The following is a 72,089-nucleotide window of genomic DNA, read 5'->3' as shown; positions in this document are numbered from 1 at the left end:
GAAGTGTAATCAAAGTCCTGGGCCATGGGATTACTTAGCAAGGTACAATTCTTCTTCCCTTCCCTTCAGAGTTTGCATGATCCCTGTAATTGATAGGTATTGCAGTCACAAAATGAACTGAAGTGGAGAAGATAAAAGGCCATTACCTTGAAATGAAGGGAGACTTTCCTGCATTTGGTATTGCCTTCATCTCACACTTGATAATTCTGTAGGGTTCTGACTGTCACCCTGCAGCAGTTTCCATATTACTCAGAAAAAGCCCCCAGGCTTTTGCTACCCAACTTGAGGTCATTAAAATGCTTGAGTGAACTTCTGAGTTCCTGTCTGTTGAATAGAGAAGACACCAAATAGAGATGGCAAATGGTGAGAGAAACTTGTGTAGGAGGGGGTCAGACATCAAAATGCCATAGGAATTATCTGAGAAGAGGAATGTTACCATTTTGCGATGCCTTCATATGGGCATATTCAAGACTAGAGATTCATATACAACCCTCTTATATTTTGGCATGCTTTTCTTGACTTGACTTAAATATTTCCCCATAGGAACTACTTAAATATATGTTTGCATTTTGATGTCTTATAATGCCTCTCAGAAAGATGGACAAATCTCCAAATGTGGAGAACTAACCAAAATTTCTAAGCTAGAATACTCATTTTGCAGATTATTTTTTAATTTGTGTCTCTCTTCAACTGTAAACAGGAAAGGATTTGATGGAGAGTCTGAAGTTCTTATTCCCAAAGGCCTCTATGACAGGGTTTCTTTTGCCCAATTATCCCATTTCTATTGAACCCTAAGAGCATTCAGAGCTTCCGTTCACACAGCCAGGTCACTAATATCATGACAATCACTCTAACAGCCTCAATGCTTAACTATGTGGTTCTTACTCCTTTTCTGACTCTCCCAAATCACATTTTGCTTATCTCTTTTTGATGATAATGGTATAGAACTAAATTGCTTTTTAAATTACTAAATTAATTTTAATTGAAATATGTACTCCATTAATTTTTCCAATAATGTATAGTGGTACCATTTATTATTGAATATCATGGAACATATATTGCTTTGGGGATAAACTAGGTACACTGAGTATTTATTATCTTTTCTAAGGAGTTATTCTTCAACCTCTTCAATAAATCATTGCTAACCTTCTTGATTATGCTAGCAAGTAAAGATTTATGGGTTTGGCATTAGGAATCAGAATTTAGGAGACTAGAGATTCTCAAATCTACTTTCTACAGTAGACTCAAAGTTAAATTGATGGAACGAGGTAGCTCACTAATACACATTAGGACTGTCCACATTCTAACTTCTGGCTAAAATTCAAAGGACTAAAACATTTCAAAAAGGCAATGGAGTCTATTCAATAGTAATAAAAATAAATCCATTCTTTAAAGAATAGAACATTAAGCATCTGTGATGCCTGCTGGAACTCTGGATTTGAGTCTATAAGACTATCCCAGGGATCATAAACTTACATGTCTGCTGGGCCAGGTTAGTAATATTAATTTTGGTTTATAAGACTGGAGATGAACTAGAGAGTTATCATATCATCCAGAAGGAGCAGCTGCTCCTCAGCTCTCGCCAGTTGTCATCATTTGGAAATGGGAACTTGGCCTTGTCAGAGCTTTCTTTTCTTCAAGAGAAACCATAAATTCAGATTTGTGTGAGAAGGTTCCTGTACCCTTGGCCTAGACTTTCACAGGCTATTTTATTTTATCTTAAATGCTAACTTTATATCTCAAACAGTTACCACCAGGGAAGCAATCATGTCTGACATTGACCATATGCATCAGTGACCCAGACTTTCCCAATGGTAGCCAGTGGAGAGGGAATGGCATGCTATTTAATGGATTATTTTTGATGCAACAATTTTTTTTAAAAGAAACAATCTAACACAATGAACAAAATTGGGTAATTAAATACAAAAAAATCAACTAACCACAAATTTCTATGCTTTGATAATATGTATAAGATATTATATGATTTGGGCAAAATCCAATGATCTATATATAGTTGCTTGGCTAAATGTCACTGTTATAATCATGACCCTCAGTTTTTTCCATGAATATAGTAGAGGCCTTCAACTCCTCATAACAAAGAGGACACAAAGCCAAATCTCACTCAGTCCTTGATTTTTGATATTTTGGACTCAAGGTCTCTTCATTGCAAAAGATCATTTTTTTTTTGTTGGCCTTTGATTTCTCTGTTGTGGATATACCAGTTCACAAAAACATCTTCATTGATCTAGGGGCTCTTATAAACTCAATTAAATACATTTGCTTCTACTACTCAATTAACCTCATCTACATGCTCCAAACTCCTAACTCATATAGCCTCAATGAGTTAACTTCTTTGTGCGTAATCCTTAACATGAGTGTGCTAGCATTATAATATTCCAAGGCTGTCTTCACTACATTCTGGTAAATGGCTTAGGATTTTCAGTTTTCAGCCCCATTATCTGATTACTCTACTTTGGTGACACTAGACAAATTTGAGTCATTTCCTAATAAACTGTGGTTTACTTATTCCTTCCTTTCCTGTACATCTCCATGGAACAGTTCATTTGCACCTGCATGCTAGCATCTATAAACCTATACAGAATGTGTTTTTTGCATTAGGAGTCTACAAAGATAATAACAGCACATTTTATCATATATTCCCATCACATGGTATGTTTGGTACATAAAAGGTGTGCAATGAATGAACAAACTCTCAAACTATTCTTAATTTTATAAAATATTTTTTTCCGCTCAGCATACATCTTAGTCTGACTCCTGTTGCCATACCAGAATACATGAGGTCCTGGAGCCTGGATCCCAAGGTTGGGTGGCCACTTTTGGAGAGCCAGGTGCTATGTCATAACATGGAAGGAAGTTGGAAGGGTGGGTGCATGCAGAAGGGGCACACATGAGGAGTGGCACTGTTGTATGTTAACATACTTTTGCAGTAACTAATCCAGTTCCATGAAAGTGAGAACTTATTTCAATGAGAATTAACCCAGTCAAGAAAAGCAAGGAAAGCATCGACACCTTCTTGCAAGTCCCACTGGCTCTCAAGACTGTTACACTGGGGACCAAATTTCAATACGAATTTTGGAAGGGGAAACCACATCCAAACTATAGCAGCACAGTTTTAAAACACATTTTAAACAAAACACTGCTTAATTTTGAAAAGTTGAGTTTCTTTAAAGTATCCAAATCAATGTGAAAAATAATTAATTGTACTGACATAGAGTTTGGTATCCTATGTGCGTTTCACACAACCCATGTACCAAACACACACACACACACACACACACACACACACACACAATAGGGTACTTTATAAAGTTTATGGTAAATGGAATTAAAGGAAGTTGACTTTGGTGCAAATATTTTTGAAATCTGGGGCATTCATTTGGTACAGAGTTAAGATGCTAGTTCTGGAGTTGGCATTGTGACACAGCAAGTTAAGCCGCTGCCTGCGATACTGGATCCTATATAGGAGCACTGGTTTGAGCCCCAATTGTTCTGCTTTCAATCCAGTTCCCTGTTAATATGCCTGGGAAAGCAGCAAAAGATGGCCCAAGTACTTGGACCCCTGTACCCACATGCGAAACTCTGATGGAGTTTCTAGCTCCAGGCTTCGGCCTGGCATAGCCCCTACTATTTCAGCCATTTAAAGAGCGAACCAGTGGATAGAAGACCCCTTTATCTCTTTCATTGTCTCTCTGTCACTCTTTCAAATAAATAAAATAAATATTTAAAATAAAATGATGCTGGTTCAGAAATCGATTCCCATGTCAGAGTGCCTGGATTTGATACCAAACTCTGGCTCCTGACTTCAGATTCCTAATGTAGACGCTGAGAGGCATCAGGTGCTGGCCCAAGTAATTGTGTTCTGCCATGGGAGACCTCATAGTTCCTGACTCTGGCCTGGCCCTGCTCTGGCCATTGTGGACATTTTGGGAGTGAATCAATAACAGTTTGGAGGACTTTATCTCTTTCTCTTTCTCTCTCTCTCTTTCAAATAAATAAAAATGTAAAGATTGTGAAATCCATGCTTATGATAAATCTTCAAAAATCCTGGAAAATACATATTCTGAATAAACTATGCATGGGTTTCAAATTTGTTTTCACCAAAATGAATTTGTGTTTTAATCCCATTCTTCTTTGTACATATATTTGTATGCATATACAAATATACATATTCCCACATATTTTCAACTGTTGAGAACAGTGAGAAGACAGCACTGGAACCCAAATTCATAATCTTAAGGTATGTGTTAGTCTTTGTGTCTGAGTCTTGGGGACTAACTGCACATACAAACCAATATGTCCTACACACATTTCACGTCTAGGATGCCCGAGTCCCAGTTATGGAGATGCTGTGTAATTACAAAAGAGGTTCAGGATGAGGTAGATTGTGATATTTATAAAATTGAAGATGACCCAATTTTAGCACAGTTAGGTTTTGAAACATATTAAGAATGCTCATGTTCGCCTCAGGAATATTAACCTAGAGAAGAAACTTCATCTCAGTCCAAAGATCATTGAAACTAGATTAGAGATTCCTTGCTCAATTCATCATATGCAGAAAAATCACTTAAAGGGAACATTTGTGCTACAGCTTTTATATTATTTAACTTTATGCACTTAGATTAATTAAATATGTGTAATGTAGTATGTTCAAGCTTCCAAGATGGAAATTCAATATATATGACAGAATGTAAGTTCACATTGCTAAGAAAAATGGTTTTCTTTTAACCGACAGTAGGTTGTCATGATTGTAAAGTGGAAGGGATCAGGAAACCTGATCTTCCTGAGGAAACCTACAGCCTGGGACACTCTTGCCTGGTTCTGATGACCTGAAGTTTGGGAGTCAACATGTTAAATGAAATGAAAATGCACTGGACCTGCAGCTAAAATCTTCAGGTCTTGCGTCTTTATCAGGGAGTAGATTGTTCCAATTGACTGGTCAGAAGAGATAACCAAGAAACAGAGGCAGAAATACTGTTACTGTTTGACTATCAAGCCCTTAACCAGGAATGGGCAAAGGAAGTTTCATTTTAATCAGTACTATCTGAGTCATTTGTTTCTCAATAAGGGATGATCTTTTTAAAAATTATTTTAAATTGACATAATGATTACATTGATGTATGGGTATATTTCTGCACATAACTTACACTGTAGTACTTAAATGTGTGTACACATGTAACATGTATTGATCAAATTTGGGTAATTACATATCTATAATCTCAAACATTTATCATTTCTTTGTGTTGAGGACATTTAAAATCCTTTCTTCCAGCTATGTTGAGATATTATTTTGAATATTAATATTCTGAAATATTGTTCTACTGTGCTACAGGACACTAGGACACATTCATCTTAACTGCATTTGGGTGTCCAATTGTCAACTTTTCTCTATACTTCCTTTCCCCTTCTCTTTCCAGACTCTGGTAACCACTCTTCTGTTCTCTATCTATATGAAATCAACTTACATAGCTTCCACATTTGCCTGAGAACATGTAGTATTTGTCTCTTGGAGCCTAGCTTAGTTCACTTAGCATGTCTTTGTGTTCCAGCAGGGAAAGCCTGGGTGTCTCACGATAACTGACCTTGCATTACTGAGAAGTAATTTATTGGCTTGAATGTCCTTGAGATAGAAACTCATAACCATCCAATCATTATTTCTCAACAAGAGGGAGGTTCTGCCCAAGCAGGTTTTTGCCATCAAGGGACCAAGCTTTTGAAAATGAAAAACTTTTTTTTTTTCTGCTGTTAACACTGCAAGGAAATGGGCCTAAGATTGGGAAAAAAGTAAAAGTAGAGCCAGGTGCTTACCACTCTCTGTTGAATTCTCATGAAGGACATGGACTGCTTCTGAGCTGGACGTCCCATAGCCCCAGCATGGAGCCTCTTCCTTCTGCCCAGGTTCATGAATGAGAAGACAGAACGATGGGCTGGCATTGTGGTTCAAGGCTAAAGCCACTGCCCGAGACACAGGCATCTCATATGAGTGTGGTGTAGAATCCTGGCTGCTCTACCTATGATCTAGCACCCTGACAAAGCACCTGGGAAAGCAGAAGATGGCCCAAAGAACTTGGGTCCTTGTCTCACACGTGGGAGACCTGGATGGAATTCCAGGCTCATTGTGGCCATTTGGGAAGTAAACCAGTGGATGGAAGGTATCTCTCTTTCTATCTCTCTCTTTCAAATAAACAAATAAATCTTTTTTTCCTTTCTTTTTATTTTTTTTTTTTTTTAAACTTTTATTTAATGCATATAAATTTCCAAAGTACGACTTATGGATTACAATGGCTTTCCCCCCATACCGTCCCTCCCACCCACAACCCTCCCCTTTCCCACCCCCTCTCCCCTTCCATTCACATCAAGATTCATTTTCGATTATCTTAATATACAGAAGATCAGCTCAGCATACATTAAGTATGGATTTGAACAGTTTGCTCCCACACAGAAACATAAAGTGAAAAATAATAGATGATTTTTTTAAATGATGATGAAATCAGAGCAGACCTATTGTCATGTTTAATCCCAGTGAGAGTCAAGTTGGGAATTGATAATTTCTTTTTTTTTTTTTTTTTTTTTTTTTTACAGAGGATCAGTTTAGTATGCATTAAGTAAGGATTTCAACAGTTTGCACCCCCATAGAAACACAAAGTGAAATATATTGTTTGAGTACTCGTTATAGCATTAAATCTCAATGTACAGCACATTAAGGACAGAGATCCTACATGAGGAGTAAGTGCACAGTGACTCCTGTTGTTGACTTTACCAATTGACACTCCTGTCTATGGCATCAGCAATCTCCCTATGCTCCAGTCATGAGTTTCCAAGGCTATGGAAGCCCTCTGAGTTCTCCAACTCTTATCTTGTTTAGACAAGGTCATAGTCAAAGTGGAGGTTCTCTCCTCCCTTCAGAGAAAGGTACCTCCTTCTTTGAAGACCTGTTCTTTCCACTGGGATCTCACTCGCAGAGATCTTTTGCCAGAGTGTCTTGGCTTTCCATGCCTGAAATACTCTCATGAGCTTCTCAGCCAGATCCGAATGCCTTTAGGGCTGATTCTGAGGCCAGAGTGCTATTTAGGACATCTGCCATTCTATGAGTCTGCTGAGTATCTCACTTCCCATGTTGGATCACTCTCCCCTTTATTTACTCCATCAGTTAGCGTTAGCAGGTACTAGACTTGTCCATGTGCTCCCTTTGACTCCCAGTCCCTTCACCATGACCAACTGTGAACTGAAACTGATCACCTGGAACAGTGAGATGGCATTGGTACATGCCACCTCGATGGGATTGAATTGGAATCCCCTGGTATGCTTCCAACTCCACCACTTGGGGCAAGTCAGCCTGAGCATGTCCCAAATTATACATCTCTTCCCTCTCCCATTCCCACCACCATGTTCAACAGGGATCACATTTCAGTTAATTTTCAACACTTAAGAATAACTGTGCATCAATTACAGATCTAAACCAGTCATATTAAGTAGAACAGATAAAAAAACTACTAAGAGGGATAATGTATTTAGTTGTTCATTAACAGTCAGGGCTATGCTGATCAAGCCACCATTTCCCATAGTGTCCACCTCACTCCAACAGGTTTCCCTCTTGGTGTTCAGTCAGTCGTCACCGATCAGGGAGAACATATGGTATTTGTCCCTTTGGGACTGGCTTATTTCACTCAGCATGATGTGTTCCAGATTCCTCCATTTTGTTGCAAATGACTGGATTTCGTTGTTTCTTACTGCGGTACAGTATTCTAAAGAGTACATATCCCATAATTTCTTTATCCAGTCTATCGTTGATGGGCATTTAGGTTGGTTCCAGGTCTTAGCTATTGTGAATTGAGCTGCAATAAACATTAGGGTGCAGACCTCTTTTTTGTTTGCCAATTTAAATTCCTTTGGGTAAATTCCAAGGAGTGGGATGGCTGGGTCGAACGGTAGGGTTATCTTCAGGTTTCTGAGGAATCTCCAGACTGACTTCCATAGTGGCTTGACCAGTTTGCATTCCCACCAACAGTGGGTTAGTGTCCCTTTTTCCCCACATCCTCGCCAGCATCTGTTGTTGGTAGATTTCTGCATGTGAGCCATTCTAACCGGGGTGAGGTGAAACCTCATTGTGGTTTTGATTTGCATTTCCCTGATTGCCAATGACCTTGAACATTTTTTCATGTGCCTGTTGGCCATTTGGATTTCCTCTTTTGAAAAATGTCTATTGAGGTCCTTGGCCCATCTCTTAAGTGGGTTGGTTTTGTTTTTGTGGAGTTTCTTGATCTCTTTGTAGATTCTGGTTATTAACCCTTTGTCTGTTGCATAGTTTGCAAATATTTTTTCCCATTCTGTCGGTTGTCTTTTCACTCTCCTGACTGTTTCTTTTGCAGTACAGAAACTTCTCAATTTGATGCAATCCCAATAGTTGATTTTGGCTTTGACTGCCTGTGCCTCCCGGGTCTTTTCCAGAAATTCTTTGCCTGTGCCAATATCTTGAAGGGTTTCTCCAATGTTCTCTAGTAACTTGATGGTGTCAGGTCGTATATTTAGGTCTTTAATCCATGTGGAGTGGATTTTTGTGTAAGGTGTAAGGTAGGGGTCTTGCTTCATGATTCTGCACGTGGAAATCCAATTTTCCCAGCACCATTTATTGAATAGACTGTCCTTGCTCCAGGAATTAGTTTTAGATCCTTGATCAAATATAAGTTGGCTGTAGATGTTTGGGTTGATTTCTGGTGTTTCAATTCTGTGCCATTGGTCTATCCATCTGTTTCTGTACCAGTACCATGTTGTTTTAATTACAACTGCCCTGTAGTATGTCCTGAAATCTGGTATTGTGATGCCTCCGGCTTTGTTTTTGTTGTACAAGATTGCTTTAGCTATTCGAGGTCTCTTGTGCCTCCATATAAATTTCAGCACCATTTTTTCCAGATCTGAGAAGAAGCTCTTCGGTATCTTGATTGGTATTGCATTGAATCTGTAAATTGCTTTTGGGAGAATGGACATTTTGATGATATTGATTCTTCCAATCCATGAGCATGGAAGATTTTTCCATTTCTTGGTATCCTCTTCTATTTCTTTCTTTAAGGTTTTGTAATTTTCATCATAGAGATCTTTAACGTCTTTGGTTAAGTTTATTCCAAGGTATTTGATTGTTTTTGTAGCTATTGTGAATGGGATTGATCTTAGAAGTTCTTCCTCAGCCATGGCATTGTCTGTGTATACAAAGGCTGTTGATTTTTGTGCATTGATTTTATACCCTGCTACTTTGCCAAACTCTTCTATGAGTTCCAATAGTCTCTTAGTAGAGTTCTTTGGGTCCCCTAAATACAGAATCATGTCATCTGCAAAGAGGGATAGTTTGAGTTCTTCCTTCCCAATTTGTATCCCTTTAATTTCTTTTTCTTGCCTAATAGCTCTGGCTAGAACCTCCAGAACTATATTGAATAGCAGTGGTGAGAGTGGGCATCCCTGTCTGGTCCCAGATCTCAGTGGAAATGCTTCCAACTTTTCCCCATTCAATAGGATGTTGGCTGTGGGTTTTTCATAGATTGCTTTGATTGTATTGAGGAATGTTCCTTCCAAACCCAGTTTGCTTAGAGTTTTCATCATGAACGGGTGTTGTATTTTATCAAATGCTTTCTCGGCATCTATTGAGATAATCATATGGTTTTTCTTCTGCAGTCTGTTAATGTGGTGTATCACATTGATTGTTTTGCGCACATTAAACCATCCCTGCATACCAGGGATAAATCCCACTTGGTCTGGGTGGATGATCTTTCTGATGTGTTGTTGCATTCTATTGGCGAGAATTTTATTGAGGATTTTTGCATCTATGTTCATCAGGGATATTGGTCTGTAATTCTCTTTCAGTGCTGCATCTTTTTCCAGCTTAGGAATTAAGGTGATGCTGGCTTCATAGAAAGAATTTGGGAGGACTCCCTCTTCTTCGATTGTTCTGAATAGTTTGAGAAGAATTGGAGTTAGTTCTTCTTTAAACGTCTGGTAGAATTCAGCAGTGAATCCATCTGGTCCTGGGCTTTTCTTTGTTGGGAGGGCCTTTATTACTGTTTCAATTTCTGTCTCAGTTATGGGTCTGTTTAGGTTTTCGATGTCTTCCTGGTTCAATTTAGGTAGGTTGCATGTGTCCAGGAATCTATCCATTTCTGATAGGTTTCCCTGTTTGCTGGCATACAAGTCCTTGTAGTAATTTCTGATGATTCTTTTTATTTCTGTGGTGTCTTTTGTTACATTTCCTTTTTCATCTCTGATTTTATTGATTTGGGTCTTTTCTCTTCTTTTTTTAGTTAGTTGGGCCAATGGGGTGTCAATTTTGTTTATTTTTTCAAAAAACCAGCTCTTCGTTTGGCTGATTTTTTGTAATGTTTTTCTTGATTCAATCCTGTTGATTTCTTCTCTGATTTTAATTATTTCTCTTCTCCTACTAGATTTGGGTCTGATTTGCTGTAGGTTTTCTAGATCCTTGAGGTGAATTGAAAGCTCATCTATTTGGTGCCTTTCCAATTTCTTGATGTAGGCACCTATTGATATAAACTTTCCTCTTAACACTGCTTTTGCTGTGTCCCATAAGTTTTGGTATGTTGTGCTGTTATCCTCATTTACTTCCAGAAAGTTTTTGATTTCTCTTTTGATTTCTTCTATGACCCATTGTTCATTCAGGAGCATGTTGTTCAATCTCCATGTGTTTGCGTATGCTCTAGGGATTCCTGAGTTGGTAATTTCCAACTTCATTCCTTTATGGTCTGAGAAGCTGCATGGTATGATTCTAATTCTTTTGAATTTGCTGAGGCTTGCTTTATGGCCTAGTATGTGGTCAATCCTAGAGAAGCTTCCATGTACTGCTGAGAAGAATGTAAAATCTTTAGCTGTAGGATTGAAAGTTCTGTATATATCTGTTAGATCCATTTGGGCTATAGTGTCGTTTAAATCTACTGTATCCTTGTTGATCTTCTGACCGGATGATCTGTCTATTTCTGAGAGTGGAGTATTGAAGTCCCCCAGTACTACTGTATTGGGGTCTAAGTCTCCCTTTAAGTCCGTTAATAAATCTTTTAGATAAACTGGTGCCCTGTAGTTAGGTGCATATACATTGATAATTGTTATATCTTCCTGTTGAATTGATCCCTTAATCATGATATAGTGTCCCTCTTTGTCTCTCTTAACAGTTTTTGTGGTAAAGTTTATGTTGTCCGATATTAAGATGGCTACGCCCGCTCTTTTTTCATTCCTGTTGGCATGGTATATCTTTTTCCAGCCTTTCACTTTCAGTCTGTATGGATCTTTGTTGGAAAGATGTGTTTCTTGTAAGCAGCAAATAGATGGGTTTTGTTCCTTAACCCAATCAGCCAATTGGTGTCTTTTAACTGGACAGTTCAGGCCATTCACGTTCAAAGTGACTAATGATAAGTGGTAACTTTGCCCTGCCATTTGCCAAAGATAAGTTCTAATATATGCTTTGAATTCCCTGTGATCTTTTGCTGTGAGGTTTCCTTCCTTGGTTTCCTTCCTTTACCTTCTTTCATATTGATGACCGTGTTTCTGTGTTTCTGTGTGTAACACATCTTTAAGCATCTTTTGCAGGGCTGGACGAGTGGCAACAAATTCTTTCAATTTCTGTTTGCAATGAAAAGTCTTTATTTCACCTTCATTCACAAATGATAGCTTTGCAGGATATAATATTCTGGGCTGGCAGTTGTTCTCTCTTAGTACCTGGGCTATATCTCGCCATTCCCTCCTAGCTTTTAGAGTTTCTGATGAGAAGTCAGCTGTGAGTCTGATTGGAGATCCTCTGAGAGTAATCTGACGTTTCTCTCTTGCACATTTTAGAATCTTTTCTTTATGTTTCACTGTGGAGAGTTTAATTACAACGTGTCGTGGTGAGGATCTCTTTTGGTCGTGTTTATTAGGGGTTCTGTGGGCTTCCTGTACTAGGATTTCTCTGTCCTTCTCCAAACCTGGGAAATTTTCTGCTAATATCTCACTAAAAAGGCCTTCTAATCCTTTCTCCCTCTCCATGCCTTCAGGAACTCCTAGAACCCGAATGTTGGGTTTTTTAATAGTATCCTGAAGATTCCCGACAATATGTTTCAGATTTCTAATTTCCTCTTCTTTTCTTTGGTCTGACTGTATCCTTTCCTGTTCTCTGTCTTCTAAGTCCGATATTCTCTCTTCTGCTTCACCCATTCTGTTTGTAAGGCTCTCTATTGTGTTTTTCATTTGATCTATTGAATTCTTCACTTCAGTCACTATCACAGTTTCCTGTTGTACTAGTTGTTTCGTTTCATTTTGATTCCTCCTTAATATTTCATTTTCACGAGAGAGATTTTCTATCTTGTCCAGTAAGGATTTGTGTAGTTCCAGAATTTGTTTTTGAGAACTTCTTAATGTTCTTATCAATTTTTTGAGATCTGCTTCTTGCATTTCTTCTATGTCATCATCTTCATAATCTTGAATTGGGGTGTCTTTTTCATTTGAGGCCGTCATGGTGACTTCCTTGTTTGTATTACCTCGGTTTTTGCGTTTGTTATTTGGCATATTGGAGATATTTGGTTTCTTCACTGTGGTGCTTTTTCTTGTTATACTATGACTCTAGATTAAGTGGACTATCTGTTTTTGATGGAGCCTTAGGGCTTGAGATGGGTGTGGCCTGAGAGCTCTGTTTGGTGTGCCAAAGGTGACACTCCCAGGTTAGGCGTGGTAAATCTCTCTCTCTCTCTCTCTTTTTTTTTTTTTGATTCAAAAGTGAAGTAATTCCGCACAGCTGAACGAAGTTGGAGGTAGTTAGCAGGCAAATGATATACCCACAGGAGCCAGAGATCGGAAGCTCTTTCCCAAGATCCCCACAGGGAATCTGTTCGGCCCTCAGAGTGGGCTCAAATTCTCCTTCAGCCTTCAACTGGGTTGCCAAAGTTACGGAATTGTAGCGTCTCTGGAGAGTGCTCACGTGAATTCCGTGAGTTCTCTCCCCCACCGTCTCTTTTTTCACAGTCTCAGTTCAGTAGCACCACAAATTTACTAGCTCCTAATCTCCTGTTAATTCGCCCCGCCCAGAGTCAGGTTTTTCTGCTAGGCTCAGGGCCGGTGCAGACCTGAGGTCGCTCTGCTTATGACGTATGTCCAAGATGGCGCCTGCTCTTTGTCTTGCTCGCCCTTGAGAGGTGAGCGGAGAGAGAGAAACCCGTGTCCGTACTAGTCACCCTTTTTTCTCTCTCTCTCTCTCTTCCAGTTAGCCTTGTGAACTTCCCCCCCCGGGGGTCGTTCCCTCTAGTCTCCTCTCTCCGCTTGCCTGCCGGTGTCTCGGGCTATTGAGGTTCGGCTCACCTCGCGTTCCAGCGCTGGTGTGTTGAGTCTGCCGCTGATGTCCCGAACTGTGGGCTCCCACGCTCTCCACGCAGGTCCGCTGTGAGTCACGAGTTCCGGAAGAGTTTCTTCTGCTGTTTCCTCCCCTACTCTTCCTTGAACCTGCAGTATCTCCACTTTTATTAAACTATCTCTCCCCAGACTATCAGTGTGCTCCCTTCCTATTCCGCCATCTTGCCGGACCCAGAATCTCTTTTTATTTTGTAAAGTGAGGTTTTGTCCCTACTGTGTTCGAAACAGTGTGATCAGAAGAAAGATGGCTCTTCAAAAGACTCATAGACAGGTGGTTAATAACTTGCCCCTATGAAACACAGAAGTCTTTAATTATTTCCATTTAAATAAACCTTTTTTCCTGTATTCCACAATAAATTGTACTGAGGTCATTCAATTTAATTAAAATTCGAGATATTCAAAGGCCAATTCTTTCTCTCTAAGGCCTTCTGCTTATAAAGATGAGCTCATAGACTCATAGAACCTTTTATTTAGCAAATTCTCAGAGAGGCTCTCAGGAACCTCTCTGGACCTTTATCTTAGGGCATTGTTAATGGGGAGTGTCGGATATTTGCCATTGCCGTCAGGGAGACTGCCATGGCCTGGGTCACCACTGTTACTGATTCCATCCTGAGTCAGGCTCCATCCTGATTTGGGATGAATCCATTCACTTACATGAGGTGAATGGACTCCGCCTGGAACTTCCTGGACATTCGTTATCTGGCAGATATTATTAGCCACATAAATTAATGGAAGTTTAAGGGAAAATAGGGTCTAAAAGAAGCCTTATTTCTCAATCTCATGGGGGGGGGTAAAGATAATGGATAATGGAAATATGTTTTAACAAAACTAACCTCCCATTTCAGTGCCATTGTACCTGTTCCCCACCTACCTGATGTTTTACTCTCCATTTCTCCCCTTTTCATTTGGTTGCCTCCCAACCTGAACTCCATCTCTCTGAATTTCTCTGATTATTTCAGTCCCAATCTTTTCTATTTACCCAAAAAATATGTAAGGAAGTCAAGTCCTCTTCACCTAGATGACTGCTCTCATTCGTGTAAGGGCCATAAACTTGCAGTTAATGCTATAACTAGTACTAGTATTTTTCACTTTATGTTTCTGTGTGGGAGCAAACTGTTGAAATCTGTACTTAATGTATGCTAAACTGATCTTCTGTATATAAAGAGAATCGAAAATGAATCTTGATGTGAATGGAAGGGGAGAGGGAGTGGGAAAGGGGAGGGTTGTGGGTGGGAGGGACGTTATGGGGGGGAAGCCATTGTAATCCATAAGCTGTACTTTGGAAATTTATATTCATTAAATAAAAGTTAAAAAAAAAGAACTGGACTAAAATTCCAACTTCACTTCTCATTAACCTTGAGACATTTTACAAGCTTTTCAAAATCATTACAAGCTTTTCATCTGTAAAGTAGGTTTCATGTGAAGGTCTTAAAGGCTTGCTATAAAGATTACATGAGAAAGTATGTTATGCAGCAGGTAAGTACTTAGTTTGTTTGAATTGTAAGTACTTATGCTTGTTTGAATTGCTATATTTTTTCTACTGTTTCACTTTGTTCATGAAGTTTTTTGTATTATTCTGCTGACATAGCTGCTTAACCATTTGCTCAGCTGCTTAACCATTTGCTCAGTATTTATTTAACTCTAAGAACACAGAGGTGGTTTTGGTATAGAGGAGAGAGCACTGGATTAATAGTCCCATCATCTGGGTTGGATTCCTGGCTTTGTCAGGTACAGGCTAGATTTTGGTGAGTCACTTAACATTTCTGAGCCCTGTTTTTTTCTTTTTTTTTTTACATAAAATAATAAATTATGCTCACAATTTTCAATTTTTTAACATAAAACCACTCCGTGTATTGTCAGATTTAGTCTTTCTAGGGAAGTACATTGGATTTTTTCTTTTAATTTTTTTTTAATAATATAAATAGAACAGAATTCATTTAGTTAATAGATAGAGTTCTAAGATACTTCCCCTATTTCCTCCCTCCCTCATCCTTCTTTTTTTCTTTTTTAACTTTTGTGATAATGTATTATTAACTTACTTTAAAATCATAGGCTTAATGCTCCACTAAATAGAGATCAACAAGTTAAAAGTAGAAAGACCACTGTTCAACAGGAATATAGACAAGAGCTATAAGCAATAATCAAATCCCAAGTTGCCAACTTCACTCTTATTTAGTAGTTTTTTTTTTTTTTTTTTTTGTACTTTCTACAAAAGCTACCACAAATCAGGGAAAACATATTATCTTTTGGGACCTGTCTTATTTAACTAAGCATAATGGTCTCCAGTTACATCTGTTTTGTTGCCAAAGACAGGATTTCATTTTGTTTTATGGCTGAGTGGTGTTCTATTGTAGATATATACCACATTTTATTTAACAAGTCATCAGTTGATGGACATGTGGATTGATTGCATATCTTAGTTATTGTGAATTGAGCTGTTGTAAGAATAAGTTGTGCTCATAATTTTGGATTATTGTACAAATGAAGCCACTGAAAGTATTGCCAGATTTAGTTCTTTCTAGGGATATACATTTAAAATATTTTTAAATTTTACTTCAGAGTAGTTTTAAATTTACAAAATAGAAATTGTGAGATAGTAATACAATGAGTTCCTATACACCCCTCACCCCATTTCCCCTATGAAACATCTCATATTAGTATCTTTGTTACAATTAAAGAACCACACCTGGCTTCCCTAATTTTTAATCCAAACTCAGTTTACGACTACCCTCTCACCCCCCCAGTCTCTAGTAATCAACATTCTGTGTTTAGATGTAGTTTTTTTTTAATATTTAGCTCTCATATGTAAGGGAGATCTTGTGGTATTTGTCTTTGGGTGTCTGGCTTATTTCACTCAATATTGTGTGTTTCGGTTCCACCCATTTTGTTGCAATCCACAGGATTTCATTGTTTTTAATAGCTGAAGAATATTGCATTATGTATACATATTACATTTCCTTTTCCTTGTCCATTCATCTGAAGATGTACACCTTGGTTGATTCCAAATTTTGGCTCTTGTGAGAAGTGCTGCTATAAAATAGTGGAGCAGGGATCTCTTTCACACAACTAATTCCTCCCTTTTGTATACATACTCAGTAGTGGGTTACTGGATCACACAGCAGTTCCATTTCTAGCATTTAAAGCAATCTCCACGTTTTTCCACAGTGGCTGCACTAGTTTTCATTCCCACCAACAGTGTATAGGAGTTTCCAGCTGTCTAGGAGGAAGCAGGCAGCCACACCACCTCCAGAAGTCCTAAGAGACAGCAAGGTCAATGTCCAGGGCAGAGAGCAAGTCCCTGTGAATACTGCAGCTGTGAGAGTTCTGAGCACAGTCCCAAGAGCCACACTTGCTTGCTCTGTGCCATTCAGAGAAGTTCTTCGTGGCTTTTTTGGGGAAGTTGCCGGCAGCAGCCCATGCACAGCCCAGGAGGACCAGACCTGAGGAAGCCCCTTCTGCAGCTGTCACCTCAGGGTTCCGGGGTGGGGGCAGGGGCAGAGCACAACAAGCTCCGGCATCAGTCTTGCATGCTCTGTGGGACCTGGGGACAGTCCCCTCTGTACCCTGCAACTCTGGGGCCACTGCTGGTGGTGCTCTATCTGCTGGAGTGACTCACTGAGCTGTGCGATCCAGAGAGCCCTACCTGCGTTCCTCTGCTGCAGGCTGGGGACTGCCAGTCCATGACCCCTGGAACAGCTGGTACTCACTCTGTGAGGCCTGGGTAAGGACCCCACTGTATCCTACAGCTCCGGGAGTGTGACATTAGCGCTATATTCCTCGTAGTCATCAGAACATGCCATTCTGGACATGCATTTTATTCCTCTGTGTGAGGAGACTTTTACGGAAGGCAAAATTGTCCCAGGTCCTGCCCTACATTATCTCCAGGCATTAACCTGTTTAAGCCTCAGAACAACTGCCTAGGGTTCTTATCATTATTATCTGTAGTGTTGATGAGGAAACGGAGCCTCAGAGAGAGTAAGCTGCTGACAGAGGTGGAGTTGGGATTTGCACCCAAGTATGGCAGACACCAAACTCGTGCCCATGACCACTGCAGGTGTGGCACCAGCCAGAGGCCCGAGCACTATGTGTGCTGGGCGCTGCTGGACCGCCTCACGTGCCTGCTTCTCCTGCAGCGGGCTGCAAGCTTCTTCAGAGCACGGGGCATGTTTCTGTCTTCGGTTTGTTCTTTTTCCCAGTACCTCACAGAGCGCTGAGTTGTAACAGCCATTGAGTACATTTCCTGTTGATTTAAATGTGTACTGTTAGCTGTTAGCTTCCCCCACCCCCCAGGGCTTTTTTGAAGCCCTTGATGTTACTGCCAGGCAGTAATGCCTGAATTTATTTTTCCACGACAGCAATGAAATAATAATGATAATGACCTTATAGTTAAGGATTGCTCAGTACTTAGTTTGTATCAGGCAATCTGCCTTGGTTATCTCATTTACTTCTCTCAAAAATTCCTAGAAATTGCATACCGTGATGAATCCATTCTGTAGATAAGTAAACTGAGCCTTGGAACAGTTTACTTGACAAATGTCACAGAATTATTAAGAGGGAAAGCTTAAAAGCCATGATTTCAAACCAGTAATTCAATTCCAGAGTCTGGACTCAATTTTATTTTTTAAATAGGCATTAGATGGGTATAATATTGATCTTCTAGATCTTCTATTACCCCCATAATTCTTTTTTGCAAAACTTTAAATATTGTGGTAAAATATACATAACATAAAGTTTGACACTTTAACAATTTATTTGCTTATTTATTTGAGAGACAGAACATGAGCTCCTATCCGCTGGTTCACTTCCCAAATGTCAGCAATGCCTAGGACTGGGATGAGGCTGGGATACAGGAACTCAGTCTGGGTCTCCCATGTGGATGGTACTTGAGCCTTCACCACTGCCTCCCAGGTTGCGTATTAGTGGGAGGTGGGGGGGAACATCAGAAGCAGAAGCAGGACTTGAATCAAAGCACTCTGGTATGGTATGTGGGCTCTTAACTGTTATGCCAAATATCTGTCCCAATGTCAACCAACTTTTAGAAGTGTGTCATTTAAGTTTCATAGTATCATAAGCATTCACATTCTCAACCATCACCACCATCCATCCGAGAGCTTTTTCATCATCCAGCACTGAACCTCTGTACACAGTCAATAATAACTTCTCATGGTCCTCCTCTCATCCCAGGTTGCAGGTATATAGTCTTCCAAAAGGGTGTACTGGACCAGGTCCAATCTAGATTTTTGAGTACTAGTTTGAGAACTTCTGTTAGAGATCTGTGTAGGTTCTGTGCTCAGTGCAGTGTGGCCCTGGGCTTGCAACATTCTCAGTGCTTTACTTCCTGTCCAATATCAGCAGATCTAGAGTTGGAAAAGCCTTTGGTGACAGATGGCTTTTGTCCTATCTAAATAAGCTCTTTGCAGATTTTTCCTGTCTTCAGGGCTTGTTCATTTTTCTTCTGTTGCAGCCACATCCCCATGACGTGGGCCCAGAATTCTGAGTCACCAGCTTTACTTGCGTCAAGGAAAGTCATGATGGCAGAGGCACACTGCTGTATTTATCATTTGGCCATAATCTGTGCTGACTGACTGGGTGAGGGAGAACACCTGTATTTCTGGCAGAAAATTCCAGTCTCATTCATAATCTGATAATGGTTAGAGATGAAATGAAACAATCTGGCTGGAAGTATAGAAATGATCCACCTGCACATATACACAATGAGCTGAGCATATCCAGGAGAACTCATACCTATAGTGGGGCCTCCGCTCCTACTGCCCTGCCCTAGATATTTCTCTAGCTGTGGATAGTAGGACACTGTTCATCTCACCTAGTTCAGTTATGAAGAAGATACAGATATATAGCCAGAAGCCCACCCACCATCCTTGTGAAACCTATTGAAGTCACTGTATCTTTAAAACAGAGGTGAAGTCCATAACAACCACGGTGCCCATGTAAAGTAAGCCAGTTCAGCATAATATATGTATGGACACAGAAGCAGGTAAAGATCACCTTATTTTAGTTTTTGTCTCCAGTTTCCAGACTGATACAAAGCAATTATTCTTACTCCTTTCTCCATTTATATAATCCTTCAAAAGTTACTTTTCTCCACTTTTCCAACACTGTTGCACTTGTTTGCCTTCACACATGCCATAAATCAAAAGGCTTTTGAGTCTAGTTTTACTGAACAACTTCTTCCATTTTTTAGTATTTTTTTAAACAATTCCATCAACCAGCAAAGCATTCCTTGACAAAACCAAAAAGAATTGATACTTTAAAAAATGTAATTCTCTTATGATCTACTGTTACTGACGTAGCATTCAGACTGATCTAATTTAAGACTCTTTTTATTGGATGACAATAAGTGGTAAAATGCAAGTGTATATAACTCAATAGCTTGCTCAGTCTTCCCATTGGAATACCCCATGGACCCAGAGCAGAGATAAATAAATAAAACAATATGGTGAATTTGTAGAGTACAGGTTAGTTTTGCCCATTTTTGAACTGCTTACAAATGGAGCCATTCGTTTCTATTATTCTCTTTAAGAGAGTTTTTTCTGACAGCTTGGAATCAGGATCCAAATATGATAACAATGGATGATTTTGTCATTTCAGTATTTTAGGGGGCTCTTTTTCACCTCCTTTGTTTTTCTTTGATTTTTCATTTAAAGGAATTCAAGTTATCCATGTTTTCAGGTGACATGATGTTGTACATGGAAGAATCTAAACACTTCTCCAAACATCTGTTAGAGTTGATACAGCAATTCAGTACAGTTGCAGGTTACAAATTAAACATACAAAAGTAGCTCTTTTATATACTAATGATGAATTCACTGAAAGAGAAATCAAGAAAGAAATCCCATTCACAATAGCCACAAAAATTTAATAATAACTTTAACCAAAGAAGTGAAAGATCTCTAGAATGAAAATGATCAAACATGGATGAAAGAAATCATCAAGGACACAAAAGAATAGAAAAATATTGCTTGCTTATGGATCAGAAGAATCAATATCATTAAAATGTCTGTACTACCTAAGGCAATCTGCAGATTCAATGCAATCCCTATCAAAACACCAATGATGTTCTTTAAAGTATCCAAAAAAAAAATTCTAAAATTCATATGGAATCACAAAAGACCCAGAATAGCCAAAGTGATCCTGGCAAGAAAAATGAAGCTGGAGGCATCACAACACCTGACTTAAAGCATACTACAAAGCTATAGTAATGAAAACAGCATGGTACTGACATAAAAACCAATATATAGATGAATGGAACAGAATAGAGGACCCAGAAATTAATCCACATACATATAGCCAACTGATTTTTATGAAAGTGCCCATTCCATATGGTGAAGTAAGGAAAGTCTGTTCAACAAATGAGGCTGGCAAAACTGGATATATATATATATATATGTAGAAGAATGTGGAAGATAGAGGAAGAGAAGATAGAGGGAGAAAAGCAGGGAGAAGTTGAAGAAAGGAATATCATTATATTCTTTGAATTGTATCTATGAACTATATTAGATCTGTTTAAAACTAATCAAGGACTAAAATAAAAACATGAAAACAACCTGGGTGTTGGGTACAGTTGCTAAGGTAATGCTTGGGATATCCACATCTCACACTGAAATGCCTAGGTTTGAGTCCTGGCTCCACTTCTGATTCTTTTTTTTTTTTTTTTTTTTTTTTGACAGGCAGAGTGGACAGTGAGAGAGAGAGACAGAGAGAAAGGTCATCCTTTGCCATTGGTTCACCCTCCAATGGCCACCACAGCCGGTGCGCTGTGGCCGGCGCACCATGCTGATCCAATGGCAGGAGCCAGGTGCTTCTCCTGGTCTCCCATGGGGTGCAGGGCCCAAGCACTTGGGCCATCCTCCACTGCACTCCCTGGCCACAGCAGAGAGCTGGCCTGGAAGCAGGGCAACCAGGACAGAATCCGGCGCCCCGACCGGGACTAGAACCTGGTGTGCCGGCGCCGCAAGGCGGAGGATTAGCCTATTGAGCCACGGCGCCGGCCTCCACTTCTGATTCTAACAAGTAAGTTAATATAGGCCTTGGGCACTGTGTCTAATAGATAAATTGACCCCAAACAATTGTGTACATATTAAGAGAATTACTTTATTGGCTGTTTTAAAAGAAGAGGTCAAACTATTTAGTTGACACAGTTTTATCATCGCTTGTTTATATAATTCGTATTCATTAAATTCCTCACCTATCAAAACTTATGTAGCAAAAATTATTTTTATTTGAAACAAATTTTAAAAAAACTGAAATATGAATCCCATTCAGTTTCCTGCAGTCTGATTTTTATCTCTACATTCTGTAATGCTGTTCTCAGACATGCCTTGAGGAACTGCCTGCAAACTGGTGGTCCAGCTCAAAGGCTTGGTCTGCTTCAGGAGGCAGCTAGAGTCTGACTATCTTCTTGGTAGTGTCAATTACACTGCACTTGGTGGTGTCAACTGCCCGGCTTCTGGGTGAGGATCTCTAATTATACAGAAGCAATGTGATTTGACCAAGTTCTCAAACTGAAGACCAGGTCTCCTGAAATCTGACCTAGTGCACTGTATGCTACAGAGTATCCTTTAAAACTCAGCTGTCATTTCTGAGTGTAATACAGCAACAGCTTTACTTTGCACTGACTCAGGTACCTGACTCTCGCTTAACCTAAATACATCCTCTGTTTGGGAGCTATGGGCCATGTTCTCTGTGTTAGGGTACTTCAAAAAAAGTTGATGGAAAATGGAATCGGTACAAGTTTACTTTGGTGTACGTTTTTTTGAAGTCCAGGCATAATATTTTGATAACATTAACTTCCATGAAATTTTTGAAGTCCCCTTGCATTGCTTCTGTAGCATACATACAATGTTGTAAATCAGTCATGACACTGATTTCATGTGGAGATTAAGGAGAGAATAAAGGCCAACAATTTGTGGCATTTTGTTTTTTGAAAGGTGGTGTTGTTTGTGTTCAGTTAAATGTGTATTTAATAGCACATCCTACATGCTCAGTGATGTGATGCTATAAACAAAAAGGATAAGGTAGCATCTAACCATTGAGGAGCACCCAAACTTTCTCATAGAATATTATGGCTGGGTGGGACTATTCATATGAATGGCTAGTATGAAAAAGAACCAGCCTCCAAGTCTGAAATAGGGGACTAAAGCTACACCTTGCTGATTTCCAGCTCTGTGGCAATGGGCAGGCAGTTTAAGGACTATGGGTCTTGTTTCTGCATCTACAGAAGAGCAGACTCTCCCACAACCTGGTGATGAGTTGGGGTACTGGATTTGTGCCTCCTGCAGTTCTGCTACCTTTAAACCATGACCTCCCGGTCATTGTGCTCAACTGCATCAAGCTGGGTAAACACAGAGCATGGAGCATATGGGCACTTTTTTCATTAGCCTAGCCTGAAATATCGTGCATAGCTTCAGCTCATAGAACCACATGGCCACACTGACTGTACAGAAACCTAGGGAATGTCCACACAGAAGAGAAACCTGGGTAGGAGGCAGCCAGGCCATCTCCACTGCTCCAGTGTATGAGATGATATGATTAAGTCTTCTCAAGTTTTAAGTAGTATCTGTTAATGAGATCATAAGGATTTATACAGCATGACAGAAAACACATCATCAAATCAAGTAGAGACTGGAAGACAATGTAATATCTCTTAATGTTTTGGGTAGATATTCCACACTCTTCACTCATATGGAAGTAACAGTCAACTAAATATTTTTAGTGTTCTCAAATAGTCAGATTTCCCCTGTTTATAATCATTCTATTGCCTTTTAAAACTCAATAACAGTTTATGTTTGTACCATGTTAACTCAGGATTATCATTCGATATCTTTAAATTATACTAAAATATAATTTATTAGATACTTCCCTACATTTAGTAATACATTCTCATTTTCTCTTTAGCAGAGACATCATACACAGAAAAAAGTACAATGCACATATAATAAAATTGATATTATGTAATATTAGTGATATCTATACATTATTTATATTTAAATTGAGTTTTAAAATCTTTGCAATGATTTCATTAAGTAGATCTCATTTTCTTCACTTTCAAGACAAGGAATTTGAGGCTCACAGAGGGTAAATAATCTGTCAAAAGTCATATGACTTGTAACTGTCAGAACCAAGGTTCAGCTCTGGGCATGTCTCACTTCAAAGGTGAATGTTTAATCAATCTTCTGTGTCACTTCCTACATGAACAATTTCCTTTTTAAGACACGAAAATGGGGAAGAGAGCAAATGTTGCCAGTGGAATCAGGGAAGATTTTACAGAAGCAAGATGTGAACCTAAGTAAGAGGAGGATTTAGAGAGACAGAAAACAGGATGGAGGGCAAGAGTTTATTTGCACCCTGTAGTTTTTCTGAGGAGACATGGCTGTTTTATAAGTAACACTTTGAATCTTGAAAGGCCAGAAAGATAAACATCAAGTCACTGAGGGACAGAAAGCTTAAGTCTTGCTGAAGTCACTCAGGAGGCCCAGCACACTCAATGCATTGCTATGTTTTTCTCTTTATGTGGCTGTTCATTTTAATTTTTCTACTTGAGAAGACTTACATATCCATAACTGAGCAGAGGAATTATTCACGTGGAAAGCCACTAAAAAATTGCCTTAGAATGTCTTTTCTGGACAACTTGCTGATTTTTAGAGTTATGTCTCCGCCTGGTGAGAGATACTGGAATGGCACTAAATTCACAAAGGCCTCTTGGGTAGAAAAATGATTACATTAGCTATAAAATCATTCAGCTAATTATAGGAGACAAGGGAAAAAATAATAAGAACAATAATAAAAATGCATAATTTCCTTAAGTTATCTTTCCCCACTGAAGTGCATTACTTTAGATATATCGATATCTCCCCCATAGAGAGCTATAGTCTTTTCCTGCATGCGCTATTAGGAATATTGATTGAATGGTATTGATAGTACTCCATTGAAGGGAACTGTGTTTCTCAAAAGTGCTTTATCTGCTGGTGTGTACTTAATGAAAAGCTAAACCTCATCTGCAACATTACTGACATCATTTCAAGTATTTAGGGCTGTGTGGGGAGGAATGAAAGTGAAATTTCAAAACTTTTCCATGCATACAGATCATTCACATGCAATTAATAGAAAAATGCAACAATATTTATTACACTGTAATTTTCATTATACTTCATATCTATCAGTCTTTTTAGCTTTTATACATTATTTCCTGGGTTAACAATTTGCTGGTCTCTTGATTTAGAAACAGACATGAAAATTTGTCTGTCTCAGAATCACCTATGGCATCTTTGGGTGTGAAGCCAGAGTTGAAATACCATGCAGTGTTTTTACCACACAAGTTACTTATAACACCAAAACCAAATTTAGGTCTGTCTTCAAGGGGCACCTGACCCCTTGTCTGCCAAAATGAGAACTCAGAATCAAGTCATGGTACATTTAAAACAACCATTTTACTCATTGGACAGTTGTGGTAAGAAAACTAAAAGCTGGTAAATATCCAAAGAGCCTTAAATTTGTTTAGATGCTTCAAGTACATAACATGCTTCTGAAAAAGCATTATTTTCCCAATTTTCAGAGGTAGAAGAAAGGTATTTAAGTAACTTGCCTAGGATGCATTGCTATTAAGATGAGGGCTTGGCAAGACTGGCCCCCAGTTCTCATCCTTTCCTATGCTCCATTGAGCTCCACATTGGGTAAGTTGGGTAATCTTGAGAAATAAAACCAATAGGACATGTGTTATATAAGAAGAGACTTTTTTTTTTTTAAATAGCAGTTTACTCATGCCAAGAAGTTCCATGGCCTGTCATCTGCAAAGTGTACAACCAGGAAAGCCTTTGTGAATTCGGAGTCTGAATGCCTGAGAACCAGAGCCAGCAAGCCACTGGGGTCAGTGGGAGACACACTAGGGAGTGTGAAGGCCAGGAACCAGGAGCTCTGATGTTAGGGGGCAGGAGGAGACGGATATCTCAGCTCAAGAAGAGGCAGAGCAAATTCTCCTTTCCTTCACCTTTTTAGTTTTATCAGAATCCTCAGTAGATTGGAAGAAGTCAACCAGTATTGGTGAAGACAACTTTCTTTACTCAGTTATCAATTCAAATGCTGTTCTCCTGTAGAAAGAGTAACAGACCCTCCCAAAAATAATGTTGCCACAGTAATCTGGGCTAGTCAAGTAGATGCATAAAATTAAACAAGTTAACCACCACATACACTCTTTTACTTTAGTTAAAAAGGCCTGAGGGACTAGCCCCCAAAATAACAAGTGCAGGTAAAGATGCGATTCAGTTAAGTCAGTGAAAATGCTTAACAAAGATAAAAAAATGCATACCATATATTGCTATGTAAATTCTTCAATTGGTAATATCTGTCTGTTGACATGTGCTTTTATAGATATTATTTCCTCTGCTCCTTCCTCAAAGCAAACCCAAGTTAAGAGTTGATAGCGACTTTCTTTTCACAGCTAAGGAGACTGAACTCAGAGAGACGGTTTCTTTCCCAAGTCTATCAGATCTCTTTGGATATGTGATTTTTATACAGGCCCCAAATGCCACACCACTGTCCTCTCTAATTCTCCTCTAAACCTCACTGCAGTGTTGCTAGGCTGGGCACGAAGCAGAACAATGCAAACTGAATCACAGTAGATTTTACCCCTGGCCTCTTGCTCATTCTCTCTCTCCAGAACCTTGGAGAACTTCCATAGAAAGACATAGTATGTGTTAACTCAATATTTGCTGCGGCTTGAATATAACAATAACAAAATCAGTGACATTGAGCAAGACACAAATTCCAAGCTAAGTTTGACAAATACCAGTTTAAAGTTGTTGTAAGTTATTGTTTCAACATGATTATCAGCTCCATTTCTGAGTCCCCATTCTACTTCTGAAATGCTTTCTTCAATAAATACTGATCAGATTAGTTAATTAACGAACCTGTAGTGCTAAACAGAAGACCATACATGCTATGTCGGGGAGCCATGGGAAAGTTTTCCACTTGTTAGCTATGAGATCTTTGGTGGGTTAGTCTCTCCTAATCATTTCTTCATTTAAAAAATGGACCTAGTAATGCCTATTTCATGGGGATTCAGTGAGGAGTAATAAACAGTGCATGTAAAGGACTTTGTGAAGTGCATTGCACACTGTTGGGACTCAGTAAACAGATATTTATAAAATGTTTTCTGAGTTATCTCAGAGAATTATGTTTTAAAAGGGGAGCAAAAAGCTTCCTTAAAAACATGAATGGCAGAGCTATTTAAACCTCTCTCTGTTGTAGCAATAGATAGGCTTAATCCAATAGCATATTTAAGTTCTCAAAGAAAATATGATATTTCATTATTCCTGCCATAATGGAAAGGAAATTAATTTAGGAGTCAAAAGGAGTCCTGGATCTATTATTTAGCATCTCTGTGACATTGTAGAAGTCACTTAAATTCTTTGAAATTCAGTGCCATCAATGAAATGGGATCATCTATCCGTGATACCTTGTATCTATGTGGTTATGAATACAAATCAGTTTATGAATGTCAAAGGAGGTTTTTCTTCTTCTTTCTGCACTGTTTTATTATGTAAACCTTTCCATACCTAGCCCTGCTTCCTCGGTGGCTGTAGGAGGCATCAGGTTTCCTTTGCCACTTTTTGAATTTCAAGTCCAATAGAACAGTGCATGCTTGATCCTTCATCTCGAAATAAAAGTAAGTGGCAGGTTTTTTTGAATACATCATTTCCATTTTTCTTCTTTTGAAAGCTCCTGCAAGTGACAGCCATTCCCATCAAATATGGTGTATTTAAAACTGCTTTTGGGGGAGAACTGGACCAGCTTTCACGGTTTGACATCAGTGCCCTTCGTGGGCTGGTGCTGATGCTGGAATCCTCTGAGAGGCCTTGCTCTCCCAAGACATTCAGGGCAATCTCACAGTCCCAGGAGCGACAGTCTAGATTGAATTAGCTTTGGTTCTTCCATCACTAATTAGATGGCGCAGCAGGCCTGCCTCAAGGCACAAGGCATCGATTCAGTGCCTGTAATGAGCCTAATGAAGTGCCTTCACCATGTTTCAGAATGCCAATTCTCTCAAGATGGCCCTGAAATGTAAAGCTAAGAAATATCAGAGCTACACAATCAATTCACAGACACAATAGCAAACAAGAAAAAGGTGCAGTGATAGCGTAAAGGATGTGCTCATGGTGTCTCCAGCCCTAGGTTTGAAAGTGACCTTGACATATCAACTAATTCATGCTCAGATTCTATAATGGCTAGTAATGGAAATGTCCCAGGAGTCAGAATCTATTCTTAAGTTCTAAATTCTGGAAGTGCCACAATTGTTTTGTCACACATCCAACTACCTAGCAGTTTTCACTATCCTCATTACTATGAAATATGACTTTTAATTAATAATTGAATATCACCCATTTGCTGAATAGTGCTTTGATCCAAGAAACTTCCATAATAAGTTGACAATCAGATACGTGGAGTGAAGGAAAATTGATGGCGTACCATAAAATTCTCAATATAAACTTGTATTTTATCGAGTGCTATATATTTTGCAGAGCATTTTCATATCCAGTTTCTCAGAAAAGGGAATTTGCAGTGAAGTTCATGGGCCTGGAACAAGAGGCTGAGGGAAACCATTAAGGAGGAGATATTAAAGAGAGGCAAGGTACAAGTCACAACATGGTAGAGTGGAAAGGAACTTTAAATGTTATCAAGTCCGCTTCTTTCCCCCATGGGCGTCCTCTTTGCATGCCTAGCCGGTATCAACCAGCCTGTGCTTCACTGAGGCTAACGCAGGGATGTGTCTGAGGTCAGGAGGCAGTGTGTCTGGCACTGGATGCTACCATCTGCTGGAGCACACTGCTCTACGTAACTCAAGTCTGCCTCTTGGAACACCTTCCGCTTCTGTTTTTCTGTTTTCTGTTGGTGACAAGAAGGCACAAGTCCACTCTCTCTTTGGAAAACAGTTATTTAACATTTAAGGAAAAGAAATAAGTCTCCTCCATGCAAATCTTTTCCACGTTAGATAGTCCAGTACTTTCAACAATGCTCGTGCTCCATGTTCAGGCCCTGAGTCCTCCAGATGTGAACTTTCCCCAGGATAGATATGTTTCTTGGTATTTATTTATTTTTTTATTTATTTTATTTTTAAAGATTTATTTATTTATTTGAAAGTCAGAGTTACACAGAGAGAGAAGGGGAGTCAGAGAGAAAGGTCGTCCATCCGCTGGTTCACTCCCCAACTGGCCACAATGGCTGGAGCTGTACCAATCTGAAGCCAGGAGCCAGGAACTTTCTTCCAAGTCTCCCACACGGGTGCAGGAGCCCAAGGACTTGGGCATCTTCTACTGCTTTCCCAGGCCATGGCAGAGAGCGGGATCGGAAGTGGAGCACCCATAAGGGATACTGGCACTGCAGGCGGTGGCTTTACCCACTACTCCACAGTGCTGGCCCTGGTTTCTTGGTATTTAAAGAGTACTCTGTTCTCCAGCATCACTTGGGAGCTTGCTATGAATACAGATTCTCAGGTCCAATGCCAGACTTACTAACAAGATGTTGTATATGAATGGAAAAGTTTGAGAAGCTCTGTTCTAGTTTGTTGGGTGATCCTTCTTTCAAAGATGCATTTATTTATTTGAAAGGCAGAGTTCCAGAGAGGCAGAGGCAGAGGCAGAGGCAGAGGCAGAGGCAGAGGCAGAGAGAGAGAGAGGTCTTCTGTCTGCTGGTTCATTCCCCAGATGGCTGCAATGGCTGGAGCGGTACCAATATGAAGCCAGAAGCCAGGAGCTTCCTCTGGGTCTCCCACGTGCCTGCAGGGGCCTAAGGACTAGGGCCATCTTCTACTGCTTTCCCAGACCATAGCAGAGAGCTGGATCAGAAGTGGAGCAGCTGGGACTTGAACTGGTGCCCATATGGGATCCCGGCATTATAGGCAGCAGCTTTACCTGCTATGCCAGAGTGCTGGCCCCTGGATAATCTTCTACAACATAGCAGCTAGACCTATGTAAATCCTTCCATTATGGTCTTGGGACCACAGAGTGCAGTGATATTATTAACCTTGCTCTGTATATTATATAATTATATTTGTATTGAAGTCTGATCATTGCTTTATTTTTATTTATTTTTTTAGTAGATATCCAACGTAGTTAACACCTACTAAATTTATGAACAAGGATAAGATCCAAATCTTTTTCACATAAACTATTGTTACTCAGCTGGATTTTTCTCACAATTGTGCAACTGATAATTTACACCTGAATACGAGAATATACACAATCATTATTAAACATTATTCTGCCTGCTTGGTTGATTTATAAGATTTCATCAATTTTCAGCAAAGTCATTAATTCTCTCAGCTAAATATCCTTATAAATGGTGTATGTTTCTATTTTCTGACACTAGCAAAAATAGCAAACAGCAGGGCAAAAGCAAAATGTAGTAGAATCCTTCTAGAATCTCCCTTCACAGAAATACATTAGGACTACAAATGTTTGCTGGGAATCTGTCTTAAATTGGAAACTACACTGTTTTGTGCACAGCAAATGGGGCCACCTTCCTGTCCTGGAGCAGCCCACTGTCTCATGTTTCTAGATCTCTCCTACCTGGGCTGCAATCCCTTCATGGTCTAATTAGGGGAACAGAGTCCCTGTCTGTGCCCCGAGGCAGGTCTGCTTTGCCACCTAATTAGAGATGAAAGAACCAAAGCTAATTCAATCTAGTCTGTCACTCTCTAGACTGAGGCATTATCCCAGACATCATGAGAACACAGCTATTTCTTGATATTATCAGGCAGGACAGCTAACACTACAAGATTTTTGTGTTTTGCTGAGTTGATGGAATCAAAGAGCTAATGCAGCCTTCTAAAATGTATACACTGGAAGAAGATAAAACAAATTCATCAGAAGTAGTGTACACAGCAAGATCTCAGACTGAAATGCAGGGCCACAGTGAGACAGACTTTGGTTTATGACCAACTTTGTATTAATGGATGCTATTTCAGAATCAATCCAATTAAACAAGCCAAGCTGAAGATTTAAAGCAAATTAAGATAAACATTAAAAACAAATCTAACTCTCTGTAAGGATGATATGAATAAAAAATTTTAAAAAGATGATGAATAGCTCGAAAATGACCCCTGGAGCCCCCACTATTGAATTTCAAATGTCCTGCAGTCTGCTTTGTCCCACAGGCCTCTCTACCAAGCTGCTGAGCCTCCCTGCCCCTTGGCCCTAGCCCTCTATTCAGTAGTCATTCAACAGATGCTTTTTAGATGCCTTTTATGAAACAGGCCTTCAAAAACCTGCATTCTAGTTGGGAAGAAACAGAAAATAAAATATATGAAGTCAGCTGAGTTGTACCTGACAAGGGGTATGCGGCTTTGTATTTGACGAACGGGGACAAGTCAGTGTTGTTGGGTTCTGAGGGAAGAAGGCTCTTGGCAAAGGGAATAGGAAGTTTCGTCTTCTCACATGCCAGTTTTTCTAACACTAAGTCCCCCACCTCTATGGCTAGATCCCCCCAGCTCTCCTCACCCACATGGCCCTCATCAAGGTATCTGCTCTACCTCATTTTCGGTGGATGCTTGTATTTGGGTTGGGTATTTCATTAATGGTATTTATGAACTGTCTCTTGCCAGAATTTGTGGATTGAATTTCTGGCTTCAGGCCTCTTTTTAAGAACTCTATCTTCAATCTCTTCTCTTGAGAGCAACATATGCCAGTTTTACCCTCTGAATAGAACCCAGATCTTTTACTCTGTGTCCCCATAGAACTTTGCGCTTTTCTTTCTCCTAAAGCTTATCACGCTATCTTGCTGTTGTAGCATGGCTGTTATCACCTCCAGACAGTGAGCCATTTGAAGGCTGGGACTAAATCTCCAGTTGATATTTCCATCATCTAGCATGGTATCTGACACATATCTGATATCTATGAGCCCCTTTGGCACTTGAGATGGGTGGATAAGAGTTTTTCAAGTGGTTTCAGTTCATGTTTCTAACTTCACCTTGTTTGGAGGAGTCACACTGATGTATATTTTTAACATATTTTTCCTGATGGCGCTAACTGCTAATTCTGATTTCATGTGGCTGTATTTTCACTTTTAGAAATCATGGCACATTTTGTAATTTAAATGTAATTCCACTCTATTTAAAATGGCTTTGGTCAACCCATCTTACTAGAACAATATAAAATTCAGTGGACCTTTGTGGCACAAGATCTAAATACTTTCAAGTCATTTCTGGTGGACATTTTGCTTGATTTTGAGTTCCACTTGGCAGTAAAGTTTGATGTTCATATTAGAAAAACCAAACTTCATTCATTTAATATTAAGGATTATTATTTCCCTATCATTTATGTACATTTTTTCCTCCAAGCAACTTCATGAGACATTTTTAACCATTCTTCCCTCACATAAGAAGAAATTATGATTTCTAAGGAAAACTAATCTGTGGAAACAGCCTTAAAACTTAGTGACAGAATAAATAAAGTGATTTGGAGAAAGATTCCCACAGTTTATTCCCCAGTGACCTAGCTATGGAACCCTTTTCTGAAATTTCACATTAATTTTTTTTTTCTTGTTAAAGTGCAAATTCCCTCAGGAGGGATTAAATGGCTAATATCAGGTGTTTTCTTGAGAAAAAAGTTGATAGTTTATGGACCACAGAGCTCTGGAGGAGGGAGGCAAGGACTAAAAAGCGGTGCAGAGACAGGAGGATGTAGCACAAAGAGCCTGGGAATCCTGCACTTCTCAGTTCTGCAGAGCCGATCAGTTCTGATATCCCTGGTGGAATGGGAGCCCGAGGCTAAGTCAGACAGAAAGCACTGCTCTCTCCCTAGCCATAAGTTAGTTTTCAGATTCAGCATTGCTAAATCCTTAAATGATTTCCTGATGGCATACCATAAAATGTGAGGAAATAAATCCCTTGCCTATTTCAGAATTCAGAGTAAAAATCTTCAATGTGTTGATTTTCAGTATGCAATTGATTCTTGCCATTCATTAGAAATGGGCAAAATGGTTTTAAAGATTCAATAACTGTGCTATGCCCAGCTACTTATTTACATATGTCTTCATAAGAATCACCAAGGGTAATTTTGTATTTATCTATTCAAGCTCTGCCCAGTATTAAGTTTAGCATTAAATTACTCATGGCAATTTTTATCTTAAAGCCAGATTAGGATTCCAAATTGTATGTGTGTGTCAAATACTGAATAATTCACGTGGTTTGGACTAGTTTTATTGTAAATGCTGAGGGTAAGGAATAGGACTTAGAAGAGAAGGCAATATAGAGAGTCATGTAGAAAAAACAGAGAGTAAAAAGTAAAGAAAGTGGATCTTGAGTTAGAGAGACAGTCATCCTTTTAAATGAAAAAAATGATCTGGGCAGAGGATTAGAGGAAGGGAAGAGATGAATACAAGGAGGTAACATGACGGAGCTCATGCAATGCTCTGGGTACCATGTTGAGCCCTTCGCATGCATTGAATAATCTCATTACCTATATGAAAATCTGCTGTGTTTAATCTGGGGCTCTATAGCTCTCTTTTTACTCTCTTAAACCATTTATGTTAGCTGATGTGTCTTCATCACACAAAAATACTTCAAAAGGTCCCTGGAAATGGAATTATTTTGGTGTAAACATTTCTGAAATCCATGGCATATTTTTTCATAAAGTTTTTGAAGTTGCCTATATACTGACATTTTCAAGAATAAACAATTTCATTGAAGCATAAGGAAATATAGTTGATGTCTAATGAATTTCCCATATTTAAAATGAACAATTGACATGTATGAATGCCTATGAAACCATAACTACAATCAAGATGGTGAACACACCCATCAATGCCAAAATTACTGGTAACTCTTTATAATCACTTTTGACCCCCTTTTAGTAGGGTCTTGTTGAGAAATAGTACCAACGGAGACACATATCTCTATATATCTATGGAAACACAAAATAGGAATTGGCTCACATGATTCTGCCTCTGGTCAGCTGGAGACTGAGAAGGTTTGATGGTGTAGTTCCAGTCCAAGTCTGAACATCTGAGAAGAAAGGGAGCCAGTGGAATATATTCCAACCTGAAGACTGATAGGCTGCCAACCCAGGAAGAGCCAATTTTTCAGTTTGAGTCCAGGTAGGAAAAAAACCAATGTCCAGATCAAGCAGTTAGGGCAGAGATGTTCCCTCTTACTTAGACTTTTTGTTCTATCCATATCTTCAATTGGTTGTATGAGACTCATTTACAGTAGAGGAGACCACAAGCTTTGCTCAGCAAACTGATTCAGATGGAAATCTCACATAGAAAAAATCTCATACACATACACAGAATAATGTTCAAATATGTGAGTACCTTGTGGCTCAGTTAACACAAAATTATCCACAAAAGTCCTCCTCCTTGCTCCATTGTCAGGTAACTACAGATTTACTTTCTGTCACCATACCTGAGTCTGCATTTCTTACAATTCATATACATAAAAATCACACAAAATGCTCTTCTTTTGAGTCTTTTTCATTCAGTATAATCACTTTGTAATTGGTTCACCTATGCTGTTGTTTCTAGTTTACTGTTGAGCAGTTTTCCATTGCATGGATGTACCACAGTTTACCTATTCATACTTTGATACACATTTGGTTATAGCTAGTACTAAATTATTGCTAATAAAGCTGCTTTGCACATTTATGTACAAGTCATTATGTGGGCATTTACTTTTATTTCTCTTGGGTAAACACCTAATAGTGGAATGGGTGGATCGTGTACTATTGTTTGAATGTGTATGGTGCCCCTAAGTTTGCATGTGTGTTGAAATCCTCATGCCCAAGATGATTGTACCAGGTGGGAAAGCCAGGGCTGGGGAGGAGTGAGTGATTAGGTCAAGAGAGAGGAGCCCTCATGAATGAAATCAGTGACCTTGCAAAAGAGACCTGAGAGAGACCCTTACCTCTTTCTACTATGTAAAGGCACAACAACAAGGTACCATTTATGAGCTGGGAAGCAGGCTCTCAGCAGACCCTGGCTCTACCTTGATTTTGGACTTCCCAGTCTCTAGAAATGTGAGAAATAGACTTCAATTGCTTATGAACTACCTAGTTTATGATATTCTCTTGTGGCTGCCTAGTGGACTAATGGACATGAGTCTATGTTTAACTGTTTAGAAAATGATCAGACTCTTCCAAAGTGGATGAACCATTTTACATTCTTCTCAACAGTATTTGGAAGTCTGGGCACCTTAGAGCCTGCCAACACAGGCCATGGCTAATTTTTAATTTTATCCATTCTAATAGGTGTGTGGGGGCATCTCATTTTGAGTCATATTTTCCTAATAACTAATAATAGTGAGCACCTTTTATGTACTTGTTATCCATATACCTTCTTTGGTGAGTATGCCTATTCAAATATTGTAGTCATTTTATCAAAGAGTTTATCTTCTTTTATTGAATTTGAGAGTATTTTAGATATTAAGGTACAATTATATCATCAGATATTTATTTTCAAATATTTTCCCATGGTCCATAGCTTATCTGCTCATTATCTTAGCAGTACATTTTTAAGAGGAGAAGTTTTTGATTTTGACAAAGTCTGGTTTATTCATTTATTCTTTTATGGATTGAGATGTTGCATTTGCTTCAAAGGAATATTTGCCTAACTCATTTTTTAAAAAAATTATTTATTTATTTGTAAGTCAGAGTTACACAGAGTGAGAAGGAAAGGCAGAAAGAGAGAAGATTCCATTCACTGGTCCATTCCCCAATTGGCTGCAACTGCTGGAGCTGTGCCAATCCAAAGCCAAAAATGAGGAGCTTCCTCCAGGTCTTCCCACACGGGTGCAGGGATTTGGGCCATCTTCTACTGCCTTCCCAGGCCACAATAGAGAGCTAGATTGGAAGAAGAGCAGCCGGGACTAGAACCAGCATCCATATGGGATAGCGGTGCCACAGGCAGAGGATTAACCCACTGTGCCATGGCCATTTGGCCATCTTCTACTGCTTTCCCAGGCCATAGCAAAGAGCTGGATCAGATGTGGAGCAGCCGGGACTTGAACAAGCGACCATTTGGGATGCCGGCACTGCAGGCGGCGGATTTACCTGTTATGCCACAGCACCCACCAGCCCCTCCTATGCTTTTTCTAGAAGATTTATATTGTAAAATTTTGAGCTCCATTTTACATTAATATTTGTGTGTTGTACAAGTTATGAATCAAAGTTCTTTTTTGCCTAAGAATATCTAATTGTTCCAGTATCATTTGTTGAAAAGACTGTCCTTTCTCCAGTGACTTACCTTTGTATCTTCATTGAAAATCAGTTGTCTATGTATATGGGTATCTATTTTTGGAATCTCTGCTGTAACATTGGCCAATATGCTGGAAATACACTGTTTGGATTACCATTGCTTTGTTATAAGTACCAGTGTAATGGTGTTATCATTGGTCTTGAAACTTTTTTTTTTTTTTTTGACAGGCAGAGTGGACAGTGAGAGAGAGAGAGAGAGAGAGAGAGAGAGAGAAAGGTCTTCCTTTGCCGTTGGTTCACCCTCCAATGGCCGCCACGCTGCGGCCAGTGCACCGCGCTGATCCGATGGCAGGAGCCAGGTACTTATCCTGGTCTCCCATGGGGTGCAGGGCCCAAGTACTTGGGCCATCCTCTACTGCACTCCCTGGCCACAGCAGAGAGCTGGCCTGGAATAGGGGCAACCGGGACAGAATCCGGCGCCCTGACTGGAACTAGAACCCGGTGTGCTGGCACCGCTAGGTGGAGGATTAGCCTAGTGAGCCACAGCGCCGGCCAAAACTTTTTCTTTTTCAAGTTTTTTTTTTTTTTTTTCTAATCTAGGTCTTTCACATCTTAATATGAATTTTAAATGAATTTAAAAGTTATACAAGAAGGCTTACTGGGATTTTGATTTAGATTACATTGAATTGCAGGTCAATTTGTGAAGAATTGGTAATTAATAGTTTTCCTATTCATAAACTCAATATCTCCTCATTTATTTAGAATCTTTAAATTTTTCCCAGCAATGTTTCACACTTTTCAGTGTATAGTAGTGTCACATTTTATGTTGGATTCATTCCTAAGAATTTCATTTTTTTTTTTGACAGGCAGAGTGGACAGTGAGAGAGAGAGACAGAGAGAAAGGTCTTCCTTTGCCGTTGGTTCACCCTCCAATGGCCGCCGCGCTGCGGCCGGTGCACCGCGCTGATCCGATGGCAGGAGCCAGGTACTTATCCTGGTCTCCCATGGGGTGCAGGGCCCAAGCACTTGGGCCATCCTCCACTGCACTCCCTGGCCACAGCAGAGAGCTGGCCTGGAAGAGGGGCAACCAGGACAGAATCTGGCGCCCCGACCGGAACTAGAACCCGGTGTGCTGGCACCGCTAGGTGGAGGATTAGCCTAGTGAGCCGCAGCGCAGACCATGTTGGATTCATTCCTAAGAATTTCATATTTTCGATGTTCTTATAAATGTTTCCTTCAGGGCCAGCGCTGTGGCATAGTGAGTTAAAGCATGGCCTGCAGCACTGGTACTCCATACAGGCACCGATTTGAGTCCCGGCTGCTCCACTTCTAAACCCGCTCCCTGTGAAAGTGACTGGAAAAACAGTGGAAGATGACCAAGTCCTTGGGCTCCTGCACCCATGTGGGAGATCCAGAAGAAGCTCCTGGCTCCTGGCTCTGGCCTGGCCAGGCCTTGGCCGTTGTGGCCAACTGAGGAGGGAATTAACGGATGGAAGAATTCTCTCGGTCTCTCCTAACTCTTTTCAGTAAATAAATAAATCTTAATAAAATGGTCCTTTAGAATACAACTATTTATCATGTTTCTTTAGTAACTTCTTTGTAGACTGCATTGGATTTTCTATACAGATCATCCTACTGCCTGTGAAGAAAGAAAGTGTTTTGTCTTATTGTCTGTTCTGAATGTCCTGTCCTTTCCTTTTCCTTCTCTTTCTTCTCTCTCTTTTCCTTCCTCTATTTTTTGTCTGATCATGCTAGTGAGAACCTCCAGCACGATGTTGACTGCAGGTAGTTAGAAGTTTCTTCTAATTCTTCAGGTGATTCTTCCCCGGGCATTGGCTAGTTTCTGCACATGCCTCTGCTGATCACTATTCACAAAATAGTCACAGGGACTCCTGTCTGGGTAGCTAATGTTGTTCTCTATACTAGGGAACCTCTCCTCTCTTTATGTTGTTTTGAGAATTCCAGCTTTGGTTTTCCCAGGCTCCCTGTCTCCTCACCTCAAGGAATCTTCCAGACGCTCCAGCCCTCCTCCTGCCACTACCTCCAAGCCTGAAAGCCCATGCAACTGTAGGGGTCCCCACATTTGTTTCCAATCTCTCACAGACTCCTGCCCTCCACTGTCTGGTATATGTATTTTGTCATTTCATATATTTTACCTTATTCTGATTATTACAAGCAGGAGGTCAATCTAGTGTCTGTTATTTCTTAATCAGTTAGATGTACATTGATTAGTCAGATAGTGGTATAATACTTTTATAATGAAAACACAGTGGTTGCCACCTTCCAATTATTAATATGTGTTCCCTTTAATCACTTAAAATTTTTGAGTTGTTTCTTCTGGAATGTTCTCCATAGTTCCACTTGTATATTGCTACTGATCTTTGGCTTCCTGGTCCCTTTCTTGCCAATAGTGTTTCCATATCTATAACCTGCTCCTGCCTACACAACCCCTACTTTCTAATTTAGGTATGCCATATCAGATAAGTTATATATGTGTGTGTATATATATATATATATGTATAAAGATTTAGTTATTTGTTTGAAACACAGAGTTAGAAAGAGAAAGAGAAAGAGAAAGAGAAAGAGAGAGAGAGAGAGAGAGAGAGAGAGAGAGAGAGAGAGAGAATCTTCTATCCACTGGTTCATTCCTCTAAATGGCCACAATGGTTAGTACTGGGCCAGGCCAAAGCTAGGAGCCAAGAGCTTCTTCTGGATCTCTCACATGGGTGCAGGAGCCAAGGACTTAGGCATCCTCTGCTGCTTTCCTAGGTACATTAGCAGGCAGTAGGACTGGAAGCAGAGCATCTGGGACTTGAAGGGGCACCCATAAGGGATGCCTGCACTGCAGATGACAGCTTAACCTGCTACACTACAGTGCTGGTCATAAGTATTATATGAATGCAACACCATAAATGCTGGTTACAATGAAGCCACAGGGTATGACAAAATTAGAATTTCCTCTCTAAATAATATTTTTATCTTTGAGTATAAAATCAAACTGCAGGGGCCAATGTTGTGGCACTGTGGGTTAAACTGCTGCTTGCAATGCCAGTATCTTGTATCAGAGCTCTGGTTTGAGTTGTGGCTGCTCTACTTCTGGTCCAGCTACCTGCTGATGCACCTAGTAAAACAGTGGGAGATAGCCAAAGTACTTGGGTCCCTGTCACCCAGGCTGCTGGCTTTGGCTTGGCACAGACCCAGACATTGCAGCCACTTGGAGGGTAAACCAGAGGAACGATATCTCTCTTCGGTTCTCCCCGTCTCTCTCTGTGAATCTACCTTTCTTTTTTTAACTAAATATTTATTTGTTTGAAAGTCAGTGTTACAGAGAGAGAGAGAGGAGAGAGACAGAGAGATTTGTCTTCTATCTGCTGGTTCACTCCTCAAATGGCCACAACAGCCAGGGCTGTGCCAGGTTGAAGCCAGGAACTTCTTCCGGGTCCTCAGTGTGAGTGCAGAGGTCAAGTCCTTGAGCCATTCTCTACTGCTCTCCCAGGTGCATTAGCAGGGAGGTGGATCGGAAGCAGAGCAGCTGGGACTCAACAGCACCCATTTGGGATGCCAGCACTGCCAATGGCAGCTTTTCCTGCTGTGCCACAGTGCCAGCCCCTCTACTTTTCAAATAAATAAAGTTGCACAAAAATATATATTATAAAAAACTATGCAAAGGTTTCCAAATTCTTTTACATCAAAGTAAACTTATCTTCTAACTTTATTTTTCCACAGTCTTTCTCAAGTACCCTCAGGTACTTCTGGATTCTAACCCAAGTCTACTGAATCTGAATATCTAGGCTAGAGCCTTAGGGAACCTATTTTTTTCACTCTGTGGATTATCAGATTGCTCTGGTATGCTGCAGTTGGTAAGAACAGCTTTAAGTGCATTTCGCTGAAGCAGCAGTGCCTAGGTATTGTCACTATGATAACTTCTTCATTGTTGTTGACCTGTCAGATCACACTGACATCTGGATTTCTCTCTGAAGCCCACATCAGTCATAACATCTTATGATCTCATCTGTCAACTAGTACCAAGCCACTGGCCTGGAATTTTCTGACAACTGCATTATAATTGGGCCTGAACTTGTGGATCTCAGGCATGCTATTCACCCTGCTGAGATTACTGAACTGGAATAACAGTCAACGGTTTCTTTTGAAAAGTCAATTACAGAGGATTGACTCAATTGCTTCATGCACCTAATTTTTAGTGGTGCTAATTTGTAAACTTTTTGGCTTTGGTTAGGGGTAGCCTTGAACATGGTGTGCTGTACAAATTATTATTAGCACCACCTGTCTTTCCATTAGCTCCTGTAGCCTAATTTAATTTCTACAGTATTAGGACACATGCAAATGGCAAGGCTTCAGCCTGTTTAGTCATCCACTGGGAACCAGGGTTTAACAAACTGGAATAACTGTCTGTCCTTGAAAATCTAGGAACTGTTTTAGGCAATAAATATTAAGTTAGATACATCCTCTTGAGATACAAACTCCACATCCTTCCTGGAAGATGTTGCAAACTTTCCCAGCAATAATAACAGACACTAATGGCAGATGCATTATTAACACAGCCTATGCACATGTTGGAAACATTAGAAAGGTAAAGTCTGACTTAATGACCAGACCAACATACAAGTGACACAGTCTTTGAAGAACTTTGCTACAAAATTCACCTTCATCTTCCAGTTTCAAAAGTGAATCTCTTAGACTCATGATCTGTTCTAGATACAGGGTAATTACAAGTTTTAAAGCCCAAATCCTCTAATTCAGTTCTTTCCTTAGGAAGTGCACCATATTTCACCATGAAAAAAAGGTCTAAAATTTGATTTGTAGAACTATTATAAAATCGCACATATTATAGCCACTATGCATTTCAAGAATATTTGAAACTGAATTTGATAACATCAACCTCTGCCCTTGAAAAAAACTGCTTTGCTTTTCTTAGAGCATATTAGGTGCTTCAGGAAATAATAACATTCTGTACTCTGCAGAACAAAACAAAACAGCCATTGCTTTATTAATTCAAACATTCATTTACCCATTCATTCATCCCTTCAAGAACTGTTTAATGAATCTCTTCCATGTGCCAGGCACTAGGATACTGAGAGTCCTGTGAAGTGCTATGAAGAAAACTAGCAGAGTAGCAGGAAAGAGGGTAACAGTGGGGCTGGGTGAGAGTGTATGCTACTGTAAATAGAGTAGGCCCCTTTGGTGAGGCATCATTCTATTGGAATGTTTGAGAAACAGCAGAAGAGGACAAAAGAAGGAAAAGAGTAAGTGACAGGATAGGAGGAGTAGGAAGAGACTCGGGCCTTGTTGGAGTATAGAATATTTGGATGTGATTTTAAAAACCTGAAGGAAGTACGTTTGTGGGTCTTAGGGGAGGGAGTAACTACCAGAGTCTGACTTACATCCTGAAGGGGTTTCTGTGGAGTGTAGAATTTGGTAGGGCTAGGTGGGGAACACCTCAGGGGAAGAGTAGGGACAGAGATTTGCAGCTCCTGGGACCCTTATGCCAGTGTTAGGAACAATACTAAAAAAGAAATATACCAATAAAGTGGAAACAGCAGATCTTCAAAGACAGGCTATGTTATTATTATTATTTAAAATATTTATTTATTTGAGAGGTAGAGTTATGCACAGTTAGAGGGAGAGACAGAGAGAAAGATCTTCCTTCCATTGGTTCACTCCCCAAGTGGCCGTAATGGCCAGAGCTGCGCTGATCTGAAGCCAGGAGCCAGGTGCTTCTTCCTGGTCTCCCACGCGGCTGCAGGAGCCCAAGGACTTGGGCCATCTTCTACTGTTTTCCCAGGCCATAGCAGGGATCTGGATCGGAAGAGGAGCAGCCGGGACTAGAACCGGCACCCATATGGGATGCCAGCACTGCAGGCGGAGGATTAACCTACTGCACCACAGTGCCGGCCTCTAGGCTATATATTATTGAGTTACTGCTAGAGCTGTGATATCCTCAGAAAACCCTATATGGCTGCAATTTATCTATGCAAGTAGAACTAAAATAAAATGTATCATATTCTGAAAACTGGGTTTCCATGCCCTCCTTTAAGAAAGAGGAAGGCAAAAAGTAAATGAAATCCTCCTTTCTTTTCTGCACACTGGGCATAAACTGTTACTTACCAAGAGTGAGTAGGAGAGTGTTATTTATAAGGCAGAGAGTTAGTGTTCTCATACAGTTTTTCCAAGAGTTGATTGTATAAGAGATCTTCAAGGAAAAGTTTTGGGAGAAAGAAGATAATTTTTTTGGTGAAAATCACAAGAATTATTAAGCTATGCTTTTTTCCCAATGTGAAATTGTATGAGAATATAAACATGTTTCATAATAAAGCTTTATGGGTGCCATACCTAGACATCTGAACTCCTAAGTTTGGGGTGAGGTCCAAGAAACTCTACTTTTCACCTGATGTGCAGTAATGAGTTGTCTGTACATATTTCAGACAATTTTCTATAAAACGTTTTCCTTAAAACCAAGCCCTTGCTAAAAGTTTGACAATTAAGATTTCATGAGGACCCTAAAGCTTATATGCTTGTACTTACACACTGTCAGATCCACTCAGACTGTACCTGTTTTGGAAATCCTTTGTCTTCTCTCTTGTATCATGTGGTTACTGAGGAACAACAATTTCCTGCGATATGAGCTGATTTCGGCTCCTTCTCATTGCCACCATTGCTGACTGGTCCACAGGTGCTGATTTAACCCAAGCTACGCTAATTGGAGCTGATCCCCAAGAACAAAAACTTGTTTCTGGCCAGCGCTGTGGCTCAATAGGCTAATCCTCTGCCTGCGGAGCCAGCACACCAGGTTCTAGTCCTGGTTGGGGTGCCGGATTCTGTCCCGGTTGCCCCTCTTCCAGGCCAGCTCTCTGCTGTGGCCAGGGAGTGCAGTGGAGGATGGCCCAGGTCCTTGGGCCCTGCACCTGCATGGGAGACCAGGAGAAGCAGCTGGCTCCTGGCTTTGGATCAGCGTGGTGCGCAGGCCGTAGCAGCCACTGAGGGGTGAACCAACAGAAAAGGAAGACCTTTCTCTCTGTCTCTCTTTCTCACTGTCCAGTCTGCCTTTCAAAAAAAAAAAAAAAAAACAAAAACAAAAACAAAAAACAAAAAACACAAAAACAAAAAAACTTGTTTCCTGGTTGAATCCACAAGGTAGAAAATATGAAGATTTTTATAAAAAAATTATTTTTGAAAGACAGAGTGACACACACACGTGCACACACACACGCACAGATAGAGATCTTCCATCTGTTGATTCACTCCCCTAAATGACTTCTATGAACCATGCTGGGCCAAGCCAAATTTAGGAGCCTGGAGCTCCATCTGCCTCTCCAATGTGGGTGGCAGGGGCCCAGGTACTTGTGCTATCAAGTGCTACTTTCCCTGCAACACTAGCAGGGAACTGGGTTAGAAGTGGAGCATCTAGACTCCAACCTGTACACTGATACAGGACGCTGCCACCACTGATGCCAGCCCCACAAGAGGCGTTTCAATGCACATTATAGAGAACTGATCATCAGTACCACCTAAGTATTAAGCCCAATCAGAAGGGAAAGCAGGGCTAGGATAAAATAGTTCTGATATTATTTGGGTTCTAGTTGCAATATCTCCAGAAACCCAATCATATCCGTACCCTGTACCTCAGTATCTGCTTAAACTGGTGACTGCTGGCTAACAAATTACTCCAAAGCTTGCACAGCATGGTGATGAAAATAATGTACTGCCTATTTCAAAACTGCTGGAGAAGACTTTAAATGTTTTGCCACAAATGCAATGATAAGTAGAGACACAGAAGAAGCTCCTGGCTCCTGGCTTTAGATCGGTGCAGCTCCAGCCATTGTGGCCTTCTGGGGAGTGAACCAGGGGATGGCAGACCTATATCTCCCTATCTCTACCTCTCTCTTCAACTGTCTTTCAAATAAATAAAATAAATATTTAAAAAAATCACAAAGATATTAAATTATACCATTATACCATAATCTTGCCAAAAGATTTGAATACCTTTTCGGCAACACACACGCACACACACAAACACACACATGCACACACACAGGCCATATTAACAAGTGGGAATAAGGCATCCACTATTCATCTCTAGGGATCTTCATGTTAATTGCACAGAGAACACCAGGTCCTAATCAGTTCTCAGAATTATCCAGGGACATACTGCTATTTCTCAGACTCAGGATCTGAGAAAACTAGAAAACTACAGCAATTGACTTCTCAGGTGCTGATATCAGTGACAAAGCATTTCACCTTGGGTTGTACGTGAATGACCTAAGCATGGGAAAGCCCATGAACAATCCAGGAGACTGCATAGAAATGATTATGTCAATGGGATATAGAAAAAAAAAAAACCAACCTGGATTTGGTGGAACCAGAACCAAGCATGAAGGTTATTTCCTATCATGTAGGTAAAATGGTTGCCCTTCCCTTCCTGTGCAGCAGTGTTTGTGAGGATCAAATGAGAGCCTGGTACAGAACAGTGTGCACGGTACAAGGAGCTTTGGAGTCAGAAAGATGTGAAATTGAATCCTGGATTTGCTATTTACCAGCTGTGTGACCATGGCAATTTAATTAAACTTTATAACCAAAGACTTCCATTTTCACATGGGAACAATAGAGTATTGCCTATTACACAGCTTCCCTGTGAGGATCAAATAGGTTACTGACTCTAAAATAAATAGCAGACATTTAATCCACAAAGAATGTAAATCAAGCAGTACTTGAAAGACACTCCAGGGGAGGAGGAGGAGAGAGTGTTGGAGACATTAATGCTTTCTCACCTGAAATCTTGGTACGCAGAGGTCAGGCATCCTGGTACCTCAGTGAAACAGTGGATACTGGTGGGAGTTTTGCTTTTCTTTTTTTTTTTTTTTAAAGATTTATTTATTTATTTATTTGAGAGGTAGAGTTACAGAGAGAGGGAAAAGCAGAGAAAAGATCTTCCATCTGCTGATTCACTCCCCAAATGGCTCTGAAGGCCAGAACTAAGGGGATTTGGAGCCAGGAGCCAGGAGCTTCTTCCGACTCACCCACATGGGTTCAGGGACCCAAGCAGTTGAGCCATCCTCTACTGCTTTCCCAGGGCATTAGCAGAGAGCTGGATTGGAAGAAGATTAGGTAGGACTTGAACTGGTGCCCATATGGGATGCCGGCATCTCCTAGTTGGCTTAGTGCACTATGCCAAAGCGTTGGACCCAATTTGCTTTCCTTGTCTTCTATCAATCTCTTGGTCAGTACTCAGTGAGTTTTGAGGAGAAATACAGCATTTTATTTGTCTGATCCCCTGAAGTGCTTCACATGGAGCCTGACCCCGAGCAGGCCCTCAGTAAGCACTTGCTTAAATAACTGCTCATGCATTTGTGGATTTCTGGTATACTTGCAAGACTCTCAAGAGACACTCAAGGTACGGGCTGCGGTCCTCTATTTCCAGAACTTTCTCTTCCATCTTTTTGGCATGTACGTTAGGCAAATTGCAGCCTCTCTGGGTCACATACTTATTTTCCAATGGATACTGAAAGTAGGGAACAGGACCATATATATGTGTTTGTTTAATTATTTTTTCTGATCTCCCTAAGATTAACATGGCCCCACTTGGGAAAACGTTGTGTGAATTAGAAAAGGGCTCAAATTTTCCTTCTCTTTTGCATTTCCCCACAAATCTCCAGGCCTGTCGTATTCTTAGGGGAGAAATGTAATATCATCTTTCCTTCAACTTAATTTCACAGCTGAACCAGTAGGTCTTGAGTTTCTAGTTAGAGTCAATGCAATTTTGTTGAGGGGGCAAGGAGCATGAGCACATGGCTCAGTGCATTGGAACACAGAGTACTCCAGTACAAGCAAGTGGCAGGGCATAATATCTGTCAGTCAAGCCTTTGGTGCTGGAGAGCAGTCAACTCAAGGTTAAAGTCTCTGGCAGGGACAGGCACCCTGGGATTTTATTTGGCTGCCTAAAAGAAAATCCTCATTTGTTGGCTATTTTTGTCTTATTAGGAGTAGCTTTGGGAGGGAAAAACATATGTCTGTACATAGAAGGATATTTTTCTTCTTATTTGCTGAGGCAAACAGCATGTTTCTAGTGATCCAAGAAATACACGGAAATATTTAGATATTTGAAAGTAAGGAAAATAATATCCTTTGAAAATAAAATGAGGCAGGGGCCAGTGTTGTGGCATAGTGGGTTAACCTACTCAGGTTTGAGTTCCTGCTGTTCCACTTCGGATCCAGCTCCTCACTAATGTGCCTGCGAAAGCAGCAGAAGATGGCCAAAGTACTTGAACCCCTGCACTCATGTGGGAGACCCGGAAGAAGCTCCTGGCTCATGGCATCAAATTGGCCCAGATCCAGCCATTATGGCCATTTGGAGAGTGAACCAGTGGATGGAAGATTTCTCTCTCCGCTTCTCTCTCTCTTTCTCTCTCTGTCTCTGTCTCTCTGCTTTTCAAATACATAAATAAATCTTTAAAAAAGAAGAAAAAAATGAGAAACATTAACCATCTGAAGGAAAAATCCTCTGCAGAAGTGTAGTCTGGGGTTATAATTTAGTAAGTCAAAAACTTATAAATCACATTTAATCTTATTTAGAGAAAAACTTCAAAAAGTTACATTCACACAGAGACATTGGTTAGTTAATAGATTCTCAGTGAACCAACAAAACTTGTCTTTACCATACTCAGTTGATAAATGGTATCTTATAAGAACATTTGGCAAGAAATGACTAGTTTTATCTTCCTCATCATCTGTGTCCCCTATCATGCTACCTTACATTTCAATGAAACTAAAATCATAGATTAAGTAATGGTTCTGATTCATAAGAATTGGAATTGCAATGTGATAAATTAGGAGCTCTTGAATGCACATTTTGATTCTGGCAGAATTCCAAGAATTAAATATGATGACAGATTTCTAATGTCCTCAAATCATTCTTTAGTCATTTGGCAAGCATAATAAAAAAAAGTAAGGCAATATTGTAGGTTCCTGATGTGGATTGTTATATGGAGAAGTCAGACACTCTAATTCATTAAGAAAAAGACACTATGTACTTTTGATGGAGTATCTAGCAATCCAATACGATAATATGGGTATCTTTACACACAGAAGAGAAACTGTTCTTGAGGAGCAGCAAGAGTACATAATTTAACAAAGAAGGAAAACCATTATTATGAATAAGAGTGGCAAAATAATTCATCCTGGACTAGCTCAACAAGTATCTCATGGTAGAAACTATAATAGTTTCTGGGAAAATGGTAGAAACTAAAAAATTCTGATATATTTTTCTGATTTGTCAAAAATAATTCATATACATCTGTGGAAACCTGCATTACATGGTTTTTTTTTTAAAGAGAAATATATTCTCATTTATTGGTCATAGTATTACCAAATTAGGCTGTTCACTAAGATCTGTCAGACTCTGGATTTTTCTGATAACAACCTAAAACCTAATTAGTAATATTAATTTCATAAATTTTGGGGAGATTTCTTCGATGTCTTGGTTGGGTTACACAAGCACAATGTGATTTCTCTCTTTACAGCTTGTCTAGCTGTTCTTTCTCTTTTACATGGATATATATTCACGGCACACTTAATCCTGCATTGTAGATCTTATGGCAAACTTTTGAAGGCAAAATTTGTTTAATTTTTAGGACAAACACAACAGATAGACTAAGCAAATGTCACATAAATCCCTAGGACAAAGGATTGCAAATATTATGATAATTTATTCTTTTTCTATCACATACCTAAGCAGCAAATTGGAGATTTTTATAGTCTCAAATAAATTTGGATTTAGTTTAACAGTTACTATTAACAATCAATCTATACTTGATTGAATATTAGGAAAACTGCCAAAAGTCTCTCTTTCGGTTTTGCTTAGCTGGTGTGGAAATTGCCCATAATTGCTTAACACATGCCATTGTCATGTATTTATCCCCTAGGATAGTAAATTCTTGACACATGACCCTTCCTTGTTCATTGTGAATAGCACTATTCAATCAAAGGATTCTTTCCTATTGAACCCAGATGCGACCTCAGACACAACACATGAATCTGTCATTGTCAACTGATTGACATTTATACCTAAGATGGCAAAGCACAGAATGTTCTTGCATTTTTATTTAAGCTCAGGTTCCTTGAATATTTATTTATGATATAATTGTGAGCAGATGGCAACCTACAAGTTATCCACTTATCCTGTGCAAGAGGAAGTACGATCTTGCAAATTGCTCCTCATGGGATGCATTATGATCAATGCTTAGACACTTCCATTTTTCAATTTTATGAATGACCTCTTTGCAGAATGCCAATGCAGTGCTTATGTGTTTTGGGGGTTGGGGGAAAGGCATTCAAATCAATTAGAACAAATCAAAGAGATTTGTGGACAGATACTAATTTGTTGGTATTTTAGTGACTTTTGAAACACTGACTTAAGCTTAACATCAAAATGATTAGTACAAAATGTTTTTCTTTCCCCATTGAAAGAATAAAATCTGAGTATTGCATCAAAAATAATTCCAGCAGGCCTAGGATTCTGGAAAGCTTTCCTAGAGGTCTTTTGAAAAGCAATGTGTTGCCAGGAAGCTATGTTTAATTATATCTGATTTCTTTCTCCTATAGACTTTAAAATGCTTGGAGAACCACTGGCCATCACCTAGGTAGAATCTGAGATTTCATTCCTGCTCAGTTAGTAGACTAGCGATATTACCTATGGATTAACCTGATGGGGCTCATTTTCAACCCAGGTGATTAATGTTTGTTTATTGTTCCTCACCGGAGTCAATGAAATAATAAAAATCACTAGACAAAGTGGTGGGTGGAAACCAGAAATGGACAACATGTATGATCATCCTCCATGAAACAGAGCTTGTGTTGCCAAATGCTGTGATCATAGCTGATTCTATTAAAATACCATTACTGTGCTCAGTTTTCCTCTCACTTTGAACATTTGATAATTAAAAACAGGATTTTATTCTCCGAGTTATTGCTACATGAATGCATTACTTCAGCTTCCAAGTCTGAGCAGATGCTCTGCTAGAACTGTAGACAGTGAAGTCAAAGCCCTTAACTCTGAACCAGGATTAAAAGCAGTGACTACATGTACAATAATTTAAATCTGGATCCATAGCCTAGGATCAACAGTCTTACCAAATTCTCATTTAGCTCTGGACAAAGCTTCCTATTGATATGAGTGAGTCAGAGGGAAATTTTCCTTCCTTTTAGGAAGAAAATTAACTTGCCAAGGTTACATTGGTTCTTTGTGACTTAATCATCCCAATTCCTTATGTCTCTGGGAAAAGTCACAGTGAGCAAATGCTAAAGACTTGGAAGAGCGTCATTTGATTCACTAACTAGTTTAAAAATATATTTCAGTTTATTTTACCTTTAAAAAACTTCACTGGAGACTGCTGGCAGAAAAATCTAAGAGTCATGTTTAATGTGGTTTTTTTTTTTTGACAGTGTCTAAATGTTATGCCTTAATCCTTTCATCTAGAGAATCTTGATCTTTCTGTCCTCATGCCTTCCTATCTAAATGCTCTTAGTCCTTCTTCATTATGCTAGGCAGAATGCTCCAAATGTTAGCCCTTTGCTAAACTGCTGCCTTTTGACATGTCAGCATTGGCTTCGCCACGGTTTCTGTCTCCTTACCAGTTTCCCCATCTTAGATCCTGGCTGCAGTTCCCTCAGTAGTAGCAGTAGCAGCAGCAGCAGCTGCATTGGAGTGAATGTGTATGTAGAACGCTGCAAGAGACGGTTATGGGAAGTATACATCAGGAATAAAGCCAGGTTTCTTGCCATCCAGATATTATTGCTATAGGACAAAATATAAATAGAATCTACTTACTACCAGCAAAACCACTGAAATACACAAACAAACTGAAAATTCAAATGTGCATATATAGCTAATTATGAAAATGAGCAATGATCTTTGTTTTTAATATCAGAAAAAAATTATGTGGTACTCAATAGTCTTAACACGTGTGTGTGCACAGACACATACAAACTTAATGATGTCTTTCTGCTTTCCTACATTTTTGGTTATTAATTTGTTTGAAAGGCAGAGAATGAGAATGAGAGAGGGCATTCCCAGTGCCTGCAATAGTCAAAGGTAGGCCAGGCTGAAGCTGGGAGCTGGGAAAGCAATTTAGTTCTCCTACGGAGGTAGCAGGGATCCAATCACTAAAGCCATCCCATGCTGCCTCCCATTGTGTGCCTTGGCAGGAACCTGGACTTGGGAGTGGAGCCAGGACTTAGACTCGGGTAAATGAATATAGGCCGCAGACATTCCAAGTGGTGTCTTAGTCACTAAGCCAATTACCTACTCCCTTTCTTTTTACAAAATTTACAAAGATTAAGCTGTCAGCTGTCACATTCAGAGTGTTCATTATGATTATTTCATTAGTTTTATGTGATTACAACAGTAGGTTTATCTGTGTACTGTTAAGTATTTTTGAAATAAAAACCCCATCACACTTTTCAGAATAAATTAATGGAGCTCATTTCCCTTTATGTAAGACATACATAACTTGAAATTATGTTATTGCAAAAATTAAAGAGAAGAAAAGGAGGAGGGGAGATTGAGGAAGGGAGAGAGAAATCTAGTTATCTTCTTGGAAATACATGAAATCTGTTTGCTTTATATTAATAAAAATTAAAAAAATTTAATTTGAATGGGTAACTGAATAAACTATGATAACGTTAAATAATAAAAAGTCTTTTTGTTCTTCTTTTGCACTTTCATTAAAATACAACTTAATGATCTAGAGTAAATTCTGCTACCTTAGTTTGTGGCCTCCAATTTGTAATAAATAAATGTTGAATGAAAATATAGTTGATAAAATAAAACAGAAAGATCCTATATGCTTGATGCTTCATCCATGTTCTGGATGAGATGAGGTACTGCCATCTCATTCTCCATTGCCCTGTAGGGGTCTCCTAATTTCAAGAACAAGTGGGAGAAAAAAGCTGGGCAAAGACAGCACCAAGCTAATGAAAGTCCCATATATGCAGAGACGTGACTGGAGAAAACAATGCCAAACAGTTGAGGCTTCCAGCTTCTTGGGGGATTGAGGTGTTGGGAAATTAGAACAAGCAAGAGGCCTAAGTATGCTACTATTGTAAAACTTGGCTAAGCTCACCCCAATCATGAAACCATGCAGATACAGGAATAAAAACACTACTTCTAAACTCATCTATTCCATCTCTTCCCTTAATTAGATTCATATTTTCAGAGAATTCTTTGAAAAGATGTTTGTTTTACTAGTGAAATCTAATTTGAGAGATCTAGTTAAGAAACCATTACTGCTTCCTTCTCTTTGCCTGAGTGTTGGGGAATGTTGGGATCAGAAAGCTGTTATCAAATGGTGTGCCCAAAGAACTATGATTGAGGAAATAAGTATGGGCCAGAGTTCTAATCCCTTTATGCTAATAATTACCTAAAAATATCTGGTAAGTTTCTTCTCGTTAGGCTACTGACCTTTTATCATATTCTTTCTCACTTTTTAAAGAATTTTTCCTTTGACTTTCTTTTCTCTCAAACATAATCAATCTGTCTCCATGGTGTAGTTCATTCTGGAATTTCTTATCTTAATTTAAAAAGCTAAAATGAAACCACACTGTGTCCTCATATCATTTTAGTTAACATTCTTTCAAATCAAACTTCTAGAAAAAAATTGTTCACACACCTACTTTTCTCATGTTTGATCTAGCTTCTCTTTAGATTGCACCAGAACTACTATAATGAATGTCATAGCAATCTTTATATTGCCAAATGCACCGGATTCGTTTCTAGGCCAGTAGACTACTTCACCTTGAACCATTTTCCTATCTGACAATTCTAGATTCTCAGTGTCCTGATGTCCCCATGCTCGTGGGCTACACCTTGTCAGTCTCATTTATTAGTTTCTCCTTTCCACCTGGATCCTCACCATATAGGCTCCCTTCCCATTTCAGAGCTATGTGGACATTTTGAGTGCTATTTTCTATGTTTCTTTCCCAAAATAGTCTCTCATAGCTCCTTGCAATATCCAAAGGATTTTTTTTTAATGGAGAGTAAAATTGCAGGTCATGACACAACTTCCAACCTCACTAATAGTGGATCATTGCAACATGTAGGAGTATATCCAGCTCTCAGGATTGCAGGTAGCAAAGCCAAGTAATGAAGCATGCAAACTCTGGATTTGACTACCAGATTAATCTATCCCCACTGCAGATATAATGTCCAAGTGCCTCAGTTTCTTCACTTGTAATACAGGAATGCTGGTGATGAATGATTGTCATGGTTTGGCAGGAACACATAGCATTCAGGACAGCAGAGAGATGTGACATTTATTAAGCAAATAAAATTGGATTTTTAAATACAGAAAAGAGAATTAGGGAAGCTGTTATGCCAGTGCTACTTTTCAAAGAAAAATCTTTCCCTGTATCTAGAATGTAATGACAAATACTACATTTAACCTTTTAATGTCATTAAGAAATTCTGTAGATTTATAATATTCTCTAGCTTCAAATTTATCCCATTTTAAATGCATATACAACATAATTCTTCTTCTATATTTTTTAGAACTATCAGAAAATTCTTCAAGAGTCTGTGAAACTGTGTCCCTAGAGGTGGGGTGATGAGACACCTACATATAGAGGCATATTGGTTCATGGTTTTAACTTGCTTTGTATCCACAGGGATGACAAGTGCTAAAGAAATGCAAGCTGATATGATGACACAAAACTGAGCTATATGGTTTTGCATTAAACATTTGGCATCAAGAGAGTCTGGTCTGATCTGACGTGTGGATGAGTTTGATAAGAGTGTTGTGTGCTTATTCTGGGTTTAACACAGTGTCAAATTATGCCTTAGGAGAAGTGCTTAGGAAGTTCTGTCTTGATGAATATAATTGAGCAATAATTTCATGGCTTCTGTTAACGGTAACTGCTAGATATAAGGTCAAATTTGTTGATGAGGGTGAAAGGAAAATTATCTTCAATAGTGAGTATCCTGTTGGGAAAAGGAAAGGGAAAAGGGAAAGGCAAGGCAAAGAAGAGATGGTACCTTGTGGTAATTAAAGGCCTGAGTGGAAACAACATCATTCTGGGTTCAAACTCTGGCTTTGTGGTTTTCCACTACATAATTCTAGAGAATTTACTAAAATTCTCAAAACCCCAGTTTCCTTATACGATACTATATTGTGGATTTCCTGTGGTCCCCAAAAGAGATTAGCTCAGTGCTGATGCTGTGTTTACAATTTTTAGCTCACATCTATATGCATATCTATGAAAGAATTGGCCCAAAGATTGGCATCTGTTTATCTAGTAGTTTACTTTTTACTGCTAGAAGTGCTTTTCTTTAATTTATGGTGCAATACATATTTCTCCCAGAATTCTCTTTTGATTTTTTGTTTTGCTCTGATGAACAGGTCATCCTTCCTATTTAATATATCCTTCCTATTTAAATATATTTAAATGAGGTAATGAACACTTAGGATAATGCATAGTCTAAGTTAAGTTCTCAGTAAATGGTAGATAAGCTATTCATGATCATTTCCCCCCACTTTGCAGTGTTTTGTGCCTTTTCAGAACAGAATTGCTTATCTGCTTCTTCCATGGCGCTTCTCTGCAAATGACAATGTTCACATAGCTCTTCCAATTCTCTCCTAGCTTCCCACAGACTGCAGCTCACAACACCCAGGTGAGTCGCTTCTATTCCACCGCCTGCTCCCCTCTCTGGTATCTCCGTGTGAATGCCTTTGCTGTTCCTTGCCTTGAACCTCAGTAAACTTCTGACCTGGCACCTGATTTTCAGATTTCATGTCTGACCACTGTGTTTGCTCCAGGGAAATACAGATTTGAAAAAGTAATGTCGGGAATCAAACTGAGCCCCAAACCATGAAACAGGGTATGACTGCAGACATTCCTGATGGTGATTTCAGTCATATTTGGCACAAACACACACATATTCCCTGAGAGAAAAAAAGCTCACGAACAATTATAATTACTGGCCCCAACTAGCTATCAGGAAATACATATGCATAAAAGCCATCTACTCTTTATATCCTTATTTTGTTTCTTCAGTGAGTTATTCCTGGAGAGTTTACTTAAAAGCCCATGTTCACACAAGCGGCTGCTACAACACAACGTGGCAGTTTAAGAAAATGGTAAGTGAACATATCTTTCTGAAAACCTCATCACATTTATCCCAGCAGGCCTTAGAAATGTGAGATATATACTACGTGGGATATACAAAATGGGAAAACATTAAGAAGACGTTATTGAAGAACTTCAGCTGTTGGGAAGGGAACGAGGTCTGCAGAAAGGATTGATGTGACAAGGTGTGGTGTGGGGGGAGAGATAAACAGGGGAGGCAGAGCTGAGGTCTAAATATTTCATTAAAAGTTCACCACCGGAAGGCACTGTGTGTGTGTGTGTGGGGGGGCTGCTTTGTCTATGGATGGTAAGTGTAACATTTAAAGTAGATTGAATATTCTAATTTAATGAAGAGGAGAGGTACATATAAAGGAAAGGTTGTAAGTGGCTGTAGGAGTTACTGAGTTTAAATGGCGCCTCATGATTATGCATGTATGCTGTTATTTCTAGTCTTTTCAGAAAACATATGCAATGAAATTCCCATACAATGCTTTTGCAGACTATGGCTTTTTTTCTGTTTGCATCTCCCATTCTTCTTACTTTTTAATTGTGTTTACACAAAGTACATTCTCATTTCTGCCTAGAGCAACACAATTCTCTGGTTCAGCTATATTTTGCAAAATATAACCTACTGAGGGGGTGGAGGGGAACCGTCCTAACCTTGAAGGCCTGTCAGCACAATCCCTCCCTAATCCAACTGGCCAGGTGCCTAATGGGAAAAGGAGCAGGGGAGAGGAATTGAGTGGCATATTTGTTTATTTTGTTCATGTAATGCTGTAATTCTCCTGCCCAGAAGAGTGTGAAATATTTGGATGAGAGGTCAAAATCCAGGATTAAGAAGAAAAACTTGCATGATTTTAAGTTTCACACATTTCTGTTGTTCTCAGGAATCGGATTTTCGTAGATAAAGGGAATGAAGGAAAGTACGTCTCATGAGAATGTTCGTAATGAAATCCTACCCTCTGGGATAGTTTTTGTTTCCTCACACATTCATTTGCTCCTCACAATAATCTTGTATGACTGATAATATGACTTTATGTTGCAAATATCCCCTAGAAGATGGTATTGATTCACTGTCTTGTCAGCAATACGAGAGTAAAGTGACCAGGTACTCAGAAATATCAGAATTGTCCCCCCTCGACTTCCTGAGCACAACTGTTTGTTATTTTTGAAAGACGTCTGACTAGGGCTCTGCCTGTGGGTGTTTATCATTCAAAAATGTTTATTTCCTCCTCTGCCATGAACATGGAAAGAATATACTTCACCGTACCTTGATTTGGGGTTTGGCCATGCGGCCCAGGCATGTCTGACCCTGTGCGTTCTCTCGTTCCTCTCACTCCGCCATGAATACAGCTTCCCCTCTGAGGTAGGGTTTAGTTCTCACAGGATGAAACAGCTGGGGCAGATCTAGAGCCAATCAGCAGCTTTGAGCTGCTCAGCTAACCCCAGCCTTTATCAGCCACAAGTGAGTGAAATTAGCACCTTGATACTGTATGTTACTGAAACATACACCTGATGCTGTATGTTACTCGATGCTGTATGTTACTGTAACGTGGTGGTGGTTTATTATGCAACAATATCTGACTGACACACTGGTTACTGCCAAGAGTTGTGAGGAAGGAAAACTGGCCAGTCCTGGACATAGCTGGGGCACGCTGCTCTATCGCTGGCTCTTTGCACCATTCTTTTGAGCTCACTAGGTAAGTGAATGCCCTTCAATTTCCAGACGTCAGCAGGTGAATGAACTAAAGTTATTATTCTAGTTGTGCCATCTCAGTCTTCCATGTTTTTCCATTTTTACTTTATCTTTGTTCTAGACCTCAGTCTCAGTCCAGTGCAAGAGGCTAATAGAGTGTGGAACAGCATTTGGCTTCTAAAATGTCAAACTATAATGAGAAAAGGAAAACAATTATTAACAGAACCAGTCACAGACACTCACAGGGTACATCCTTTTACCCCAACCTTGTAAATGCAGTGTGGAGAGATCATCAGCAGAACATAAATACAGGAAATATGCCTGCAAAGGAGAAGCTGTGGTACAATTTCATAAATGCTCCATACAAAGTGCATCATGACTAAAAAATGAAACAAAACAACAAGAACTCTCCACAACTTCATAAAGTCTTATGGATAAGTTCCAGACATTTTATCCTAGGGACTGCTCAAGATATTTTGGGGACCCACTTTTGGTATTTTTGACATTTTACTAACTCATAGAACATCTGAAATAGCATCCAACAAGTCCACTGTTGGTTCATTCGTTCATTGCACATATATTGACTTTGTGCCAAGAACCTGTTAAAGACTAGGAGTATGAAGACTACTACACGTTCCCCGTGCTCAACAAGTTCACAGCCTAGTAGAGGAAGGGGCACTTTGAAGTGCTGTAACAGCGCACTCCTAAGGGGAGAGGAATGAGGCCAATCTAGGCCTCCATCAATTGTCATGTATTCCACACTTACCGAATCACATGATGTGTTACAGACCACACCTTTTCAAATTTATTTTGTTTTTCTGGACATCTTACCACCAAGCCATACCTGTTACACCAGTCTCAAGCCCAATTTCTGTTTCCAGGAGGTTCACAGAGGTTGAGATCCCTGTCACAAAGTCTGCAGACCTCCTGGTAGATTTCAAAGGAGTTTTATTCCATACAGAGAGTGTTTGAGGGAAAAATCCTTTAGAAGTAACTGAAAGAGTAGGTTTTTCCCTGTATGAGACAAGCGTAGATCTGTTTTTATACTAATCAGGATCTCAGATGTAGTGAGTGTGGGATCCATGATGGCAAATCCAGCTGAGAGGAAAGCAACCATCAGCTCTCTCTCCTTCACTAAGGAGCTCTGCTCTGCAGCACAGTTAGAAATGATTAATTATTAGCCTCTGTTTTTCCTGACAATGGTACCAAGACCTTCTAAGAGGAAGGAGAATAATGACTTTATTATTAGCTATAAATCTGTCAAGAGCAAGTGTCTGCTAAGTGGTTGGGAAAAGTTATTTCGTGATAAATGTAAATTAGTGGTTTCCAAACAACATCATTGAAAACGTTTTATGAATAAGGACTCCAAGCCCCGTCCTCTTCAACTTTGGAGGGCTTGATGGTCACAGAATAGACCCAGAAATTCAGCATTGCTGTCAAGTCCCTTCAACAATTTTGATAGTCGGTTTAACCAGAGAACATTTACTTAATGTTTTTACTTTAAAAATTTTAACAGACAAATCAAAATTGAACATATTTGTGGGATACCATGCGATGTCTTGGTGCATGTATACATTGTGTAATGCCCAATCAGGTTAAATATATTTATCTTTTCAAACATCAAGCATTTCTTTATGGTACTTGATTGTAGCTACATAGAAGTCAGAAGTTCTGAGGTTCTATTGCAGAGTAGGGGTGATTGTAGGTAGCATTAGTGTACTGTATATTTCTCTATTAAAAGAAAAACTAGAAAATAGGTTTCTGGATGTTTTTACCTCAAAGGAATAGCATCTTTTGAGAATCTTTCTTGGGAGCACCATCACTCTTGAGACATGAAATTCTCACTTCTTTAAATTCTCTTTCTTTAATTTCTACTCAGGATAGTGACTGTGATTCTTATTTCTTTGTTTTTTAAAGATTTGTTTATTTTAAGGGGAAGGGTAGAGAGAGAGAGAGATTGAGAGAGAGAGAGAGAGAGAGAGATATCCATCTTCCATGCCTTGGTTCACTCCCCAAATGGCCACAATGGTTGGAGCTGGGCCAAGCTGAAGCCATGAGCCTCTTCCGGGTCTCCCATGTGGGTGCAGGGGACCAAGCATTTGGGCCATCTTCTGCTGCTTTCCTAGGTGCATGAGCAGAGAGTTGGATGGAAAGTAGAGCAGCTGGGATTCAAACTGGTGCCCATATGAGAGGCTGGCACTGCAGGTGGAGGCTTAACTTATGCCACAACACCGGCCCCAAATGATTTTTTATTTTAGACTACAGTGGTAGTGGAACATGGAGGCTTACAGATGGCCAAACTCCAAGCAGGATTCAAGGCTTTTAGGCTTAGTGAGTCTCACTATCAAGGATAAATTTTGGTTTTTTATTCCATAAATGTGTGTGTAATCAGGAAGGACATAATTTTGTGATCCCATTCCTTCTTAGTAGGCCGTGGTGTGTGTGTGTGTGTGTGCGTGTGTGTAGGGAGGTTCCATGTAAAGACATTGCTGGCAGCAACACCCCCATGTCACTACAGCGCTGTCTCTCAAGAGTTTTGAAGGATCTCTTCACTGGTGTAGCTAATGATGCCTGCCGCTGTCGCGCCCCTCCCTGAGCATGCTGAGTATTACAACAGTTTTTGCCTTCTGGAGTCGCCTTGCCTACCCGAAGGTTGCATTTTCTCCAGCTCTTGGGTCTAGATCAGGCTGGGTGGGAGAATTCATCCTTGACTTCTCTAACATCTTTTCCAGCAATCTTACAGTTCATCAGGATGAGGGTACTGATTCACTAAGCTTCCCCTGACAGAGGGTCAGTTCCCCTACTTGCAGGTGCTTGGGGTTTTTCACAGAGAACCTTAATCTAAGCTGTTCTAGCATTTTATGTAGCCGCACCCTAAGAGCCGTGCCTTGTTTACCAAGGCTCCTGACAACCTGCATTGAAATTCTACAGTTACTAGGGGTAGTATACAGGGCCTTGTATTTCCTTTGGAGACACACATGCACACACACACACACACCCAGGGTTGGGAGTGTTAGGGGAAGGAGGAATTAGTTAACATGAAAACAGAATATAAGTATTACCAAAGCAATTCAGTATGAAATCTATGATTAGTAGGCAACGCGTAACTGTGAACAGGTGATGATAAAATTAGGAAAGAGTGTATGTTCAAGAAATATACTTTATGAGACAATATTAATGCATCTAAAATAGTAACAAATCATATAAAGCAGATGTAATTAAGTGCAAAAGTGTATCGCTTCTCAGCCTTTTGGCTAAGATCAAGTGTGAAGTGCAAAAGTGTGTGACAAAGGTTGCTAAAAAGTGTTTCAGGATTTCATAGCATTGCTTTTCTTGTGACATTCTCCTTGTCATCAGAAAGCAAACCAAAACCAAACACCACCCCCGAAAAGCATGACGATGTTCTTGATTGGGTTATATCACTTTACTAAAATGCCACCCCTCACCTTGTTAGGGCTTATTTTACTATCTTCTCTCTTTTTTCTGTTTTAACTCAGCAGCTAAGCATAACAAATGTAGAAAAACTAAATAGGAAAGTGGGAAAGCTGCCTCTCTTATTTTAGAGCTTGACAAGATGTGTTAGCTTTTACATTCTGAGCTCTGTAGGATGTTAGGCACTTCAGAGCAGAGGTGGCATCTATCTTTATGGTGCTAGATGCACAGGCATCCTATTTGGATGAAATCACCCTTTGTTTCATTTTTTTTTTTTTTTAAATAGTGTTTGTTAAGGTCCCCAGAGTTCCTTCTAAAGAGGCAGTATGTCCTCCAGTTTCATTTGCAAATCTGGGCACCCTGCTACACAGCAACGTGCTGCTGACTGCAGCAGGGCCTCCCGCGTGAGCTGCTGTGTTCCAGCTTCAAAATGCACCCATCATTCAGGAGCTCGCCACTGCCTGTTTCCCGGACCCACCAGGGACACAGCAGCAGGAGTGCACATTTCCTGCAGTAGCATGCTGCCTGTCATCACCATCGGAAGCTCTGAAATGCCTGATTTTGTGAGTCAGTGGCTGCATTAGCTGTCCATGGGAGTCACATAGTGAGGCTTTAAGATGCAGTGAGGTCTGGGACCCACCCCTGAGAATCTGATTTAATGGATGAGCAGCACAGCCTGGCTATTGATCTTTGAAGTCTCCCTGGGTGATTCTAATATACAGCCAAGGTTGAGCCTCACAGAGAGGCATAGAGTTGAGACTGTCTGCACTGTGGGGGTTAAGATGTAGGTGAGGCTAAAATAGGAGTACTTTAAAAAGAATCTTGTGCCGGAATGTGCACATTCAAATCAGCATTTCTCTCGGAATTATCTTGAAGGTCTGCTTCGCCTTCTCTTGAGCCTCTCTGTGGGGACCAAGAATTGTGCTTTGCAGCTGAAGATGATTGGGGTGGAGGTTCCACTGAGTTATTTTTAAATCCAATAAAGCGAATGATTATAATATGATGAGATTGGTTTGTTCCACTCCATTTTCCACCCATCTGCTGAATTATCTTTAAAGATGTACATCAGATTACATCACTTTTCTTTCTTTAAGACCCTTCAATGACTCCCCATTAGAATGAAACCGTAATCCTTATCACAGCCTCTGACTTTTGTGCCCTACACAGTAATATGGCCTCATCCCATGACATGGATTTTATCTCCTGCTGTTCTCCCTTTCTATACACACCATCCACTATTTCTACTTTCTGAACTCACCAAATGTAATACTACCACACGGCCTTGGAACTTCCTGTTGCCTCCACCTATAAAGCTCTTCCCCTGAAATACCCAAGTGTGTTGCTTGTTATTCAGTCATCAGTGCCATGGAAAAGCTCTCTCTCCCATTTTGACTATTCTAGCAACTCTCTCCCATGTTACCTATTGTACTGTTTTCATAGCACCCAATGCTATCTAAAATTAACTTTATTGCCACTTTCAGTTTTTACTCCGCTACCCTCAGAATGTAAACCCCTAGAGATTATAGCCTATTTTGTGGAATTAATTCATATCCCCAGTGCCTTGAATAGTGAGTACTTGGTACCTACTAGGCACACTGTTGGAAGGAAGGAAAGAAAGAAGGAAAGAGGAAGGGAGGGAGGAATGCGGAAGGATGCAAGGAGGGAAAGTGTATACACAGCCTCTACAAAAAGTGTTTAGGGAAAAAGGGAATCCTATGTATGCAGAGTATATGATAACAGCTTCTATTCATCAAGTATATGTGGCACATGGCCAGCTTCCTAATGTGCAGTCTGAGGTTTAGAGTGTGCATTAAGGTCACAAGAATAGAATGGGAAGAAGAAAGACCCGTGCAACTCAGGTGGCACAAACCAAGGGCAGAATCTCTTCTTTCCCAGGGAGTGGTTCTCACATTTATAACAAGAACCAGGGGATTAGGAGATGCTATAGATAAGAAAGGCCCATTGATGAAGTAGTCTGAAGGTCACTTGTGCACAGTGCTCCTTGTAAATTCGGTCCTCGCTCTTTCTTATGCTAGACAGTTGAATTGCAAGCAAGATTATGTGCCCCTGTTTGAGTCAGAGAACAAGTTGCCTTTTGGGACTTCTAGCAGTGAGGTTCCATACCCATATTTTCAACATGAGACACTGAGCCCACTTTCTGAAACAATAGCTTGAACACCTGGTGCAACTTGGATTCTAATTTTCACATCCTAGTATTTATGGATATTTAGAATTTTTTTTCATATCTATGCACTTCTACCTGAGAATCTTGAGTGTCCCATACATACAGATGGTTTGGTAGATCCAGCTGGCTGGTGATAATTTTTTTTTAAATCTTATTCGTTGGCCTCAAAAGTCAAACAGGTGGGAACAATGGAATAGCAGGCTCCCTCTATCTGGAGAATCGCTTTTCGCCCTGAAGTGTCTTCCAACCTCCTCAGTTCCCCCACAGGTTCCTTCCTTCTGTTGGAAGAGGGGGTGGAGTGGGAGTTGTAGCCATATTTTATATTCTACTTTTTGCCTCCTGTTCTTGTCATCTCTGGTTTTGCATATTCTTTTATCAAGGGCTAGAGATGCACATGGAAAAGCTAAACAATATAATTTTTGGTGTTCTGAGCAGGACAGTCTGGTGAGCACAGATGCCACCAGCCTGTTTGCCGTGGGTGCCTGTATTACAGCATTGGTTAGTGTTCCTCTGGGTTTGCTTGTGGTTTAACTTATCAGGTCTGCTAAAATATGTGCTTGAAGGAAAGGGGAGTGTTGAGGGGGAGAAGGGAGTGGAGAGCGATGGCTGTGAAATGAGATGTTCCTTGGAAGTGGGCAGTGCAAACACTGTCTTTTTCTCCTTGGGGAAGCTTCTCTTCCTCAACCCAGCCACCCATTGGCAAGTGCTACTCAGGGTTCTCTCCTTTATTCTCTCCTTACCTCCCTTAAGTGCTCATCCGAAGTGATCTCATCCACAACCAAGGTCTCCTTTTGTGTTTGTGGATGACCCTCAAAATTAAATCTTGAATTCAGAGCTCATTCCTGAGCATCCACCTCTCTGGGTTGCCTCAGAGATACTTCAATTTAACAGGTACAAACAAACTTGTCTTTTCCCTCCTCTTATCCTGTCCCCCACTCCATACCTCTCAGACATACCTATTCCTCTGTCTTATTCTCCACTTCTGGGAAGAACACCATCATATAACCATGAGGCTATGCCCAAGCAAGATCTCACACTCACCAAGTCTTGGAGACTTCCCCCTTTATGTCTTTGCACAAGTCATCAATCTTTTTGTGACTGCCTAAAGTGATACCTCACCGTTTCTTTCTTGGAATACTGGTAATAGCATGTCTAATTCCAGTTCTCCAGTCCATGCTATGCTTTCTCCTGGCTTCATGCCTCAGCACATATTCTCACTAACTAAAATAAACACCACTGGGGTCGGTGTTGCAGGCAGAGCTAGTTAAGCCACTATTTACAAAGCCAGCATCCCATACAGGTACCAGTTCGAGTCCCAGCTGCTCTACTTCCAATCTACCTCCCTGTGAATGCACCTGGGAAAGTAGCAGAAGATGGACAAGTGCTTGGGCCCTTGTACCCAAGTTCCTGGTTCCTGAATTTGGCCTGGCCCAGCCCTGACTGTTTGGCCATTTGGGGAGTGAACCAGTGGATTAAAGATCTCTCTCTGTAACTCTGCCTTTCAAATAAATAAAATAATTTAAAAAAAAACAAAATAGGCATCATTATACCAACTACCACTTATTATTTAATATTTTCCAAAAATTTTCTGTAATCCTCATAGTACTCCTGGAAGCTATCTGTCATCACTCAGGTGGCAAACAATATATCTTACTTTTTGATCTTGGGCTTTCTGATTCAAAGCTCTTTTTACTGTTCTTCTTGCTCTCCCATTCATCCCCACCACCTCCTATTTCTCTGCTTATAAATAATCAGTTTCTACTTACCTTCAGAATTGAAATTAGGAGTCAACTTCTCCAAGATAGCTTTTTCAATAACACATTCAGCATGTCCTGATGTATCATCTATAACTCTTCTAGACACTCATTAAATCCACCATTACTCTCCAATACTGTGTATACCATGATGATAGTGTGTGTTTGTGTGTGTGTGTATGTATCATTTTTCTTTTTTCTCTCTCCTCTCTCTCTATCCATCCCTGCCTTCTTCTGATAGGGATTTAAGTTTGTGAGGGTTAATATTGAATCCTTTATCTTTGTATTCCTATTACTTAGAGCAGTTTGTGATAGAAACATGTGTCAGGTAAAAGCTTTACGAATGAGTGAATGATGTGAATAAAGCTCTATGAATAAAGCCAAGAATTACCAAAAACTCCATTTCAACAAAGAGGAAAGTGAGGCTTTTGTGGGTAGGATGGGCTTACTCAGAAATCCTAACTTTAATAACCAAATGGGACTTGAAAATTCATCTCCTAATCTGATGAGGAAAACAGCACCACAACATTTATGATTTTTGTTCTTTTTTACTTCATTCCCCTTCAGAGATCTTTCTTTCTTTTCCTTTTCTATGAACTCTCTCTGAAAAGAGACGAGGGCTACTCCTCGGTTGTATCCATTTGCTTTCCCCTTTCTTCCCTGCTCTCATTCACTAGTTTTTCTCATTTAGTCACCTCCCCTTTGGACATGGGGTTCCCTTCCAGTCAGGGAAGAGTGTAAGTTCACCTTTTCAGTTTTCCCAATGCAAGGTCATCTTTGCTTGTTTAAGAGCCTTGCATCTTGTCTCTAGACTATAAAGCATGTGGATCTCCATTCAGTCAACATCAGAGATGATCGACTCTTAATGAACTGCCATTGATTTCAGTTAGGAATTGACTGATGTTTGTCAAGGCTTGGTGAAGGCAGCCAGTATTTGTACAGAGACGGGTTAACTATTAATTAGTTCCTCATTATTTTCCAAAATTTGGCCATTTATCCAATCAGACCACAGCTGAGTTACCTAGCCCATGAAGGTTCAGTTTCCTCTTCTATAAATGAGGACAGTATTCCCCACCAACCACAGTTACTGTGAAGAAATGCACAGATCCACACAGTGTGCTTAAATGCTTGAAATCAATAAAGTTAAAAGATATATTTTAAAAATCTGGATTTTTGCCAAACAGAGACTGCCATTCTGGACATTGTTATTCAAATTCCCCCTTTCTGAAAAATGACAAGGAAAAATCTTTCAGATTTCAAGACCAGAAAAGAGTTGTCTTTCCTGTGAAATCTCGTTTCCTTTTCTAGCAAGTAATACATTCATGAAGAAGAGCTCATGTTATTTTCATCTCTGTTTTAGAAGCTAAAAAGTAGAGCTGAGTTTTAAGCTTAAAGACAGAAGTTTCCTGGTATTTTCTCCCTTTTGTTACCTTTTATCTTTTCAGTTTTAGTGATATAAACCTAATTATAATCTATATCAAATACTATTTGAAGTTGTAGAGAATAAATTTTGAGATAAATAATTGAATATATGATTATTAGGCATGAAGAATATCTATCAGTCCACAGGCACCATCATTAACATTAACAACAATAGGCTCTGCATTTCTAGAAAAGCTGGCAGAATTCTAAGAAGGTCTCTAAAATTTCACAGCTTCTGGTGTATTTGCCCTATATAAATTCATCTCTGTAAATATGACTGTCAATCATGGGAGCTCATTTTCATGATTAGGTTAGTGATCAGCTGTCTTAGAGTTAATGGAAAGTGAGGTTATCCTGAGAGAATTTGACCTGATCAGGTAAGCCCTTTAACTTAAACAAAGCAAAGTGTCAGAGAGCCATGGGAGCCTCAGGGAAGAAAGCAAACAGCTACATTACATGCTGTTATTGAGGTGGTTGTCGCATGGCAGGGACACAAGGGGTGGCCTCCAGATGGTGAAAGCAAATCAGGCTAAAAGCTACAACAGAAATGGGGAGCTCAGTTCTAATATTACAAGGAACTCAATTCTGCAAAAAACTCATCACATTGGAAAAAAAATTTTATCTCCAGATGGAAATGTGGCATCTGACAGCTTAAGACATTTAAACCATGATCAGAGAACAGGTTTAGGCTATGCCTGAACTTCTGACCTGTGGATAGTGTAAGACAATAAATAGGTGGTGTCTTAAGTCACTAAATTTGGTAATCTGTTGTGAAACAAAAGAAAAATTATTCTTGCTTCCAACAAACTAAAACTTATGTTCTAAACACTTTCATAGGATAAACAAATGGCTTATTCCAACTCATTGTTGAGGCTGTCCAAGTTCTGTGGCCAATGGGATACTAGTAGGTTTATTTATCTATCATCTATCTTTCCTATTTACCTAGCGACGACATAGATATATAGATAATCCATATACTTATATAGTCCATTGCCTTCTGTTGTGTGTTTGTTAGAAGCAAATTATTATTTTGACCTAAATTCAGAGAAGGAATCAGACATTTCCATTTGGATGGGAATGATGTCAAATAACTTTCAGCTATATTTTTGAAATGTCGCATCTGTTGTCCCTTACTTAGCATGGTGCCGTGTTCTTATGTTCTTTCCAAGGACAGTAGAGCTTCACAAACAGACATCTACATTGCCTTTTAAAACTCGAGTTATAACTTACAATTAGGGTGCAGCTTAGTGAAATTTTATATGTATGTAAATTTTATGAGAATTATGAGGCTACTATCAGCATGAACACATTACTCTTTTACAGAAGACTTCTTTTTACAAGAATTGAGTCTAAAACAATGATAAAAAGTATGTAAACTATTTTCTGACATGTTTGTGGTATAGTAAATACACAAACCAGTTTATCATCATTATCAAGTATCACATACTGCACACAACTGTATGCGCTATAATTTTTTTTGTGTATGCTATAATTTTATACTACTGGCAGTAAGTTTGTTTACACCAATATCACCACAACACATGAATAATGGTTTGCCCTATGACATTACAATGGTTATGACATCACCAGCTGATAGAATTTTTCAGCTCTATTGTAATTGTATGGGGCTTCCATCAAATGTAGAATCTTTCATCAACTAAAATATCATTATATAGCATGTGCTTGTAATTGTAAAATTTACATCCATATTTACACCTGGCAGGCCAAGCTATGGGACATTTCTAGCACTCCAGGAGGCTCTGTGGTATCTCATCCCAATCATAATTCACCACAATATCAACTACCATCCTAATCCTAATCTCCATTATTATAAATAAGCTTTGAAATGTCATGATATCCTATATACTCTCTTTTTTAAGATTTACAAAGAGAGAGGAGAGGCAGAGAGAGAGAGAGAGAGAGAGAGAGAGAGAGAAAGGTTTTCCATCTGCTGGTTCACTCCCCAATTGGCCGCAATGGCCAGAACTGTGCCGATCCAAAGCCAGGAGCCCGGAACTTTTTCCAGGTCTCTCACGTGGGTGCAAGAGTCCAAGGACTTGGGCCATTTTCTACTGCTATCCCAGGCCATAGCAGAGAGCTGGATGGGAAGTGGAGCAGCCGGGACATGAACCAGTGCCCATATGGGATGCAGGTGCTTCAGGCCAGGGCATTAACCCACTGCACCATAGTGCCAGCCCCAAATCATATATACTCTTATCTGGCTGCTTTTACTCAGAATAATGTTTTTGAGATTGTTTTTCCATGTTAGGGTAATTATTTTTATTTCTGTGTATGAGTGTGTATTATTATATTGTGAAACTATATTTTAATTTATTTATTCTAATACAGATACTACTTGGCTGATTTCTAATTTGGGATATTAAAGACTAACACTGTTATGAATATTCTTGTTCAAGTCTTTTTGTGAACATAAGCACTTGTTTCTCTGGGTTTATCCTGAGGAGAGGAAATAATGGGTCATAGGCATATACACATCCTTAGCAGATACTGGAAATTGTTTTCCAGTGCTTGTACCAATTTACAATTTACAATGTTACAATTTACAATTCCACTAGGCATGCTTTTTAACTTAAGCCTTGTTGATACAGCGATTGATTTTAGTTTGAATTTTTCTGGTAATGATGCTGAGTACCTTCTCATTAGCTCATTGATAACTTGGATATCTTCTTTATGAAGTGCATTTTTGTTCAGACATTTTGTTCATTTTTTAAACTAGGTAATGCAAGTTTTCACATATTTGCAGAAGACAGAAGTTCCTTACATATTTTGGGTATGGATCCTTTTTGGATGAATGTATCACAGCCAGTTTCTCTATGTACTTCACCTTCTTGTTCTCATAATGGCATCTTTTGACAAACAAAAGTCTAATTTTAATCAATAATAATCTCATTTTTGAAAATATTTATAAACATTGACTTTTCAAATTCAATTTCATTATAGATAAGTGATTTTTCCTTCCTGATAATTGAAATTAGCATACAAATTTACTTAGCCACAAAGGTTACACAGGGTTCCTCCTAAGTCATTTAATATCTATTTTCATTTAGTCTAATTGAGTCTAGCACAGAGTAAATATTCTTCACTGAGCAGCTCTTTCCAGGAAATCTATTTCTTAAGGATTTATAGGATCAAAGAACTTTCTTACTAGAAGTCTACTTGAAGCCGTTTGGGTTGCTAAACACATGGGAGTACTGGGGAGATAGTGCACCCAAAGAGGGGGTGAGTGCACCCCACTGCTTCCCCATGCCTTCCATTATTCATTCTTCCATCTGATTGTTCTTGAGTTGGGTTCTTTTATAATAGATGGACAAGCATAAGTAAAGCATTTCCCTGAGTTCTGTGAGTTATTCTGGCAAATGAGTGAACATGAAAGAGGATCATGGGAATTTTCCATTTTTAGGCAAGTCAGTAAAGCCTTGGACTTGTAATTGGCATCTGAAGTTGGGGGCAGCTTAGGGACTGTGCCTTTTACTTGCAGAATCTGTTGCTAGCTCCAGGTAGAATGTCAGGATTGAATTGATATTTATGACAACCAGTTGGGGTTGAAGAATTGCTTGTTGGGGTGCCACCTAATTGGTCACAAAAGTGTTCTGTGGTGAGTGCTGAGAATAGAGAAGGGAAAACAATTTATACTATCTCACAGTTAATTTTTAATTTAGGTGGTTGTGATGGATATTTTCCAAAGAAACAATGCAATGAATCTGAGTCTGCATTACTGACGTTGTTTTTTAGGTTAAACCGATTTTTGTGAACTGGTATTTGAAGCAATCACAGGGTTTGTAGTAGAAACTACATTCAGGTTGCAATCAGAATGCAAAGCCATCATCTTCTCTTCTTGGTTTCTGTCAGCAATTTCAGTTGACAGCAACTCCTTTTCCTTTACCAACAAATTGTTAGCCTGCTCTGTTTCCTCATTAACATTAGAGACTCTCCTTCAAGTGAGAAACAAGGACGTTTTTCTGGGAGACACAGAGTGTTTGGATTTAGACACATAGATCCTTCTCAGAGAGATTTATCTACATTTCTACTTGGTATTCAATATTTGTATGTTGGAGACTCACTTTATCTGCCAGGCTGAATTTACCCTTCAGTTCTCTGGCTTGCATTTTCTTTTTGCTTACTTCCATATTAAGTATTACAGCGAACAGAAATGAAGAAAACCTAACAATCCCATCAAATAATTTTATTTCTAGGAATATACTTCTGAGAAAACTATTATTCATATGAAGATGTGTGTGTATAAACTTGTCTTAGCATTGTTTATAACACAAGCTGGAAACAAATTCCCATCAACAGGAGAATTCATATATCCATATAATTTCAAGCTTTATGGTTATTATAAATGATGATTTAACTCTATGTTTATCAGTATGAAAATATATCCATAAATAATTATTAATTAAAAAAGTTCAAAACAGTTTTTAATATGTGAACCCAATTCATTTTTTGTAGGGATGTTTGTATGTGTGTATAAAGTGAATTGTCTGCAAATTTATTCATGAAAGCTTTAAGGTGAACATTACTTCCCTGGCTGATGGAACATTGTATGAATATACTTCCTTCTTTCCATATCATTTTATCTATAGTTATTGTCATTAAATTTCTAAAAAATTTACTTGAGACACACACACACACACACACACACACACACACACACAGATAAGGTTTTCATCAGTTGATTCACTTCCCAGGTGCCCACAATGTCTGGGGTTAAATCAGGACCAAAGCTAGGAGCTGAGACCTCCATCTAGGTCTCTTATGTGGGTGGCAGGAACCCAACTACTTAAACCATTACCTGCTGCTTCCAAGGTTATGCATTGTTAGGAGGCTGGAGTCAGGGGCTGAAACTGGGCATCAAACCCAGTCACTCTGACAAGGGCTGTGGGCATCTTCACCACTAACTAGGCTAAATGGTTGTTCTCTAAAAAGTTTTTTTTTTTTTTTTTTTTTTTTTTTTTTTAGAGTAGTAATGGCATCTTATCAACATTGGAAGATTTGTATAACTAAATGAACCCATATTTTCCAAATGATTAGTACATCATGTTACATAAGAAAATTGTACAGTCCATGTATAAGATAAACCAACAGATTTTAATGTAACAGAATATGATAAGTTCAAGGATATGCTTTCAGTTTCCTGAAATTAACTTCTAAGAAATTACCACTTGTTGCAAACTGTTGAAATCTTTACTTAATGTATGCTAAACTGATCTTCTGTATATAAAGAGAATTGAAAATGAATCTTGATGTGAATGGAAGGGGAGAGGGAGTGGGAAAGGGGAGGGTTGCGGGTGGGAGGGACGTTATGGGGGGGAAGCCATTGTAATCCATTAGCTGTACTTTGGAAATTTATATTCATTAAATAAAAGTTAAAAAAAAATTACCACTTGTTGAGTTTCGATGTGGTATGAATGCAGACTATCAATATTTCTCTGAAAAGACTACTAAAATATTCTTTCATTTTCCAAGTGCATATCTGAGAGAGACAGATCTTTTTTCAAATCCTTAAACCCAAACCGTAATCCTAACAAATTGAATGTAGAAGCGGATATGAGAATCCAGATGCCTTCTTTTAAGCCTGGCGTTAAAGAGATTTGCAGAAAATGTAAAACAATACTTTTTGTATAGGGTAAAATAGCTATTTTTCCTAAGTGCTAACATGTAATGAACTGAATTATTATTTTAAGTGAATGCGTGTGCTTCAATTATCAATCTTGTTTTACTATCTAACAGAATAAACATCAAGAGCTATAACCCATAAAGACTTTCTTTGAGGCTTCTTTCAGCTTTCTCCACTCCGAGGTCCATACTTCTTTCTCTAGCAGGGAGGATTAAAAAAGGCTCAAGGACAGCCTCGTTTCAATTCTAACATCATCGCTTCCTTTCCTCCACATTACTGTTGCTGAGTAGAGTTCTAATGCCTCACGTAGGGACATATCCATTCTGAAATCCTATTCCTGAAAGTTGATTTTTTTTTCTGATTCCCCCTCTAAGCCCACTAAATATGTCTGTATCTAAGTATATCCAAAACTTTAGTTGAGTAGGACTTAAGCTGTTTTTACCAGTGGGCTTCCTGTATCCCAGACAGATCAGAGAATGACGATACACAGCAACGGAGTGAGTCTCTTCGGAGACCCTACATGGGTCCCCGTTGAGCACCATTTTTATGGTGTCCCTAATGATTGATTATCAATTTGTTTTTAGAGAATATCCTAATTGGTGGGTTCATCACCTTATTTCTTGTTGGAATTAAGAAATCACTTCTTTTTAGATTTTTCCCATAGATCTAAAATTTCTGCAAATTAATTTCATTTTGGTCTCTTCTTTATTGAATAAGGTTGCTCACAGCACAAATGGATTAGACTGCCCCTCTCTCTGTTTCAGTATCCAACCCCCCTGTCTATCCTGCTGTTTCTTGACTTGCACTGTGCTCATGCTAACTCTAGGGAAGGAGGAAGGGAATACCGTTGTGTTGTTAGACTTGTATGTACAAATCATCTTGAGTCTGTTAAAAATTAACTAAAATAAAAATAAAAAGAAAGAGTCCTGAGGGATCCACCCTTATGAGTGAGATTGAGCTAAAAAAAGAGAGTGAAGGGAGCTGCCTTCCCTCCTTTCCGCCAGGTGAAGATGCAGCGTTCACTCTCTACCATGTTAGATCCCAGCAACAAGGCACCATCTCTGGGGCAGAGGCTGAACTCGCCGCAGACAGCGCGTCTTCCAGTCATCTGGATCTTCAACTTTCCAGTCTCCAGAACTGTAAGTAAGGCATTTCTGTTGTTTATAAGTTACCCAATCTAAGATATCTTGTTAGAGCAGTCTGAATGGCCTAAGACACTCAGAAATGACTATATAGTATGGAAGGGGGAGCATATATTTTTTTTACTGTGATGCATATCACAAATATGCATAACACACAATTTGCCACTTGTGAGTTTATAGTTCAGTGGCATTAAATACATGTATGTTGTTGTACAACCATGACTTCCAAACGTATTCAGAATGCTTTTTATCTGGCCACACGGAAACTCTGTACCCACTACACAGTAAGGTCATATGCTGTGCTCCTTCCAGTCCCCTCAAACCACCACTCTACTGCTGTCTCTAGGAGTTCGAGTAATCTATGTACCATGCACATGTAAAATCATATAATACTTGATTTGTTTTCACTGACTTATTTTCCTTATCATAATATTTTCAAATATCATCCATGGAATGTATCTCAGAATTTCTTTTGTTTTTAAGGCTGAATTACATGGCATTCAATTTATATATCTCTTTTGGTTTGTCTATTCCTTTCTTACAGACATTTGGTTCCCTTACACCTTTTGACTATTGTGAATAATGCTACTATGAATGTGATTGTACAAATATCTCTTCATGTCCCCACTTTCTTTTGGGACTTTACCCAGAACAGGAATTGTTGGGTTGTATTATATTCTAGTTTTAATTTTTTAAGGAACTACCATAGTGTTTTCCATAGTGGGTATACTTTTTTTTAACCTTACCATTACTATCTCTGTAATATCACTTAGCTATTTGTTAGTTCTATGGTGCTGGTGCAGTTTAACCTCCATGAGTCTAATACCCATTTCATAGGGTTATTGTGAAGATTAAGTAAGATGATATATGTGAAGTCCTTCACCTGGTGCCTAACATATGCTATGTAATTAATGTGCTAGTTTTTATTTTCTCTTGTCTGCTCCGACACCAACACCACTATATTACTATTTTCCTCTTCTCAATTCCTTCAGAAATTTAGCTGGTGAAAGTTGGGTACTCATGTGCTGGGTACTCACCCATTTCAAGCACATCAAACGAGGCACATGGTTCTTTCAGGAGGAGGAATATGAGGGCTA

General features: G+C 39.5%; 1 long non-coding RNA gene across 3 annotated transcripts; it reads right to left on the bottom strand.

The window, feature by feature from the left end:
- Positions 1-27,913: 27,913 nt before the first annotated feature.
- LOC149128526 (uncharacterized) lies at positions 27,914-55,146 on the bottom strand. 3 transcript variants are annotated; one of them, XR_016213170.1, is made up of 3 exons: positions 54,991-55,146; positions 49,233-49,325; positions 27,914-28,287 (listed from the first exon to the last, which is right to left on the bottom strand). It is a non-coding gene; the product is annotated as an uncharacterized LOC149128526 (long non-coding RNA). The 3 variants fall into 3 exon arrangements; XR_016213172.1 differs by lacking the exon at positions 27,914-28,287 and adding an exon at positions 33,334-33,403; XR_016213171.1 differs by lacking the exon at positions 27,914-28,287 and adding an exon at positions 35,036-35,234.
- Between the last annotated feature and the right edge of the window lie 16,943 nt (positions 55,147-72,089).

This window comes from Oryctolagus cuniculus, chromosome 1 (assembly GCF_051225735.1).
Source record: "Oryctolagus cuniculus isolate XC-2025 breed Fujian yellow rabbit chromosome 1, ASM5122573v1, whole genome shotgun sequence".
NCBI classification, from domain to species: domain Eukaryota; kingdom Metazoa; phylum Chordata; class Mammalia; order Lagomorpha; family Leporidae; genus Oryctolagus; species Oryctolagus cuniculus.
This window is presented reverse-complemented; position numbering and strand designations above follow the sequence as displayed.